The sequence below is a fragment of the Phyllostomus hastatus genome, unplaced genomic scaffold (assembly GCF_019186645.2).
Source record: "Phyllostomus hastatus isolate PE091 unplaced genomic scaffold, TTU_PhHast_1.1 phas_contig_40, whole genome shotgun sequence".
NCBI classification, from domain to species: Eukaryota; Metazoa; Chordata; class Mammalia; order Chiroptera; family Phyllostomidae; genus Phyllostomus; species Phyllostomus hastatus.
The window spans coordinates 34,122,112-34,194,200 of record NW_025333872.1 but is presented as its reverse complement, the minus strand read 5'-3'; the positions used below and the strand labels follow the sequence as shown (position 1 = coordinate 34,194,200).

Below are 72,089 nucleotides of genomic sequence, written 5' to 3'. Positions count from 1 at the left end.
TTAACGAAAAACTGGAAACAACTTAAACATCTATCAACATAAAAATAGAGACATAAATTTTAGTATAATCATTCAGTAGGAAAAAAGTGAATACTAAGTGCAATGCAATAATCTAGATTAGATTCTGGAGTAGAAAAAAAGATTGTAATGGGAAAACTGGTGATATACAAATAAAATATGTAATTTAGTTCTTTGTAGTGTACCAATGTTGATTTCCTCATCTGGACAAAATATTGTTGTTGTGTGGGATGTTAACATTGGGGAAGTGGGCAAATGGTGTATGGGAGCTCTCTGTGCTCTGCACTTTTCTGTAAGTCTAAAATTCTTTCAAAATAAAAAGTTTATTTTAGAAAAAGAGTGATTAGAGCTACTCATATAATGGATAATTCTCATAAACAATGTTGAGGAAGTAGTAAATTTCAGAAGACACACACATTATGTTACCAACTTTAGAAGCATTAGATATATGAGGGGGAACTCCCCCAAGAAATGGAATTATCTTCTAGAGGGTGGGTCCCTTATACTATAGGCTCATCCCGATAGGTGAGTGTTCTAGGAACCCATCTATATCAGTGTACCAGCTGGCATTGTTGTGAGAGGCTGTGTTCTGCTTAAGTAAATTTTTTTTAAGACTTTCACCTCATTTGCCCATTTTGTGATAAATGATTTACTAGTGCACCTGCACTGAGTGTTCAGCAGGTTTTGACTAAAAATGGTATGACCCCCATACCCCACCTCCCTATTCACCTGATCTCACCCTGAGTAACTTTTTTTTTGTTTCCTGGGATGAAAAAGTCCTCAAAGGGAAACATTTTTGCTGATATGGAAGAGTTGAAAGACAAAACAGCAGAAGCCCTAAAAGGCATCAAAACTGACAAGCTCAAAAACTGTTTTGAGCATGGAAAAAATATCTCCATAGGTGTATTGCATCAAATGGAGGGTACATTGATGGTGACTGAAGTTTAAACATGTAACAATAAATATATAGTTTTTTATAAATAAGCTCTAGGTTTTTTGGGCCCCCCTTCTAATATTATGTTTTATTTAATGATGTGTACATATGTAGTGTAAATTTAAACATATGTGTGTGAATGATAAACACCAAATTCTGAATGTAAATTCCTTCTTCAAGGTGCTGGCGTATGATTGGGAAGGTTGATGACAGAACTTGGATTTTATTTGCAATGTTTAACTCCTTAAGTTGGGTGGTATGTACAAGTACAAGAGTTGTTATAAATTTCTCTCTTTAAATGACTGAAACATTTGATAATTTAAAAAGTCAGTTTCTCTGGAAGGAAGGAAGGAAGGAAGGAAGGAAGGAAGGAAGGAAGGGAGAGAGGGACAGTGGGAGGAAGGAGGGAGAAAGAAGAGGTAGAAAGAAAGTAAAGAATGAGGAGGGAAGACAGAGAAAGTCAGTACTTTTTTTTAATGACTTGGAAGTCTCACTGAGAACTACTTTAACAACTTCTTGTAGTAATCTTTCAGAAAGGAACATTTAGGATAACAGCCATCTGAATCAGAATCTCAGGGGAGCCTGAATCAAAGTTTGATTCCTAGGCCAAGACACCAGAGATTTGAGTTCAAGTAGCACCCAAGAGCAGGAATATTTATCGAATTCTCCAAGTGTTCTTGTATCGGGGTATGGCTATATAGGTAAACTGACTTGATTTACTTTAGCCATAAATTGATTTTCAAAAATTTCTGATTTGTTTACATACTACATACTTTAGTTGCATGTGAATGTATGTATACATGAGTTGTAGGTTGTCTGAATTAATGAGTGGTCCAAGATCAACAATCATGTGACCAAGAGATTAGCTAGCTGGGTAGCTATCCCATATGGGGTTCTTTAATGGATCCCTTTTCAGAACAATGCATTTAAATGAATAAAATAAATTACATAAAATTATAAGATAAACTATATTGAAGTACAGTTACAAATTATTAAACAAATTTGTGATATATTGCATTTTTTTATTAAGGCATCAAATAACAAGATATGCTAGTACTGCAGATATAGTAACTATCATTTGAAAGTAGTGGTGAATGTAAATGATATTTGGTGATATTTGCAACAACCATAACATCACATGAAACATCTGTAATTTCTACTGGCCTCCAAGTAGGTAATGCTTACACTATTGTGGTTTTTGTCTACATTCATAGCTAAAGAAAATGCTAAGTTTCAGTTAGAGGCTTGTGAAAATAATATAGTCCATAGATCAGACCGGGGTTAGCATGAAGTGAGTGAAGCAATCACTCAGTCAGAAGATGAGTGTAAGGAGCACTAAAAAGCTCAGTCATCAAAATATTTTTAGTGCAATACTTTAAAAATCAAAATTAAGGCAAAAAAATCATGATGAACAAAATGTCAAGATTTTTAAATAAAGTAGGGGTCATTATAGATGTCCTGATTTTTAACCATAGACCCAAAGGACTATACCCATGAATCCCTTTCCCAACTTAAGCATTCTTGCATTATAGGCAGATGGTCTCACTTTTTCCACTTTTCCACCACTTATTTTGTATTGTTTGGGCAGAACCACCAAAATCTTCCAAATCTCAATAATCTTTCTTTATGACTAGGAATATAAATAGTTTATTTGCTACATAAATTCCTTATAATTTTAAAGTTTCAAATCCAATAATTCTCAATTCTTTGGCATTGTTGACAAAGATTAAAAAAACAAATGAACGCAGCAATATTTTCACTGATATGTCCCCTAGAGCAAGGGACATAAGGAAAGAATAAACAACTGGGATCTCATCAAAATAAAAAGCTTCTGCATGGCTAAAGAAAACAGTATTAAAATAAAAAGAGAACCAACCATATGGGAAAACATATTTGCCAATGATACCTCACACAAGGGTTTAAGCTCCAAAATATATAAAGAACTCACATGACTCCACTCTAAGAAGACAAACAACCCAATTAAAAAGTGGGCAAAGGATTTGAACAGATACTTCTCCAAGGAGGACATACAGAGGATCCAGAGACACATGAAAAGATGCTCAGTATCACTAGCTATCAGAGAGATACAAATTAAAACCACAATGAGATACCACTTCACACCAGACAGAATGGCCATCATAAACAAAGCAACAAACAACAAGTGTTGGAGAGGTTGTGGAGAAAAGGGAACCCTAGTGCACTGTTGGTGGGATTGCAGACTGGTACCACAACTATGGAAAACAGTATGGAATTTTCTCAGAAAACTAAAAATGGATCTGCCTTTTCACCCAGCAATTCCACTGCTAAGATTATATCCTAAGAACCCTGAAACACCAATCCAAAAGAACCTATGCACCCCAATATTCATAGCAGCACAATTTACAACAGCCAAGTGTTGGAAGCAACCTGGGTGCCCATCAGTAAATGGATGTATCAAAAAACTATGGTACATTTACACAGTGGAATACTACACAGCAGAAAGAAAGAAGGAGCTCCTACTCTTTGCAACAGCATGGATGGAACTGGAAAGCGTTATGCTAAGCGAAATAAGCCAGGCGGTGAAAGACAAATACCATATGATGTCACCTTTAACAGGAACCTAAAGAACAAAACAAAGAAACAAGCAAAATATAACCAAAGACACTGAAATAGAGAACAGGCTGACAGTTACCAGAGGGGAGAGGGGAAGGAATTTCAGGGGAGAAGGGGAAGGGTTTGCAGAAACAAGTATAAAGGACACAAGGACAAAAACAAGGAGGGGCTGGAAATGGGAGGGCTGGGGGGGTGGGCTGGGATGGGCGTAAAAGACAGAAAACTGTATTGAACAACAATTAAAATAAAAATAAAAAACAAATGAAAAAGTAATTTTGACATATTACAGTTTCTTTGTTTGTAATCTCCTAAAAGTAATTCACTTTAAAAACAATTCTGATTATTTCTCTTATGAGAATTTTTCCTATAAAAATAAATTGTAGTGGTGATGTCCCTATAAGGATCGAGGACAAACATTCAGGAGAGCATGCTAATGCATTAGCAATGCTTCTTGCACATAAGCTGCCTTGTAGAAATGCCATCAGGGACAGAATACAAGCTTTTATATGCCTTCACTGTTTATTACAGAACCATGCTCTTTTGAGAGATATTGTTCAACAAAAGACATATTTCTACATTCAGCTGTTTCCTATGCAGGAAGAATAACAATAGCAAAACAAGTTTTTCAACAAAATGTTATATATAATGCATTATGAATTTTTGTAGGACTGGATTTTATTTTCAATTTGTTCTTCCATTTATCGCCACCAGTACTGAAGCTCCACCTAGGGCCCTTTCCTGTAATTACATTCATTTTCATTAAAGCTAATCACGATGGCAATATGGAAGAGTTATGCAAATAAGAGAGTGATTGAGTCTTTGTTTTGCTCCAAGCCTGTTTCTAACACAGACAGGTTAGATTTGGTCACTCCCAGGAACAGAACGCTAAGGTGGTGAACCACCACAGGCTGCTGGCCAGGCAGGGATGTGGTTAACATCTTATCTCTGGCCTGGGAACATTGCCCTCCTGGAATGCAGCTGGCTAACTTTAGTAACAGGTGGTCCCAGCCCAGGCAGGGAGGTAAGTGGAGAAACAATAACCTCCTTGTGCATCACAGGGAAGGCCAGGTAGAATAGGTGGGAGAGGCTTAGATGAAGGCAGAGAAAGATCAGAGGGCAGGCCTGAGGAATTCGGTTTAGAAGGGCAAAGCAATTCTTAAAACCTTGGTTGCCTCCTTTACCTTGTATATTTCTATTGGATTTCAGCATTTTACTCATGGTCCACTGGGCGATTTGTTTTTTGATTCCCTCTCTCTCCAGCAGTGAATAATACAGAATGATTTGAGTTCACACCCCAGAGTGTTTTGACTCACACCTGCCATCTGTCTGCTTAGTCACTGTGCAACCATCTTTCCCCTAACCGATGATTTTTATTTGATATCAGAACTGGCAGGCAACAGCGGTTGTGTTAGGAGATTGTTGGATTCCCAGTTTTCTCTATTCTTGTGATGATAGCAGCACAGTGCATTGATGTTTTAGATCTTTACTTGGCTTTTTCTGGGAGTTGTCATATGTTCCCAAAGACACTTAGTGTGGGGAGAGTTGTAAAAGAGAAGCGGGAAGGGAATTATTTTTGATAATGTTATTTTAAAATTGTAGACATGTAGACCGTTATCACTCAGCACAGAGCAAAGTGAAAATCTCCCAGATTATTTATATACAGAGTTAATATAAATAATTCCAGCCCTTGATTTTAGTGAACTAATCTGACCTTCTGCATGTTCCTATTGATAGTCTAAGTCTAGGGTCCAACAGTAAATTTTCTGTGAAGGAATATAGAGTTGTAAGGAACTAAGTGTTTGTACATATAGTCATTGAAAACCATGTGCACAAAGCAGAAATTGTGCTTAAAGTGATGGCTGTAGGTACATGTCCAGACACTTTAGGCAAACCCACTTTAGAATCAGGTTACAAACCAGGACAGTTATTTAGCTAAACGTTTACTACACATGCTGACAAAAATTTTATTTTTAATTACTTCGTATATGTAAAGAATATAATATATTTGTACAGTATAAATAAGAAAAATAAAATATTCTTCTCCCCACTCAGCTTAAGAATGACAACTAACCTTCTGAAGTCCCTTCTGTGTACCTCACCTAGCACTGCTACCCTCTCAACTTACTCCATTTCTTGCTTCCTGGGTAACCATTATCTTGAATTATGGCTTATCATTTTGGGGGGTTTTCTTCAACACTTATATATCCCTAAATAATATTTGTATATCTTTGAATTTTATATAATTGGAACTGTAAACTGTGTATACTCTGTCACTTTCTTTTTCATCAGAATTATGTTTCATTCATAGGGATGCATAAAACTGCAGTCCATTTGTTTTCACTGCTACACATTAAGTACCCCATTATATGTATCTACCACAACCTACTTATCTGGTCTCCTGCAGTGGTCTTTTGGGTTGGTTCCAGTTTCTACTATTAAAAACAGCACTGCAATGAATATTTTAGTACCTGTATTCTGCTCAGATCTGTGAGGTTTTCCCTAGTCTAGAGTGTTTATTTAGAATTGGAATTGCTTACTGTTAGGTGGGTACATCTTCCACTTGACTAGGTAATGGCACATTATCCCACAGGGGGTGGACACACTCATCCTCCCACTAGCGGGATACAGGAGTTCCTGTTGTCAAGCACAGTGGATCTGTCAGGCTTTACAATTTTTGCCAATATTTTGATATAAAATGATATTTCACCCTTTTCCTGATTATGAGTGAAGTTGGACACATTTGTACATATTTTATACATTTAATAATCATTCATTTTTCCTCTTTTGGGAAATGGGGCATCAATGCATTTTTCCCCTTTTGTTACTGGTTTGCATGTATCTGTTTTTAACTGGATATGCACACACACACATACACACACACTGGAGCATTATATATAATACTGGTGTATTTCTATATATACATATAATACTAATACTTTATTCTAATATACATCAGAAATTAGAATATGTGAACCTCCCACCCTACCCTACCCCGGCTTGTGTTTTGTTTTTTCACACTTTTAAAATAGTGCCTTTTAATAAACAAGTTCTTATGTTAATAGACTTTCATTTATCTCTTTTATTTTATGGATTCCACTCCTTTTTTGTCTTAAGAAGTCCTTTTTGTAGCACAAAATTACAAAGATAATCTCCTATATTTTCTTCAAAAAGCTTAGACACTTACATGTATTTAATCCATCAGGAATTTAGCTTTTGGTTATGTTGTGAGTCCACATAGGAAACAGTTGTCCAGGCATTACTTATTAAGGTCCCATTTCTTCTACACTATTCTAAAATTGCAGCTCTGACTTTTCATACATGTGAGGGCTTATATCTGAAGTTTCTATTTTTGTCTGATTGGTATATTTGTCTGTCTATCTCTGCACCTATAATATATTAGTGAAACTTGAAATAGTCCGGGAAATAGGGCAAATTCTTTTTATCCCCATATGTACATTTTTTTCCAGCAGTGTGTTGGCTATGTTTTTCCTCTCTGACTATTCTTGTTCTTTGCTATTTTGTATATATTCTACAATTAGCATATCAGATTCCCCCAAAACAATTTAATAAACATGTAATGCTAGTTTACCCTCTATAACAGAACTAAGTCTGCACAAATAAGGGGCGAGTCATTTTAAAGGAGTGCTGAGTGATTAAGGAATGAGTTAACTCAGTAACATCAATTCTAAAAATTTAATTAGTGAGATTTTATTTTGTTTACCAAATGAACCATTGCAGCCTATGAGAAACCAGCCAAGATCAATGAGTGGAGATCTTATGTATTCTATCCCAGTTAGCTCAGTTTTTAATCAGGCCTATCTCAAGAGAATCTAAGCTTTCAATAAAATCAGTGAACAAGTATTTGTTCCTAACAATATAATGTGCTCAGCCCTGTTCTAGACAATACAGAAGATAAAGAAATGGCATAAACTATGATTTACATCTTCCAAGTATTTATAATTTATTGTGGAAACAGTTGGCTATCAATAAAATTCCATCTTTTGTAGTTCTGACCATGAGTTACTATGAAATGAGTTCAGAGAAAAGAGAACAATGTGGATTGGAAAAATCAGGATACATTTCATATTAAAGAAGTAGGACTTTCCTAAAAATAAGGAAAGGAAGAACCAGGTCTGCTACATTATAAACATCAAATATGTGTTTATACAATTAGTGACACTAAGGAATATTTGCTCAAATATGTGCAGAAGGTATATATGATGGTTTAATGTAAAATTGATTGATAGGTTAGAGGGCAGAATGAATCAAGGAAAAGCTAAACCACAGGTAGTTGATTATTTCAGTTTTAAGGCAATAAAGTTCTGAAAAATGTCATGGCAATGTGAAAAGAATGTAATTTGGTGAATTAAGATATTTATAAAAGGAAAAATATAATTAGGGACACATTTGGTCACTAATTAGGAATTATTTACATAATAATTAGTACCTAATAAGAAAGGGAAGAATCAAAGATTACCTCAAATTTTCTCACCTGGGATTCATGAAGTATGATTTACTACCGATTCCTCTCTCTCCTCCACTAATCAAGAAGTTAGAAGGACTTTCTAACAGGTTTGATGGGAAAGAAAATATTTCTGTTCTGGACATACTTAGTTTGGGACAATAGAAAAATATAAGCAATTGGACACATGGGATGAAAACATAGTTGAGATGTCTGTTTTTAAAAAGCTAAAATTATAGTGGGGTCTTGCAGCCTGAGAATTTAAATAATGCTGTTTTTGGATGGGACAATGAATGTATCTAGAGGTGTGCCAGAGGCTGCCTCTTACTTCAGGAGGTTTAATGTATGAATTCAATGTAATTCCAACCTCAAGCATTTGACACCAGCAATAAGCCCGGTATTATTCTTCAGAAGACTATTACCATGTAATCTAGAATCTGGTAGGCACTGAGATGCTCTTGGGAAGTAACTGTAAGGGAGGAAAGTGTGGTACAGGTTCTGCAATGGATGAAGAGAACTCTCAGCTCCTTCATTCCTCTACTTCCCATCCTCCTCAATCCAAAACTAGCCATGATGTATTACTCATCCTACTTAATACTAGCCATGGGGGTGTAAAGGAGACATTTAAGTTCTGAGAAATAGGTTGTACCAGTGTATACTCAAAAAGAGATGTAATAGGACAAAGCACTAGCAATGATGATCTGGACGTCATTGCAGAAAGTGGAAGCAGGAAGAAGGAAACTTGTTTCTGTGGTATGGGAGAAGAGAGGACTATTTCATAATTACATGTGAAATGCTCCCTAGAGACTCCCATAATTGTTGGGGCAAATTTAGAGGGGAGAACAAGAGAGTTGTGGACTTCTCAAATGTGCATTATATCATTGAATCTCATTCAGTTACAGACAATACCATACCCCAAAAGGGTAATTGTAAATGTATATAGACATTTTTACTTAACATAATGACTCTTGGGTCCTATAGACATGTAGTGTGTTGGGACCAGGAATGATAAGCTAATTCAGTGCTCTGGACAATCTCACACAAGGAATTGTTTTTCTGCCAAAATGCTAGTAAATAGTGCCTCTACTGAGAAACCGTGGGTTATAAAGATGCCAAATAATATGATAAACTATGAGGTGTGCTCTATTTATCTTTCTTCTATAATATTAAGATATTTGATAAATGACAAAACAACTAGTTATGGAGCATTAATTTTAAAATCAAATATGGCAAAAGTAGTAAAATGCATAATTTTTAAACTCAATGAGTTTAAACTCAAACTCATACAAACTAATGCTGAATTTTAAAAAAACTAAAAATTGAATAAAATACAATGCAGTTTTATATTCTTAAAATTTCTCTTGCCGCACAGAAAGGTCACTGCAGGAAGCCTAATTATGATTGTATTCATGTTTTAAAGAGGTAGAGGATGTTCTCTTTTCCAAATCCCAAAAGAATGGAGATTGAGAAGTTCAGAGAATAAAGGAGTTAAAGAAATTTATTATCTATGTTCTATGATTCCAGAAAAAAAAATCATTTTAAGAATAGAGTTTTCATTCCTTTGTGAAGGGAAAAAAGGAACAATTATCTTAGCTGAATGTATTCCTCTCTTCCTAAGCAGGTTTAAATATTATATCCTCCTGTTGTTGAAAATCCATTTCTTCCTTGTTCTCCTGCCAGGGAAAATTTCATTTCATTAATCTAAATGGGAATTTTCTGAATAAAAAGAGAGAGAAAGCTTACCCAGGAAAAATGGAATATACTAAGTCAGAAGCAGCAGGAGATATACCAGGAGAGCATTACGGGTCAGATATCAAAGAGAGTTCACCTTCAACAGCTCAAACTGCTGGGGCACAATAATTTCCTCTCTATTATAATTACAAAAGTGGGAAAGCATATTCTAGACCTTCATACATAATTTATCATTCTGTCACACATCTTGAATATTAAAAGGATTCAGGTCTGTGAAACTCTTGTGTATTTCTTGAGAATAAGTTATAATGAAAATATAGTATACATTTTAAGTACAGTAATTCATAAATTGGAAGGCTTTCCATGTTGAAAGACTTTTGGAAACAAGGAAGAAGGAATGAGTACTAATTTTGAATTCAGATAGTTCAAGATCAAATCCTGGCTTTACTACTTACTGTGTAACTGGGCAAATAGCTTTGCTTGCCTCATCTGTACCCCCAGAGATTAGCATTTTCTAAGAAAATTTCATGGCAGAATTAGTAAAAGATGCAAAATTTGCAAATTCATGAAAAGTAAAAATTAATGTTGAATTTAAAAAAATAAAAATGTAATGAAATATAGTATTTTATATTCTTAAAGTTTCTCCTGCCAGGTGTAAAGGCCATTATCTTCTAAATTCTATCTACAAACCGAACAGTTCCTTCTTCAGTTCATCTCTGTCTCACAGTACTTTCTAGTGCGCAGCTAGCAGAGACCAGTTGGTGCTGGGGATCTCTTTAGTCAGTTTAGGCATCCTTTCTGTCTTCCAGAGTACCACGGATTCGCTTTCTCTGCCATTGTGGTGCACGCAGTTGATTCTTCTTCGCCATGTCTTCTCATAAGACTTTCAAGATCAAGAGGTTCCTGTCCAAGAAACAAAAGCCGAATCGGCCCATTCTCCAATAGATTCAAGTGAAAACTGGTACCAAAATCAGGTACAACTCCAGGAAGAGTAATTGGAGAAGAATCAAACTGGATCTATAAGGAATCACACATGTGAGATGGCTCACAAACAAGGGTTGGCAGAAGTGGGTTTACAGTTTTTCATATGGGAAAAGACATGCAGGTTATGGTGATTACAATAGCTTTATTAATGCAAAAGAATGTCACAGCTCTAATTCTACTTTAGCCAACCTCACATTGATAGTTGTTTTAACTAGGAGGTAGATAAGTGAAGATTCGTTATACTAGTAGCTCTATTTTTGCATATGTTTGAACATTTTCATAGTGAAAAGTTAAATTAAGAAAACACCCAAAGTGCCAAGAATGCATCTTACAGATTCATGTCAGTTTGTTATCAGAAACTTTTGCTATCTCACTATTGGTGAGAAGATCTTTGTTACAGAGAACTTACTTAGAGTTTTCGTTTTTTTAAATAAATGAATGACTATTTAATAAATGGATTCTGTGCTTTATCTATCCTTAAATAAATTTTTTCAAAAAGGGTTCTAAGAATCACATTCACATTATGTATTTATGCAACCATGGAATGCTAGTTTTGAGGCTAAGATCTAGTGCTGTCCTACTATATGCAACATCCTAGGCCATTGCCTATTTACGTGATAGTGGCTGGACCTCTTGTGTAAGTAGGACCTGTGTCCAAATGGTGCTCATTCTGCAGTCCATCGTCTGCTGAGCTGAACTGTCCAGAGGCGGTACAGCAGCAGACAGCACACATCCTCTCCCCTGTTGCCTGTTCCCCTGGCTGTGTTACCTCCTTCATTGCATGTATTGCTCATGCCAGTGAAACTCATTTGACCTTCTTAACAAAAAAAGGTGCTGACATTTTTAAATCAGTTTTCTCTTTTAGGAGATTCTCATTTAAGATATTAATATGTGCCCTGACCAGTGTGGCTCAAGTTAGCTGGGCGTCATCCTGCAAAGTGAAAGGTCACTGGTTCAATTCGTGGTCAGGGCACATGCCTAGGATGTGGGTTCAGTCCAGATGGGGCGCATACGAGAGGCAAAGGATCATCTCTTTCACATCAGTGTTTCTTTTCTTCTCTTTCTCCCTCCCTTCCCCTCTCTCAAATAAATAAACAAACAAGCAAACAAATTAATAAAGATTTTAAAAAAGATATTAATTTGTATTGTAAACATTTTATTCCTTGATAATTCCAAGGAAAACAAGAGCCCAGATTGGAATAATCATAGTCATAAATCAGTGAGGTTCAAAATAATAAGCTGTCATGTACATAATAGTCTGTGCATTCCAGGCTGATTAATTCCAAATTCCCTGCAATCAGGGTAACTTTTCTCCTGGAAGCACTCTGGAAAAATTTTTGCATGCCCAATGAGACATATAACAATAATTTTCTCATAAAACATTAAAGTTTACTTAGAAACAAGACATTCTCTGGACATCTAATGTTTGCTGGCTGCAGCAAAGTTGCATCTCAGCAAACTTATCCACTACTAATTACAAAGCACTTTCCTCTAGTGTGCATTTAGTCCAAATGTAAATATTCCAATCATAATTACCCTTGGAAGGCTGCAGTCTGGGAACATTCCCAGTGGAATGCTTCAGTTCTCTCATTTCTCTATTAATAGTTCCTCACATTTTTTTTCATGTTGCAGATGTTCTGAAAACATATGCTCGATTCTTTTCATTGCTGAATAAGAATTTAAATCTTTCACATTTGAATAATAATTTGAAAAATTCCATATCTCTTTTCCAGTCATAAATTTTAATTTTTTGTCATGAACCACTACAATGATCATAACTTAAAAAGGTAAAAACACTGTAGATAAGTATTAATTTTAATAAAACCTAAAATTTGACTTAGTTAAAATTCTGTATTTCTTCTTTTTTCTAGTCACCTTATTTAACATTAGTTAGTTTTGAAATGGTCTTTAAAATATTATAAAAAATATAAATTGTAAATACTCCTTATATCTGAAGATTAATACTAAAAAGTTTTCATGTTTCTTATCAAAGTTTGTTGATATGTACATAATGTCATTCTATGTGGACACCTAAGAGTCTATAATTATGCATGTGGTCAGAGAAGAAATATAAATTGACAATTGCTATTTTGTATATTCCCCATATAACCAGAAAAGCACTGTTGTAAAAGTATATATGTTACTGTGGTGTTTTGAAAGCTTTTATGATTTTTTTTGTAATCATAAAAGTTAAATGTGTCCATGATAGAGAAATCAGAACATATATCTAAAAAATACAAAATGTCTTTAGTGCTGCCATCCAGAGTTAATATTTCACACATTTATTATACTTTTATAGTCATTTATTTTCTTAAAAAATTATTATATTTATTTCCTCTTGTCATTATAAATCTTATGAACCTTTTTAATGTTTTTCAAAATTTAACCATAAACCATAATATGTTTAACCACATTATAATTTATGGTCTCTTCAGTTTTCTTTCAAAAATAATTTTGTGATATTATAAATGCATATTTGTACTTTACAATTTTTGTTTTTAGGAATTCCTTCAAAGGAGAATAATTTTAAATCAAATTATTTGGTTAAGAAATATAGTTGCTTTAAGACTTTTGACATATTGCTAAGAAAAAGTTTCCAGGGGTGTCCAGCCATTTGGGTGGCATCTCTAGACCACACTGGAGGAAGAAGAGTTGTCTTGGGCCATATGTAAAATGCATGGCAACACGTAATCACAACAAAATCTCATGTTTTAGATAAATTTATGATTTTGTGCTGGGCCTCATTCACAGCCATCCTGAGCCTCAGGGTGGACACCTCTGGACCTGGTTTATCACTTCCCAAGAGCGGGAGTGCCTGTGGTTGTTCCCTCCTCAGCAGCAGTCTGTGTTTTATTCTTGAAATGGGAAATAAGCGGAGAGCAAAAGCAAAATCTACTTAGATCTAATGACTTAATTTTGGAATTAAAAAAAAAGACCTTTAATGATATCAGACTTTCCCACACTTGTGAACATGTATTAATTTATTTTTGGCCAATTGTCTGGTTATATCCTCTATTCATGTGTTTAGTGGATATTTATTTCATCATTTGTGATTTTAGGAAGCATCCTTCTTGCAGAAATTGGGTAATTACTGTAATTTTATGCTTGCTTATTATATTTTGAATTTTTACACTTAATTCTTAAATTTATTTGGTATGTAGTTAATAAAATGGTATGAGCAAAGGTTATAAAAAAATTCCTACACTCATGATTTGTCTTAGAATTATTTAATGAATTATCTTTTCTTCTTTTGTTAATTTAAGAACTTTATCATATATTTTAATTGTTATAGCATTGTAATATTTTATTTTGGACATATTATAACTCCACTTACAATAATAATTACTTAACTTTGAGTGTTTATCTAAATATATTTTGAGATCATCTTGAAAAATTTAAAGAAAGGGTGAGCATATAAATCAATTTGGAATGATTTGATATCTTTAAATTATTCAGTTTTTCTTTCCAGAGACATGGGATTTTTAAAAAAAGATTTTATTTATTTATTTTTGGGAGAGAGGAGAAGGGAGGGAGAAAGAGAGGGAGAGAAACATCAATGTGTGGTTGCTTCTTGTGAGCCCTGCACTGGAGACCCAGCCCGCAACCCAGGCTTGTGCCCTGACTGGGAATCAAACCTGCAACCTTTTGTTTTGCAGGCCCGTGCTCAATCCACTGAGCCATACCAGGCAGGGCTTAGGGATTTTTTTTTAATGTAGGTCATGGAATATGACTATAGTGAATAAAATATCTTGTCTTTTACATTATCAAGACAGATATTGGTAGATATATTATAATATCTGTAATGACAATATTTATCCATACAATACTGTAATATTTATCTCTTTCATTGTCTAGCTGGCTATTGCCAGTTATGTAGGGTGGGCAAAAGTAGGTTTACAGTTATGAGTATGTGAAACACAGTTTATTTTGTATTATTATTTATTAATTATTATATAATTTTCCATACAACTATAAACCTACTTTTGCTCCACTCTGTGTAATAATAATATAATACCTACATTCATTAGTCATAGGGTTTACTGAACAATTATCTTACTTAATTTTCAAAATAATTCTGAGGAAATGGACATGATGGTTTCTATTTTACAGAAAAAAAACTAAAGCTTGAGTAACATGTTCAATTGGTAATTTTTGAGTGGTAGACCCAAGTCTGTCTGACCTCTGGCTTCAAAGTCTGTGCTCTTAATTGCACTACTCGGCAATATGAAAGCTATTAAATTTTATATTTTTAACTTTCATTCCTATTGACTGGATTTTAGGATTTAGAGAAAAGTACATTTGAATTACAAATTTCGAATCAACATTCTTTATTCCCTCTTGCAAACTCCTCGATAAATCCTCTATTGAATTTCAAAGAATACTCCTAAAACAAGAACTCTCAATTGACTGTCAGGAGAATTTGTCAAAAGAAGATTAGAAAGGCGCTATTAATATTTATGCATACATTTTGTCCTTAGCACAAACTTTGTGATTTAAAAAGTATGTCCCCTTCCACCCCCCTGGAATTTCTTATATAAAAAATTAGATGCTTCAAAAATTCCTACTTAATTTTTTTATATATAGACAGCCACCACAATGACAGTGTAAATACACCTACTGCAATCACAACAGGAAGAATAAGTAAAGCCAGTCTCCAAAGGCTTTTGAGAATGGTACTCATAAACTGCAGTTTCTCAACACAGCTCAACTGACCACAGAATTTAAAATGACCATTAAGAAATTGATGATGACATATCAAATAGCAGCTTATAGCCCTGACTGGTGCAGCTCAGTGGGTTGGGCATCATCCTGCAAATTGAAGGTTGCCAGCTGGATTCCCAGTCAGAGCACATGCCTGGGTTGCCAGCCAGGTCCCTGGTGGGGAGAGTGTGAGAAGCAACAGATCAATGTTTCAAACTTTGATGTATCTCTCACACATCAGTGTTGCTCCCCCTCTCTTTCTCCCTCTCTTCCTCCCTCCTTTCCCCTTTCTCTAAAAATAAATAAATAAAATCTTTAAGAAAATAGGTTATGAATGACAACTGTAACATTTCTTGAGAATGGAGAAAAGTCCTTTAAAATGGGACCAGACCATATAATTTTCACAAAACTGTACATTCTGGAAGATAATAGAAGATGAAGGAAAATGGCTCAGACTTACAAGATTAAGTCACTCAAGATCTTTGGGGTTCTATTCATCATAGCTGCAAGGGTCACTCTTCTTGTTTTGATACATCATGTCTTCATGTTCATTCAAGTGAGGAAACAAACCAAATTCAAAATGCAATGAATTTCTGAATCCCTTCTCTTCACTGGGGTCATAAGCATGGGTTATTTTCATTTAGATGGTGAATATATATATATATATATATAGGAATATAGATTATATATAGATATACATCTATACATATAGACATATATTTAGATTATATATATACATACATATATCTATATATAATCTAAAACTAAAGTTTTGTTGTGATTTTGAAAGGGTTCATCAGAATCCAGTATTTCCATGCATAAAAAAACATACTGATACCATCTTCCTTAATGTTCTGTATTTTTGATCAGTGTAACATTGGGACTGGCAGGTACAAACTCAGAGGCCATGGCAAATAAGATGGTAAAACTAGAACTTTATTCTTTGACTTACATCAGCTGTGACCTCTGTCTTTCTTTATTTGGCTGTGTCAATTATATAAGTACTTCTCAAAGAAAAATTTCAGCAATGACTGGAAAGAAGCTTCCATACCAAAAACTAAATACTCTTTGGGAGATGGAATCCTCTCTGACCTGCAGTCTGAAATAAAAGGGTCTGAATCACCAAGGCAATGAACCATAGCATCCAGGCTTAGAATCACTGCAGTATGAAATACAGCTATCAGTATGAGAAGTATCTAACCTTCCCTGAATATCAAATAACCAGTATAACATGCTCAGAAGTTAGTTATGAAATTCATAAGATATAGTGACTCTGTTTTGACAGCTGAGAACTTTCCCAAAGCAGCCGTGGATTCTTCTCAACTAGTTCTTTTCAGACTATACTGTGCACCTAAATCACCTGCGATGAAGATTCTTATTCTGTAGGTCTCAGGTGGGGCCTAAGATTCTGAGTAATTCACAGCAATGCTGGGATCCACTGCTTGTTTGGATCCCAGTTTGAGAAGCAAGATATTGACCAAAAAAAGATCCTAGCTGACTTTTATTTAGCCCACAGTGAAGGCAGCCACAGCTCTTTTAATATTTCAAGACCTTCTGCTGCTCTGTTATATGTTAAAGAATTGGGGGATGAAACTTTGTAATTCCAAAGAACATGTGCATAGTTTAAGATGTCTAGTCTGCAGTGGAAAAAAACCACCAGAGGGACTGGTCATAAAAGTTCTTCAAAAAAGTAAATAGTTCTTTAAATTTTGGAAACATTGCATGAAAATTCTCAAATGGCCTTCATCAGGTCACTTGAAATGGTGGATATTTCTAAAGGATCTCTTTGTTTGTAGTAGGCTGGCACGCTATCCTTTTGATAGTCAATTAATACTGCATCCATGACCACTGGCTTTTGTAGAAAATCTTTGCTGAATATTGCATAACAGAACATGTTCTTCTAAGACACTGGCCAAAAAAGTATTAAAAGAAGTACCCAGAGATAGATGCCATAGTCATGACATTGAAGTACAAGTAAGATGGTTTTGCTGGAAGCACTAACGGTCTAGGCTGTTGTGCAGAGGCACCTCTTATAGTAATCAGTTACTTTCTGGTAATATTCTACACTAATCACATCATATGTAGTGACCATCCTCTAGAAGAACTCAAAAAGCCTGCATGGGCCTGACTCCTTGACCAAGTAGGAACATCAGTCCAGAGATCACCAAGCTAACTGTGAGGTCGTGCCTGACCTGTGGTAGACGTGACCAGTAAGTACAAAGATCAGGAAGCAAGCAGCTCCAGGTACAATTTGTCCTAATGGGGAAGGTCTCATTTGTAATCTATGCAGTGGTCAGATTTTTATCTGATTGTGATAAATATGGGGGTGAGGTGGGGAATGAATATGCATGTCTCATCATACAGAAGAATATAGATAAGCAGAGAATCAAAGTGGGGGAAAATCCAGCAGTGGCTCAGTAAACTCTGTGGCTGGTCAAACTTTCCATTTCAGTGTATATTCAAAATTTATCCCTTTTTGAAATTCATGCCAGTTTCCTCTATTCAGTTCCAGCTTCTCCCTGCCCTGTTACTAGTAGCTACAAAGCCCAGCCTTCCCTCTTGGCCTCTTTGATTCTCCTCTTTTCCACTAAGTATTATATGTGAAATACTTTACAGAAAAACCATGATCATGACATTTTCCTCATAATGATTTTTTCTACTGCAGAAATTTTAATGAAGATAGGAAACTTGGAAAATGTAGAATTATAGAGAACTGAAACAAAAATTGTCTGTAGTTCTTATTCAGAAACAACCACTATTAACACTGCAGTGTATTTCTTTACATTTTCTTCTTCCTAAGCACTTAAAATTATTTGTTTTTATTAAAGTAATATCAAAATTCAGAAAACCTTTAAATTAAGCAAATATGTCTAAGACACCTTGGTCCTTCCCTGACCTCCTATGCTAAGTCTCACTCCCCAGAGATACAAATTTTCATCAGTAGCCACTGAATGTTTTTAAGGGATTTTTGTTTGTTTGTGGTGGTTACTCTCCAGCCTTCAATAATATGTTTTACTACTATTTCTTGACATATTAATTTTAGACAGTATTCATAACTTGTTTTGAAAGATGAAGAAATTAGGACACATATTCTTTGAACTTCCTCCTTTCTGACTTTTGTTATATTTTTTAATTGTTGAAGTTTATAGTATCGATATTGTCTCATGGCTTTAAGTAGCTGTGTGTGCTGTGTTTATAGACTAAGTTTGGAAATGTAAACCCAGGGGAAAGAGAGGGGAAGGGAAGTGAGTAGGACCCAATTGCCTCAGCACTTCTTTAGTTAATTGTACTGATGATATTCCTATCCAGAACTGACTTTTGCTAATATTGTCTCAGAACCTGAAATATCTCTGGGCATCCCTTAGAAAGGAGTATTCTTACCAGTGAAATTTTAGGCTATAGTTTTTTATTTCTCTATTTGCTCCTTCAATCTTATCCTATTTAGTTTCTATCTTCCAGAATTGCCTCAAAGATTTCCTCAACTGCTATCTCCATTCCATACCCCTATCCCTTAATGCTATGTTTCTAATCTTTAAACATTTTTTTCATTTATTTTATGGCTTTTCTGTTATTTCACTGGGACTTTGGGAGGCAGGGGTTAAACATGTATATTCAGTTCACCATTTGGCAACACTAGGAATAATCCCCCATATAGCCTTATTGTGAGCATGATATTTTACTAATTGGATTAATTAATTTAGATCTTAATAAAAACAAAGCTATAAGATCACATCAATATTTATTCAGATTCCAGGGACCTGAAGCTCCTTCTTCTGGTCTCTGACCTGCTATAGGCCCTGTCCCCTTTGTTTCTTCTGTTAGATCCATTCTTGCCCTAACCACCTCCTTATGTAGTTCTCATAAATCTACTATGCAAAAAACAAAGTAAAATTGAGGAGTAATTATGTCTCACTCCTACTTAAAATCCCATTCATTTATTTTTTAAGTAATTTTTTTTTTTTTGGTGCTTACCCTGTGCTGGGTCTGTTTTAGGTGCTACACATACAGCAGAAAATGAAACAGAAACACACTCCCGTCCTTGTGATGCTTATATTCTAGAAGGCAGGGATACATTATATCCTGTAAGACTATAGTTTTCAGTTCCACACAACTGGCAAGCACGAGAGGGATAAAATGGGTAAAGTTGCCAGCTCAGTAAACACATCATTAGAACTCTTGACTGGCCTATCAACACCATAGATGGTCTCCTGATGAATCACTGGAAGTCAGAATCTCCTTGCCCATAGATCAGTGGCTACTAAAATACTACTAATACTAATAATCGTATTAAAGGGACAAATAAGTATTATAATTCAATTCTTAAAATTTGAGAACACCAGTGTCCTACAATAAAGTAATGGTTAAATAAATTATGACATATCTGTAAAGTGGAAATATGAGACTATTATAAGTGATATTTATATTTTTAAGATAAAAATTTTTATTATTAAGTGAAAAATCACACTTTAAAATTATGTATGTAGTTTGGCTCTGTGATAATTGAACTGTTTCAGTTTAATGTAACATTAATAAAAATAGTATTATTTTTTATTTTAATTTTCATCTGTGTTCTATTAAAGTCCAGATTAACATCTTAAACAGATTCCATAACATTCTGGTTGCTTTCAGGTTTTGAAGTATAGTCTACTTTTAGAACTTTAGTCTCATTTCTGATTCCATTGCTTTTCCTCCTCCACACTGTTAAAGGGAGGCAGTGCAGCTGGCTTGGTAGCGGGGTCAGAGGTGAGGAGGCATCACTGGCCTCACTCTGGTTTTCCATGTTCATGTCTGATGCCAGTGCCCCAGAGGAAGAGATGGTCTCCAAGCATGTGGAGTGTGGTTCTCTTGGGACAGTGCTCAGATTCACTCAGAGGCCCCTCTGTTGCTATGAGGAAGACAGCAGATTTCCCTCAGGTCAACCAAGAGTTCACCCTTTCAGCTTCTTCTTTGGGTTGTGCATCTACCACCAGCTACCTCCTGGACAGCCCCATGCTCTTCTTCTTCTCATCTAACTCCCCACACCTTCCCATGGAATCATTAAACCTCAGATGTCCTTGACATATCCTTTGAAGGTCATGGCAAACCAGATTGAAAGACAGGAGCCCTCATCTTATTCTAGGTATACTATATCTTTAAACCATGTAGGTGGTGGTTTTTCTATTCCTGCCTTCAGAAATGTTTAGACTCGAAGTGGACATTATTCTCTATGTATGCCCATGTACAGTGAAAATTCTCCCAAGAACTGCCTCTAATGGTTTATTTCAATGGCAGCACAAAGTTCCAAAAGGGGCTGCAACTTAGCAGGCATCCATCAGGGAATGAAATGTCAGTCTCCCCTTCTTCAAGGCGCTTTAAGAATCTCTATGAATTATTTTCCTGGATCTCTTCCCCTCACTCCCACACACTAAGCCTTTCCTTTGGTGAAGTGACTGACAGCAAAGAGAGGAGTTCCCTAGGGTGTGGTTGATAATGGTAAGTATAGTTTTGGTTGTATACTTTTTGATAAGCCCTGGTAGAAGGTTTTTAGTACTAATTATAGCTCTTGAGAGAATGATCTCACCTGTGGGCAGTGGCCACAGTTCTAAGGCAACAGGAATAATCCCACATCACATTCCACTTAGCAAAAGTAGAAAAGGGAAGGGTTAAAGACATTTTCAAGTTCAATTATTTTTCTACCCCATTATTTGTACTGTTTAATTTGTATTATCTGAAAAAAGTCTTTTTAAGTCATCCAACTTTTATGGTTTTTCTAAATGCCTTGTATAATGTCATGGTGTTAGAGCCTACCTGGTTTTTGTGCCCAATTAGAATTGTGCTGTTATAGACTGGACCAAGGCACATGAAATGACTGCCCTGTTCTCTCCATCTTGCTGCCTGGTCTAGATGCCATGCCCTCAGGCTCACTCTTGTTCCGTCACTAAGAGGAAGCAATTGGCCATTGTGCCTTTGATAACAAGAGGGTTCAGTGAGGCCAAACAAGACAAGCAGGCTCATGCTTCCTGCAGCTGCGGTTCTTACCTAAGCCCCCCAGCCAGATCCCTCCTTCCTGTCTCAGGATCCAGCCGTGATTGCATGGTTCCTGATACTCAGCCAAAGTTCAGACTTGCCATAGGTCCTGCTTTGCCTCTGAATTTTCAGAAAGGACCTCCTCTACATGTCAGATTCACTCAACTCAAATGTCAGATTCTGACCCATCCCTGGCTTCTGCCTATGTCAGTGCACTAAAACTTCTTTCATCAAGGTTAACAACAACCATAAATAGCAATATTTTAAAAATTATGGTAAAATATACATAAGTATACATAAAATTTGCCATTTTAACCATTTTTAAGTATAAAATTCAGTGTCATTAAATACATGCAGAATGTTGTATAACCATCACCACTGTCCTTTTCTAGAATATTTCATCATTCCAAATGAAAATTCTGTATCTATTAAACAATAACTCCCATTCTCCCCTCTTCAGTCCCTTAACTATCTTTATTCTACTTTCTGTCTCTGCAAGTTTGCCTATTCTAGATATTTCATATAATGTTTTCCCCATGGTTTACTAATCACTAATTATTGAGTGTTCAGACCTTTGAAGCAGGAAAATAGAGATAATAGTTAAGAAAAGTGTGTAAATCTATGTCCTTCACACCACCCCCAACCCCAGAAAGAGAAGCAGGGTCTTTCCTAATGACCGTAGCACAATGAAGAGCAATGAGTTTCCCATGACTGCTGCCTTCATGATTTTGGCTCTTGCTTTGTATCACTTACAGTATCAATATAAGGAAACTTGACATCACTGGAAAGTCAGGGCCATTTATAAATGGAAAGAAATTGTGAAAGTTGATAGAATTTAAAGTTACTACAGTTTACCGAGATACTATTGCATTCAGGGTTTTTATATTAAAAAGTCTGCTCTTGTTTTTTCATGATTAGATTAACAAACAGTGGCAACGTGCTCAAGATTACCACCAGGCTGAGAGTTTTCTCTTTCCTGAATTTAGAAAGAGTGGAAGCCTGTCATTTTATATTATGTCTGTAGGCCACTAATGCAGTACCACTAGTGTTAGGTTGCAATGCTACTTGCATGTCTTTGTCCTGTTTCCCCTTGTGTCACGTGTGTTATGTGGGTCCTCCATGCTTTGCTTAGCCAAGGTCACGTATATAGCAGTACTGAGAAGGAAATTTAAATGTCTTGTATAATTCCTTTTCCTTTGGAATCATGTTTCTGAAAATTAGTTTCTTATTAATTTAACTATCAAGAAAAAACTTTCAGATGCTGAAATCAAAGATTATTTGAATTTACCAAGGCATTAAAGGATTTTTTTTTCTTAAAGGGAAAGAAAGGAAAAGCATTTTACTTCCTTTTTAATGAGTCAAGATTTCACTGAACTGAAAGTATTGGGAAAAAGTCACCTGAGTAATAAAGCATGCATCATTTGAATGGATTAAAGTTCAAATCACTGCAAAGCAGCTTATTTTTCATCCATCACCATGGATACAAAAGGACAGCTGAAGTGCAAGCATCTGACATCACAAGCATGCCCAAGCAGGCCTGGGAGAGAGCACAGCAGAACCACAGAGGACAGGAAGAAAAGCATTGAAGGGAGGGGAGGGAGAGGCAGAGCGAAAGAGTCATTGTTAAAATGATGAATCAGAAGTTCAGTTGGGAGGATCAAATAGGAGGAGGCAAGAGGCCAACCGAGAGAAGCTTGGGGACTAGCAGTTGTTTACATTGACCTTTTAATACCTTCTTAGACAGAAATAGAACCAGAGGGAGACTGAGAGAGAAGGTATATCATCAGATCATTCACTACTCTTTCAATAGTTTCTTTTATGTTCTCCTTATTTTATGTTTAGTTTTTTTAAGGTTTTATTTTTTATTTATTTTTAGAGAGAGGGGAAGGGGGGAGGAAGAGGGAGAGAAACATCAATGTGCAAGAGAAACATTAATTGGTTGCTTTTCATGCCCCCCAACTGAGGACCTGGCCTGAAACCCAGGCATGTGCCCTGAGTGGGAATTGAACCGGTGACCTTTACTTTCGCAGGCTGGTGCTCAATCCACTGAACCACACCAGCCAGGGCTGGGTTTTATTTTAACTAATGTCCTAAAGCTTTGACCTAACATTAAAAATCAATCACCAAAGTAGCTAAAACCTCCAAGTAACAGCTTAAAAAAATCAAAGAAACCAGTGCCCGTAGGACAATAGAAAGTGTTAAATATTGAGAAAAACTGCTATTTTACACATTTAGTTCTTCTTCTTGAACACACACAGTTTTTTACCTTAGTCTATTTAAAATTTTGTATTAACTTAAAATCTTGTTTCCTATCACAGGGAGTGCATTTATTCGCAGGCTGCTGTGTAGTGTATAAAGACCCAGACTCAGGAACCCTGGGTTTGGGAGGTGGCCTAGTAAAGGATTAACAACCAGCTCTTGAAGGAAAGCCCTGATTTGTATGTAGCATTTGCTGATTTCTGTGTTGTGAATAGTTTCACCATGCTGATTTCCAGCTACTAATGTGATGTCAACTGCCTTGCAGAAGTTTTCAAAGTATAACAGTTGGCCCCTGTGAGGCAGTACCAGTGAGCCTTTCATATCAGTGACTGGGTTCTGTGCCAGCTCTGACTCCAGCTAGTGGTGGGACCTTGAGGACCTCACTGGGCCTCAGTTTCATCATCAGATTAAAAGGTTGGAGCTGGATTTAAACTTCCGTTGTTCAATGTATGCATTGGTTTGTCTCAGTGGTATGAGAGACGATTCTTTCGGGGGAGCTGCTCCGGAAGTGGGTGTTAGGGAGATTCTCAGCTCTACCTTCTCACATCCATTTCAACTTTACAGTATCCTCCTGACTCTTTCAAGGAGTATTTTAAATTTCTGTGTAAGGTACTATTTGGAGAGAAGCTTCTGTGATGAAGGGGAAAAATCAGAAAACCACTTGAATAATTGATCTTAAAGTTCCCCTTTCATTTATAAAAATTGATGATCTATGAAACTAAAAATGTGAGTTGAACATCAATATACTGATCCCTGTGGACAGTACTGGGCTTACAATAGTACCTTTTCTTTCTTGTTTAAAGTTTAAACTAAATACTGGCTGAAAGACTCAACCATACTTGAGTGGAATTGTAGCCAAAGAATCAGAGACATTTTAATCTTTTTAAAAAATATATTTTATTGATTATGCTATTAGAGTTGTCCCATTTACCCCCTTCACTACCCCGCGCCCTGCACACCCTCTCCTACACACATTCCTCCCCTTTAGTTCATGTCCATGGGTCATACATATAAGGTCTCTGGCTTCTACATTTCCCATACTATTCTTGCCCTCCCCCTGTCTATTTTCTACCTACCATCTATGCTACTTATTCTCTGTACCTTTTCCCCCATTCTTCCCCCTTCCCACTTCCCTGTTGATAACCCTCCATGTGATCTCCATTTCTGTGTTAGAATCAGAGACATTTTTAAAGTGAGAAGGATCTTAGAGACATTTTCCTTCAAGCGTTTTCAGATGTGCCCAAAGGATTCATCAGAGCCCCCTCAGGATATGCCTGTGAGTGTGTGTGTGTGCATAAATACCTGTGTACACTCGACAGACTTGATCCACTTGGGCCCCCTCCCTTCCCACTACCATGCCCCCTTCAACAGAGGAGCAGCTCTTCCTGTGTTTTAAACATTGAGCTTCCCTATAAGACTTCTTTTATTGTATTTTTTCCATTACCATTTATCACCCTTATACCCTCCCCCAGCAATCACCACACTGTTGTCCATGTCCATGAGTTCTTTTTCCTTTTTAGCTCCATCCTCCTACCTCTTAACATGCCCCCCATAGCTCTCTATAAGTCAGTTTCTGTTTTGCTCAGTTAGTTTAATTTGTTCATAAGATTCCACATATGAGTGAAATCATATGGTATTTGTCTTCCAACAACTGGCTTATTTCACTTAGCATATGTTTTCCAGGTCCATCCATGCTGTTGCAAAGGGTAAAATTTCCTTTTTTTTTCTTTTTTTATAGCTGAGTAGTATTCCATTGTATAAATGTCCCATAGTTGTTTTATCCACTCATATACTGATGGACACTTGGGTGGCTCCCATATGTTGGCAATTGTAAATAATGCTGCATTGAACATAGGGGTGCTTATGTTCTTTCAAATTAGTGTATTAGGTTTCTTCAGATATATTCCCAGAAATGGGATTGCTGGGTTAAAAGGCAGTTCCATTTTTAATTTTTTGAGGTATCTCCATATTGCTTTCCACAGTGGCTACACCAATCTGCATTCCCACCAACAGTGCAAAAAAAATTTAGCAAAGTAGCAGGATATAAAATTAATATCCCAAACTCAATTATATTTTTATATGCCAGTGACAAACTATCAGAAAGGGAAATTAAGAAAACAACCTCATTCACAATTGCTTCAGAAATAATAAAATACCTAGGAATAAATCTAACCAAAGATGTAAAAGAAACTGAAGAAGATACAAGTAAGTGGAAGCACATACTCTATTCATGGATTGAAAGAATTAACACCTATAAGATTTCATTTGTGGGTGAAGGCTTCACTGGGGTGGGGTGGGGTGGGGAAGTAAGCAAGGGCACCTGATTAGTACCATTTGCTTTATTTAACAAACCAGAAACCAAGCTTTAACCAAGTAGAATGCCTTGTCCTAAACCAGTAAGAGGCAGAGCCATACCTGGAATCCAGGTCTCTAGGTTTCCAGGCCACTACTTCCCTTTTCTGAAGCTTGGCTACCTGGGACCACTGCTTCCTATTATATGCCTCTGGGTAAATAATCTAATCCTATGTTATAGAATAGGGTAGCCACAACCCACTTATGACTATGGAGTGTTTGAAATGTGGCTGGTCTGAACTGAGATGTGTTCGAACTATAAAATATACACCAAGTTCAAAGTCTTAGTACAAAAAAAATGAAATATCTCATTGATTTTTAAATATTGATTACATGTTGAAATGATAATACTTCTGATATATTATGTTAAAAAAATACATTGTAAAAATTAGCCTTGGCTGGTGTGGCTTAGTGGATTGAGTGCTGGCCAGCAAACCAAAGGATCACCAATTCAATTCCCAGTCAGGGCACATGCCTGGGTAGCAGGCCAGGTCCCCAGTAGGGGGGGTGCTCAAGAGGCAATCACATATTGATGTTTCTTTCCCTCTCTCTCTCCCTCCATTCCCCTCTCTAAAAATAAATTTAAAATATATACAGTAAAAATTAATTTTACTTTTTAAACCTTTTTAAATGTAACTCCTGGACAGTTTAAAATTAAATATGTGGTTGCTATTATGTTCCCATTAGACAAATCTGATTTAAACTCAGGGTCAGTTTCCTCTCCTATTAAAAGTGGCAAATATCTGCCCTTTCTCTTTTCTCAGGGTTTTAAAATTAAATGAGGTATTCTTTGTGAAAGTGCTCTGGAAAGTGCTACACAAATATAAGATCATACTCCAGCGAATTTTAATACTTGTTTGGTCACCTATTGTGTTACTTGCTCTCTGCAAGGTGCTAAAGCTGTTACTTTTTTTGTTTTGCTGACATTTATATGGTTGGTGTGTATGTGTGTGTGGGCAGGAAGTGTATAAAGTAATAATATAGGCTACACACCTAATAATGAGCACATTTATTTCATCTTCTCATTTATATTCTCTGCATGCCCTGAGTCCATCAACTCATTAGCCTCAGTACTGAGCCGTATAGATTGTAGATGCTACTTACATACAGTGAGAATCTCAGCTTGAGTCACAGACCTTAGGATTCTCCTGGGAAAGAATGTTTCCAAGGGGAAAGGAGTCAAGCACAGTTATCTCAGTCGAAAGCTGTCAGAGAAGAGAGTGCCTGGTTATAGCATGGTGATCATTATTCAAGTCTATCCCAGGCGAGCTCCTTCCTGTGTTCGTATCATAAGGCAAGAGAACTGGGGGCACTTTTTCACTGAATTCTTTAAAACGGTGCCTTTGTCATAACAAGTCTTCATCAGTTCAGGCTGCTATAACGAAAATGCTGTAGACTGGGTGGCTTAAACTATAGAAATTTATTTCTCAGAGCCCTGGAGGCTGGCAAGTCCAACATCAAGATGCTGGCAGATCTGGTGTCTTGTAAGAGGACCCACTTTAAGTTTGTAAATGACTCTCTTATTGTAGCCTCCCACAGCAGAGAGCAGAGAGCTAGCTTCTGGCCTCTTTTTGTTCTTATCCTCACCCCAGGATATGTTCATTGATTTGACAGAGGTGGGAGGTTGGTGGGTGGGGGGAGGAGAGCAACATCGACCATCTGCTTCCTGTACGCACTCTAATAAGAGATGGAACCCACAGCCTAGGTATGTGCCCTGACCAGGGATGGAGCCCCCAGCCTTTTTTGTTGTGTGTACAGGACGACGCTCCAACCAATTAAGCCACCTGGCCAGGGCTCTGGCCTCTTCTTATAAGGACACTAACCCCATGACCTGATTATCTCCCAAAGGCCCAACCTCCTAATACCATCACATTAGGAATTAGATTTCAAAATATGAATTTTGGGGGACACAAACATTTAGTCTATAACAGCAAGTAACCATTCACTGGCATTCACCTGAGAGTAACATATAGGACAGCACAAAAGTGGGCTTATAGTTGTAAGTACATGAAACACTGAGTTTGTTCTTGTAGTATTATTTATTAATTATTGTATTTCATTCCATATGAATAACTGTAAACCTACTTTGCCCCACCCTGTATAGGGAAGGGGGTATTTCACCTTCACCTCCAAAATTTGGCTTTCAGATATTAGTTCAGTCAGGATACTGTTGGGGAAGCAAAAACAACACTATGTTTAAGCAGAGGGTATTAAACACAGAGAATTGGTACACAAGTGTTGAAAGGCTGACAGATCACAAAGGGAACACTGAGATAACCCAGATATTTGTAACTGCAGCAAGCAGTTAACCTGCATGGTTAAGGGAACAAAAGAATAGAGGTGGGGTCACAGGAACCTAGGAACTCAGAGGAAAGTTTCCACAGGGCTGGTGTCTACACCCTTAGGGGACAGTGTTAGGAATCTAGTCCTAGAAGCAGCAAAAGACAGGTTAGAATAGAGCCAACTGCTGCTGCTGGAATAATACTGGTGGAACAGGCACACAGAAGGAACGTTTTTCTTCCCAACTCCCACCTTCCAACCTTCCCCTAATGATGCCCCCTTCTGGCAGAGGCAAAAGGTGAGCCAACCATCAAGAGAGTTTGCCAAGTACTAGCCCCAATATCAGATAATGGAACATAGAAAAGCAGGCTAGGATCTGAGAAGCAATAGGCGTATAATTGGCACTATTCCAGTTCAACTGTGGCATGGATGTAAGCACTGGTACTAAGTGAATTGGTGACAGCCACCAATGGGAACTGCTGAGGGAAATGGGATAGAGTGTTGCCTGAAGAAACAGAGCAGTCTTTTCCAGCAGGGATAAGTGTGATACACTCTCTTGGAAATCCCAGAAATTATTTGTGGAGAAGTCTTTTTTTTTTCAATTGACCTTGTTTATTTACTTATTTATTTTAAAGATTTTATTTATTTTTAGAGAGGGGAATGGAGAGAGAAAGGAGAGAAATATCAGTGTGTGGTTGCCTTTCATGTGCCCCCTACTGGGTACCTGGCCCACAACCCAGGCATGTGCCCTGACTGGGAATCAAATTGGTGACCCTTTGGTTTGCGGGCTGTCACTCAATCCACTGAGCCACACCAGCCAGAGCATGGTTGGGAAGTCTTTTGATGGTAGAGGTACTATAAAGCAGAGGGAGTCAGATAACAACAAAATTTTCAGATAACAACAAAATTTGGCCAACCTTATCTGTATTTACAGACTGGGAAACTTAGAATTACATGTGTTTTTCTTAAATGAATTTTAAAAATAAGTATACCAGACCAGTCTGTGAACCTATTTGAATAAAATTACCATTATCATCTATTGCTTTTGTCTAGTATTTCTTCTAGTAACATCATTCCAGTTTTCTTTTGGAGAACTACCTCTCAGCTCTTCTGGAAGAACATGAAAATTCAGGTGACTTGTTCGTGTCCTTTTCCCCTCCCCACCCCAGGCAACCACTTGGCCACAGCAATTAGTTCATGTTCAGGTATGAGCAATCAGAGTTAATACCAGGAACTCTGCTGGACTAATCAGGAAGGAGGTGTTCTCTTCCTAATGGAGTTGTTAGGTGAATAGAATATAAGTGGGGCTGTGGTGGTCACACCTGGCAGGCAAAGTTTGCTGGATATGAAACCAATGCACAGGAAAATACATGTAAGAGAAAAGGGAAAACCAAAATTTCAATACATTGAGTACTTGGATCCAACCATATTTGGAGCCATGTCTATTGCTAGATTTTTTTTTATTATATAAGACAATGTGTGTTTTTATTTTAAATAAACTAAGCCATTTTAAAAAATTGAGGTAAAGTTCACATACAGAGAAAAATGTCTATCAAGTATAAGTTTTGATTAGTTTTGATAAAGGAAACACTCTTTTAACTGCCAGCTCAGTCAAGATATAGTATATTCACATCACTCTAAAATCTCTGATTCCCTCTCAGTCAATCCCTCCTACTGTCTCCATAATAGACAGTTATGATTCTCACCAGTACAGATTAAGTTTGCCTGTTCTAAAACTGATTATTAATGTAAATATACAGAATATATTCTTTCATGTCTGGCTTTTTTTGCTCAACATAATGTCCTTGAAATTTATCCATGTCGATCAGTAATTAATTTTATTGTTGACCAGCATTACAATTTAAAGATATACAGTAGTCCCCTCTTATTCCTGGAGGATGCATTCAAGACTCGAAGCCCAGTAATGGATAGCATAACTCCCTATTACCATATTTTTCAGAGTATAAGATGCATTTTTTATCACATTTCTTGCTTCAAAATTTTTTCCCCTGTTTTCCCCCTCTAAAACCTAGGTGCATCTTATGGTGAGGACCCCAGACGCACCTAGGTTTTAGAGGAGAAAAATAGGGGGGAAAATTTTGAAGCAAAAAAGTGGTAAAAAAAGTGTTTCTTATAGTCTGAAAGATATGGTATATATAGGGTGTTATATATATTTTATATATATTGTATGTTTTCCCTATATATACAATGATATAGTTTAGTTTATAAATTTGGCACAGTGAGATTAACTATTAATTAACTTTTAATGGTAACTAATAATAAAATAGAACAATTATAACATTATGCTATAATAAAAATGTGAATGAGGTCTGCCTCTCTCTCAAAATATCTTGCTGTACTGTACTCATCCTTCTTTTTGTGATTATGTGAGATGATACAATGCCTCCCTGATGAGATGAAGGGAGGTGAATCATGCAGGCATGGTGACATAGCGTTAAGCTACATGAGGATTACTTCAACATAAGCACTGTGATATGGCAACAGTTGATCTATTAACCTAGATGGCTACTGAGTGACTTAATGGGTGGGTAGAGTATACAGTGTCGATATACTGGACAAAGGGATGATTTGCATCTGGGGTAGGGTATCTTGAAATTTCATCATGCTACTCAGAACAGAACATAATTTAAAGCTTATGAATTGTTTATTTCTGGAATTTTTCACTTAGTATTTTCAGACTATGGTCAGTAAACTGCAGGTAAGGGGAAACTGCTATAGTTCTAAAAATTTATTTTCATGGTTATGGATATTTGGGGTATTTCCTGCTGTGCCAAATATAAATAAAACTGCTGTAAATACTCTCGATAAAGTATTTTTAAAATATATGCTTTAATTTTGCCTGTGTAAACACCTTTGTATGAAAATACTAGGTCACACCCTGACTGGTGTGGCTCATTGCATTGGGCATCCTCATGCAGGACAAAGGGTCACTGGTTTGATTCCCAGTCAGGGCACATGCCTGGGTTGCAGGCCAGGGCCCCAGTTGGGGGGCATGCGAGAGGCAACCAATCAATGCTTCTCTTGCACATTGATCTTCCTCCCTTCTCCACTCTCTAAATGTAAATAAATATTTTAAAAAAGAAATTACTAGGTCATATTTGAAATGTGTATTTTACTTCCTTAGGAATGCCATCTGCATTTTCACCTGGATGTCCCAAAGGTATCTCAAATATATTCACCAATCTACTTATTTGTCCTTTACTGTCCTTTACTTCACATTTGGCACTTCTGTACTTACTGTCTTAGTGAACAGTAGCAGGTGTCTTAGGCAGGAATTTGAGTCAACCTAGGCTCCTTCTTCTCCCTGTTACTCTCTAACATACAATCCACATACAATCTGCCGCCCAGTCTTGTAGCACAGGTAGTGCATATCCATGATTTTTCTCTCCTCACTATGATTGCAGTATAACATAGTACAGTGTTTTTTACTTTGAGTCAGAGTAAAAAAAATAAATGTATTACCTGTATATAAAGATAACGAACAAAAAAGTTTCATAAAATGATACTTATCCATTCTGTGTACAATGTACTATGATGTTTTCTGTTCTACTCCATATTCACTTAAAAATGTAGTCATAAACCACAAATTGATTGGATGATTAATGAGTTACAATCATAGTTTGAAAAACAAGTGGTTGAAAGCTCATGTCCTGAAGTTGGACAAGGGTTGAAATCCCTGCTCTTCTATTTTCTAACTGTAACCTTGGGCAAGGCACCTAGCCTCTTTCAGCTGCAGGCTTCACGTGTGACAAAGGAAATAATAAAAATAATACTATATCAGAGAGTTGTAGTAAGGATGAAAATGAGTTATAGCAAGGATTAAAATGAGCATTGTAAATCTGTAACCTCAGGCCAGGAATAGAAGGTGCCCAACTGATGTCAGTTGGTTCAGACCTTCATTTCTTGCTTACGTTACTGGTCCCCTTCCTGAAAAGGTCTTAGCTGACCCTTCTGCTTCTAGTCTCACCCTGCATGATGCCATAGGGATAATCTTTCTGAAATGCAGATCCAAGTTTATTAGTCCTCTGTTCAATTTATTAGCACCTACCTATGGTTTTGAGGATTACATATAAGCTTCTTAAAAACACATTTAAACATCTATCCCTCAGCCATATCTCTGGCCACTCCCTCTCCTAGTGCACACCCCACCTTACCCCATCATTCCTTCTCTTAAGTTTTACTAAACCATTTGCCCTGCCTCACTAATGCCTGCGTATATACTGATTTGTTTCAATTGTATATATCTTCCTACTTCTGGTTACCTTTTATGTAATATGAACTATAATTCAAGAGTTACTTCCTCTTAGAAACATTTCTGGGCCACAGCACTGACTGAGTAGAGTCCCTCCTCCAAGTCCCCTTTAGCACTTTCCACATACCTTTATAATCACCCTTTTTACACAGTCCCTGCAATCAGAGAAAAATCATCTATCTTGTTCATGAGACAGTGAGTAGCTAGAAGACAAAAAATTCATTTTCTATCTCTATATTCCCTGAGGGCACCTAATAAGTACTCAATATGTATTTAATGAATGAATGGAGGTTTCTAATGTGGAAATATTCCATTCCAATTCTGCTATGCTATTTTCCTGTTTTTACTGGAGAAATAGATGGCTATTTTATTATGCTAGAACTCCAAAGTAGTAAAAACATTTTTTCTTTACCTAGCATATTTATTGTCAATTAAAAATATAGTCACTAATCTTAACAGAATTTCCTGTGCACTATTTTCAGTTAAGAACAGGCAATTGTCTACTAAGAATATTGTATTGACATTTGCCCTTTCAAATCCAACAATGTCAAAACAAATAGAATTATGATTTCTTTCAATGCTTGCCTACTGAGATAGTGTTAACAAAATCTGAAAACAATTATTAAAAACTTACTCAAACCAACTTCTGGATTAGTTCTTTTTTATGCAAAATGAATGCAAAAGCCCTGAAAATTCAAATAAACTCCATGAAATTGAGATACTATTGATGATTTACTAATTATGAAAGAAGAAAAATACTAGTACACATCTCAATAGTTTTCTTTCCCCACTAACAAAATAACTTGTAAATTTTATCAAATGACCAAAAATGATTTATCCTATAAACAGAACAATAATCAAAAGATATAGCTTTCTGCCCTAGCTGGCATAGCTCAGTGGATTGAGCGTGGACTGTGAACCAGGCATCACAGGTTCGATTCCCAGTCAGGGCACATGCCTAGGTTGCAGGCCATGGTCCCCAGCAACCACACATTGATCTCTCTCCCCTCCCCTTTCCTCTCTAAAAATAAATAAATAAATAATTTTTTTAAAAAAAGAAGAAAAGTCAAACTTAAAAAAAAAAAGATATAGCTTTCTAAGCCCTGGTTGGCATAGCTCAGTGGATTGAGTGCGGGCTGCGAACCAAAGTGTGGCAGGTTCGATTCCCAGTCAGGGTACATGCCTGGGTTGCAGGCCATGACCCCCAGCAACCGCACATTGATGTTTCTCTCTCTCTCTTTCTCTTGCCCTTCCCTCTCTAAAAATAAATAAATAAAATCTTTAAAAATATATTAAAAAAAGATATAGCTTTCTGTACTGCAAAGGCAAATAATAACAATTTGACTGAATTTCTTTTTATAAGACCAGAGCACTTTCTGTCTCCAATTTTATTGTACTTTATACCCAACTCAAGTTTTCCTGAGCTGTTCAATTTATTTTAAATACCTCACATATTAGATATTATTTAAAAGTTATTGTATGCTAACAACCTACTATTTACCTGGAATTTATTATAAAAATTTTCTAGCAATATGGATCCCGAGAAGTTAGATTTTAAATTTTTCGAGTTTTGTATTACTTTTCATACATCTAGGTAAAATATATAAAATTGTGAAAATACAGCCCTGGCTGGTATAGCTCAGTGGATTGAGTGTGGGCCTGAAAACCAAAGGGGTCACTGGTTTGATTCCCAGTCAGGACGCAGGCCTGGGTTGGACACCAGGTCCCCAGTAGTGGGTATATGAGAGGTAACCACACATTGATGTTTCTCTTGATCTCTTTCTCCTTCCCTTCCCCTTTCTAAAAATAAATGAATAAAATCTTTTTTAAAAATTGTGACAGTACTGTTCTTTTTTGTTTGATTTTTATTTTTAGGAGTGGTATTAAATGAACATCTGAAAGTTAACAAACGATAATTATACTGGTGTGCTTTTGAAGATATATATGCTTATTTGTAGATGTTTCTTTTAAATTTGTAACTTCTGGATTATCTACAATTGGAAAGTCTGCTTACTACTTTGCCTATTAATTTTATGAACAAATTGTTCAAACTAATTGCTTTAGTTTCTCCATATGGAAAACAGGAATCATTCTATTGGTAAGCATTTCTAGGAAAATTTTAATATTATCTGTCTCATTGCCACATAGCATAAAACAAGGCAATCAAAGTTCTGTACAAAATAAACATTTAGGTAGCAATGTAACAAATCTGGTGATATTACAATATCAGTGTAAGCCCAGGAATATTAAAAATAAAACTCTGAAATGCTTAATGATTATTAATATAATTTCTTTCATAAATATAGTCTTTAAAAACAATTAGAAGCCTGATTCCTGTTGGATATAATTTTACATAATAGTGATATAAAAATGTAAGTTTATTGGTTTTTATTTTTTTGAAAAGCTGAATCCTATGTAGTATATATATATACATATATATATAGTGAAATGAAATGGTAAATGCAATAATCTTAGAAAATTCTAATTCTGCAAAAATGATTATATTAAAACCCTGTAAAATCATATAAAATCTTGAAACTTATATTTTGCATAACTTTTTATAAATAGTTGAATAAACTGGATTTACATCTGTAGGTTTATAATTCTTTTTGTCTTCATTTAACATCAAGTAAGTTGATAATCACTCTTATTCCAAATATGATGGAGTGAATAAAACTGCACATTGAAAAGATCTTGAAAATGTGTTACATACAATTAGACAGTGTTTTGGAGACTTTCTTACTTTGCAGCAACTCCATTAGCCTGTATGTGAAACACATTAAAGGCATTAAATTTGAAACCTGGAATTGAGCAGAGGTAGGCTTGAATCTTGAGCTTACCACATACTACTTTAGTAGTAGTAAAGAATCTTGTAGTAGATTCTTTAACCTCTCTGAATCTGTTTACTCAGATATAATGATGAGTAACAATAACTGTCTACTATCATGATTGGTGATGGAATGAGATTATATGGCCTAGCACATTGTGAGTGACTAAATTAGTTTCATTCTTAGCTGTCCTCATGTGGTAACAACCCCCATTTGACTCTGGGAAGAGATGTTTGTTTTTTCACCTAAATACAGCATGTTTCTTGACTCTCTATAGCAACTTCTTTAAAAATAATCCACTGATGTGTTTATTCAACTACTAATTCTGAAGTCAGTACCCAGTGAGTTATTTTGACGAAGAGCATTAGCCGATTTAAACAAACTGATGAAAAGTTATTTCAGTGCAGTTTTAGGGGTGACTGGTTTATTTTTCTCTGACAGATAATTGCTATCTTCTACCAAAAATTACATTTAATTATCATATTCTTTAGGTGGGTTAGTCTGAAACTTGACATAAAATATACTGACAGGATGAAATAAAAGCTCTGAAATAGTGCAAAGTTCGGAAAACGAGGTCAAGCAAGAAACAATTACCATAATCATGGTCAGAAGACTGATCAGAATACATTTACCTTGATGAATTAGAGTATCTGCAGATGTAGGTAACACAATTACCTATATCTCGAAAAATTAACAACGGCCAGAAAGGGAAATACCGGCTAATCAGAAGGTTCAGAAAGGCATAACATAACCTTTACCGGAGATGATTTTTTTTCACCTTCCCTACCTCCTGTAATGAAGTAATGCTGTCTAACGCAGTCATTTTTCAAAGAGGAAAATATGCCATCCAACAGCTCTCAAATAGGTTACTGACAAGCACCGCAGGCGTTTCTTTAAAAAATTTGTGTACAAATGATTCGAATGTCATTCCACCTCATACCCATTCCAAAACCTAAAAATCACTTTCAAGCCTAATTCACGGCGCGTTAGTGATTTACAAAGGCCATGATTTCGAGGCTGGAGCATTGGTGCATTAACTACACATCTTCCTGCAAATCAGCGATTTTAGGGCTAAGACCGAGAAGTAACTAGCTAGCTATGGATTTATTTCTTCCTAATTTAAAACCAGTCGTTTTCCAAAAGGGATTCGAGACAATTGTTAATGTTTTCAATTGCGCAGTCTCCAATTTCTACGCGAATCCCCTGTCCTCTTCGCGCCGTCATCCCGCTCCTACCACGCGAAGCCCGGGTCGTTTCGCCACAGCACCTCCCTCCCCACAGTTTAAAGGGCCACAGGCTCGCTTCGCTGAGCCTGGGCGCTAAAGACGTCGCTGTTCTCGGTAGCCGCTACAGCTAGAGCGGTCAACCACTGGCCACCGTCTTCTCAACTCATCGTCCCGCCTTCCAGGTCCACCCAAGCCAATAGAAGGGGCCATGTGGGGAAAAAGACCAATAAGAGATCGGGGCGGAGGGGGGCATTGTTGGCCTCCCGCCTTGGAATCTGGGCCTCCGCCTCCGTTACCTTGGAGCCGAAGTCGCCACACAGCTACCAAACGAGAGCTGCTGTCCCCGCCCCTACTCCAGCTCTGTATTCAAACTTACCGCACCCCAGCAATCTCTGCTTCCGTACCCCGAAAACGTCTGCTCCCGCACCCCGACAACCTCTGCTCCTACCCCGCAGCCTCCGCAGCGTCCTCAGGAGCCAGGTGCCCACTGTGGCCGCCAGACGCCGAGGGACGGCGGAGAGTTTGGTCCACAGAGTAGAGGCAAGGAGGTGTGACACCTCGTAGGCTCCACGGAGGAGCTGGGCAGGTGGAGGGTGGGCTTCTGGGTGGGCGTGGAGACAGTGGGAAGTTGAGTACAACGAGGTAGGACTGGAGTGTGGAGGAGCTGAAGATACGGCGTTCGGGAATGGGAGCGTGCGAGTGGAGTTGTTGAAGCGGGAAGGTGGAAGGGTTAAGGATGTGGGGGGATTTGGGGATGTGGGGAAAAGAAAGTCCTAGGAAATAATTGAAGTGTCCGCATCTGGGATAGGCCCGGGAGGAGGGGAGGTTGAGGGACAGTTGCGTGATTGGGAAATTAGAAGGAGGAGCTGGGGAAGGACTGTTTTTTGTTTTTTTTGTTTTTGGTTAGGATCTACAGAAGGGAGGGCATGCTGGAGGATGTAGAGACCGGGTTAGGCGTTATTTTAAAACCCTAGAGACCTGGGAGACGACAAGACCAAGAAGGAGGAGGCTGTGAGGCTGTTGGTAGCTATGGGATAGTAAATAAGAGATTAAGACTATGGTTAGAGTAGAAAGGTTCTTAAGAGTGGAAAATAAAATTTTACACATTTTTCAGGTATGGGGTGAGGGAAGGAAAGACAATGGGCATGAAGTGTGCCTTCTTGGCATAGATGAGTTGGCAAGGCTGCTTAGATGGTGTTTCAAGTTGGCAGGACCACTGGTCAATGTTGAAGAATCGCGAAGAGTGCGAGTCCAAGTTACCCGCGTTTAAACCCTTCTCATTCACTTTGCAGCCTTGAGCAAGTTACTAACATCAATTAGTAACAATTTACTGGCTAGTAACGAATTGGTAGCGTCATATATATTTTTTCCACTTGGGAGTGGAAATAGTAGATATTGTTGTGAGGGTTCATTTTATAGAGATGTTCGTTCCTGTACTTGGGTAAAGAAAAAACTGGGTGGTTTTGTTAAAGTGGATTTGTTACTAGAATTTGGTTTATGTGAGTTATTTGATGGGGCTACGTTGACTGGCCATTTTCTTAATCTTTTTAGTCTTGGACGCCCCCCCACAAAAGACTGAAGAAAGTGTTGGTTATTATCCCTGGAAAAATACATTTGGGCGCACGCATGCATAAATAGGTATCCTTTACCTTTGGATTCAGGTTAAAAATGGATTAGATATTTCTTTGGAATCAAAATTTATCATTTAAGTGATTTGTGTGTGGGAGGGAGAGACATGTATTTGGAAAACAGTAAAACTGAAAAAATGTGTAGTTCAAAGGTTTTTTTTAAGATTTATTTATTTTAGAGAGAGAGGAAGGGAGGGAGAAAGAAAGGGAGAGAACATGGATGTTCATGGATAGTTGCCTCTCCCAAGCCCCCATCTGGGTACCTGGCCTACAAACCAGGCTTGTGTGCTGACTGGTGATTCAACCCAGACTTTTTGGTTCACAGGCCAGTGCTCAATCTACTGAGCCACACCAGCCAGGGCCCAAAGGTTCTGTACTGTTTTTTCTTTAGCGTGGTTGTTATTTTTAATTATACTTTTTCAAGTTGTAGTTTCACATTCAATTTTATATTAGTTTTCTAAGTATTTCATTTTAAGATTTTGTTGCACGTTGACTTCACTTGATCTTAACCAAAAGGCCAAGAAGTGATTGACTTGAATGTTTATCCAAATATATAATAAATAATAGTTTGTTTTGATTTGTAAGTTGGCAAAGTATTATTTCAAATATGAAAAAGTAATGTGTTGGCTAAAAAGTTCCTTTTTTTTTTTCTGTAAGATGGCTCTAGTATTAGTTGTCTTTAACTTAATTCGAAACAGTTTTGTTAGATCGTATTGTGACAGCTGTCATATCAGTGTGCATTTAAAAAGAAAACATCAGAATTGGTGAATTTTTGTGTAGCCATGTTAATATTGAAGGTGGATGAAAATAAGCTACATTTTCAGCACATTATGCTTTATTATTTCAAGAAAGGTAAAAAACACAACTAAAATGCAGACAAAGATTTGTGCTGCATATGGAGAAGGTGCTGTGACTGATCAAATGTGTCAAAAGTGGTTTGCAAAGTTTTGTGCTGGAGATTTCTCCATGGTCAGGTAGCCCTTGAGGTTGACAGAGATTAAATCAAGACATTAATTGAGAACAATCAACGTTATATCACATGGAAGATAGTCGACACACTCAAAATATCCAAATCAATAAAGTTATTGGTGAAAATGAAAAATGTGTCTTTTATTTTATCCCAAAAACTAAATGGATTTTTGGCTAACCCAGTAACTGGTGACTTCGGAAGAGAATTTTGTGTGTGTGTGTCAGAGTCACATCTCTTTTAACAGTCATGTAACTGTAATTCTATAAGACACGTTAAAAATCCATTATGAGAAAGATGCTACCCTTTATCCTGGTTCTTCTGCCTGTCATTTTTCATCTCCTTAGTGGGATCCTCCTCCTCTACCCCCATATAATTATTGTGTTTCCTCATAATTCAGTCTTCTGCTTTCTCTTCACTCTGTGTTCTTTTCTTGGCTGGGTTCATCCTTAGGCTTCTGGTAGTGTTGACTTGCACCATCTATATTTTATTAATGTGCTGTCCATTTTTTTCTCTTTCTCCAGGAACTCTTGGATTAGCTTCAGATTTATGTAGCTAACTTCTGCTATTTTCACATAGATTTCCCACAGGCATTCTAAACTTTGTATGCCTGATAGTGAACCGATAACCACCAAGCCCATCCTATTGAATAGTACCATAGTCACCCAATTTTGGAAGCTCTAAACTTTGGAATTCATGTAGGTTCTGCTCTCTTCTTATACTCCCCACATATAATCCATCGCCAAGTCCATTTTATTTTACTTGATAAACATTTCTGAATTAATTCTGCACTATATCTCTAGTTAGCCTACCTCAGTTCAAACTGCTATTACTTGCCACTTAATTTCAAGACCAGCTGTCATCTTCTTTCAGCCTTTTTGCCTTCCAATTCCTGGGTGAGAGAAGGAGCTTTATAAATGTCAGATCTGATCATATATTCCTAGAGAAGATCCTTTGTTTCCAACTGTCTTCTTATTATGACATAAAGATCTTCCCTGTAATGGTTTCTTCCTCTTATTATTACTTTGCCACTACCTTTCAGCCAGTGCAGCCATTCTAAACCAGCATTGTCCAATAGAAATATAATGTGAACCATATCCATAATTTAACATTTTTTTCAGTTGCCATTCAAGAAAATAGTTAATTTCAATATATTTTATTTAACCCAACATATCCAAAATGCTACTTCAACATGTAACAAATATAAAAGATTATTAAAGAGATACTTTGTATTCTTTTTTTATGTACTGAGTTTTCAAAATCCCATGTATATTTTATACTTACAACATATTTCAATTCTAACTAATTACATTTCAAGTGCTCAGTAGCCACTATATTGGACAGCACAGTTGTAAACTATCAGCAGTTGGATTACACGCGATAGTGTATGTCAGGGAGCAAACCAGTGCTTGTTCTCAACAGCACTTGGCAAACAGCAAGCCATCCACCATTTGCAGGTACTACCAGAAGGGCTACCGCACCTACGAGACTCTGCAGATACAATCACAGGAGCCACTCCGCTCCAGGTGGTGGTAGCCTGGGCTCTCCCAGGTTGACCTTCCCAGGTTTCCACAGTCCTCACTCCCCTTCTTATCTCACTAACTTACATGTGCCTGAGTAACTTAGAGACCGAAATCCCTCTGGCATGGCAGAAGGAAAAGCTTCCACAAGTGCAGTGAGTAATCCAGGAGGCAGCGATCCCTAAGAGCAGACAGGAGATGAAGCCTCATTGATACCGCAATGCAGGCAGGAATGGCCTTGATTACTTAGAAACCAGGAGCTTCATGCTTTTTACTTTTTACACGTTCTGCTTCCTCTTACTGAAATAGGGCCTTCCCTCACAAACTACCTTCTTTTACTAACCTTATCTATCATCCCACCCCCCAAAACACAAACATACAACTCAAATCATAGTTGTGCTTAATCTCTACTAGTACCTAAAGACTCATTTTAGGATTTAATGCCTCTGGAAACCTTTCCAAATTATCTTCTGTCCTCTAATCTTAGTTTGGAGTTTACTTAGCCTCTTGTACTTTATCGTTAGTACTTACACTCTTGTGTTACCATTCTCTTCTTGGCTGGGAGTTTCTTAATGGTAGGGGATCACTTGTGTCTTACTTATTTTTGTGTCTCCAGCTCTATCTATAGTTCAGTGCCTGATACTTAGTAGGTATTCAGTAAAGACCTTATGAATGAATGAATATTTTGTAATGTTTTTATTTGACTAACTAAACTTTAGCAATGTGTGCTATAATTAAGATGCCTTAATTTGACCCATTGTTTCAAAATACTGTTTAAGAGAGTCTGATTAGGCCTTAAATTTTAAGTCTAGTAATTACTGTGATCTGACCAAGAGTCTAGGAAAGCATATTTAAAATTAAGCATAGTATTTTTCTAAAGAGTACGTGTCGTGTATACAAATGTAAGACAAGGAAATGCTTTAGAAATATTCCGGAACAAATAAGAGGAATGGAAAATTTTATTTCTACTCATTTTTCTCCTTTGTAGAAGAGAAACAGTTGAAGTTTTCATGCAGCAATATTATTTTTACCTTTATCTCATCTTTGATTATTTTTCTTTTTGAGGAGAGAGATCTCCTTATTTATATTTTTCTCCCTTAGTTTATTTTTATTATACTCATCTAGTTGCCCATTGTGTAAGTTCTCTTGCTGGCAGCAGAGGCAGTGAGGCAGCAATATTTTCTACGAAGAAGCTGAACACAGGGAAATAACAGGAACAGTTATTTGGTTTTATACAGTTTTTTTTTCCTTAAAGCTACAATCTTTCATAAAGTCACATAAATCAGAGGGTCATTATGATATTCCATATACATTGGACTCTGTAGTTTAGATTTACATTCTGAATCATGTGGAACTGTATATAAAGAAGACATTTTGGTACTGAAAGAGCTTAATCTTTTTTTCTGACCGGTTTTGGGGGACCTATACTATTTGGGACTTTTTTAGGAAGAAAGATTTTGGATGAAAATATTGTTAGATTCGGTAAGTTTTCTAGCATTGTCATAATAGCACTCTTGGCCATTTTTAGACAATAAACAGTTCTCAAGAATTAAAATTGGGCAAGATTACAGTTTTTCTTTTTTGTTTTTATCTAGTTATCCCTAGATAAAATATGTATTTTATACTTAGAGACTATCTCAAAATGTTCCCTATACAAGTAAGGGAAACAGATGAACAACTGTTAATTGCTTCATTCTTGGTCACAAAGAATTAGTTTAAATTAGTTGGAGAACTATACATGAAATATAAATCTTCAAAGTTCTATTAATCTAGATAACTTTTTTCTTTTAAGAAAAAATAGATTAATTAATATATTGTGACTAGTTTGTATTAGTCAAATTATTGTTGTAAATACAGATGAAATTTATTTTGTCTGAAGTCTATTAGGGCACCTCAGTTATTTAAAATTAACCCCATAAAAATATTACATTTTTTAAAAAGATTTTATTTATTTATTTTTAGAGAGGGAAGGGAGGGAGAAAGAGAAAGAGAGAGAAACATCAATGTGCGGTTGCTGGGAGTCATGGCCTACAATCCAGGCATGTATCCGGACTGGGAATTGAACCTGCGACACTTTGGTTTGCAGCCTGCGCTCAATCCACTGAGCTATGCCAGCCAGGGCTCAAAATATTACATCTTTACGATGATAATAGTTCTGAGCAAAACTTTTTGTTTTACTAACTTTTCTCTTAGGAATTTTAGATGTTTAAGTAAGCCTTATGCAATTTTTTGAAAGAGGGAAGATATAACATTTCCTTTAAAACAGGAAGGCAAATTTCATACAATGAAACTATTAATGTTCCATTTGGAATAGCATTACAGAACAATCATTTGTTCCTCAAAAATTAATAAGTGGTGATGTGATTACCATGGTGAACTAGACAAAAGATTTCTATTCTCACAGGTCTTATATTTAGTGGGAGAGGTAATAAATGTAAGATTATTTCCAATAGTAACAAGGTCTATGAAGAAAATAAAACAGTAACAAGATAGAGTGACTGGGCTCACTTTAATGGAATTGCCATGGGAGCCATCTCTGAGAAGGTGATGGTTGTGCTATGAACATGATAAAGAGAAGGACCCCTCTTTGTGATGTTCTGAGCAAAAGCCTTTTAGGTAAAGAGTGCAGCAAGTACAAAATCTATGAGTTGGCAACAAGACTGGCATGTTTGAGGCACAAAATAAAGCCACTCTGCCTGAAGAAGCAAATGATGGGAGGAGTTGCATGAGATAAGGATAAAGAAATAGACAAAAAGGGCAATACCTTGTAGAAGTTTTCAGGTTCAGTTAAGGAATACGATGGCTGTATGAAGCCAATGAAGGGTATTAATCAGGAGAGCAGTGCCAATTGACCTTTCTGTCAAGTAGCTTTATCTGACTGGAGAAGCATGGATGAAAGCAAAATATCAATTAGGAGACTTGCAGAAGTTCAAATGAGAAAAAGATGGTGGCTTGGACTAGGTTGGTAGCACTGGGGATGGTAAGAAATAATCAAAATTGGAATGTATTTGTACATAAAACCATCTGGTTTTACAAATGGTTTGGATGTAGGGTGTGAGCTTAAGAAGGAATACAGAATGATCCTTAGAGTTCGACATGAGTAATTTAGCAGATGGAAGTATCATTTAATGAGATCAGAAAAATGGGAAAAAGTTGGGGTAGAAGGGAGACATCGTGATTTTGGTTTTGGACATGTAAGTATGAAATGATTTTTAGATGGAGTTGTCAGATAGGAAGGTGGATCTAAGATTCTGGAAGTCAGGGTAAAAGAAGTCTAGACACCACCTAAGGAGACACTCTAGGTATAGCGTAGCCATATGTGATGCCTTGTGTATTCCAGCATTTAGAGATCAGGAATATGAGGCAGATGTAACAAAGGAGACTGAGAGGAGACAGCCAGTAGGTAGTGAGAAAACCAGGAAAACATATGGGTATGGAAGATAAGTAAGGAAAGAGTGTTTTAGGAAGGAATGATTAGTTGTGTCAAATGCTGCTCTGAGGTCAGGGATGAATAGGACAAAATTTGGCTATTGGATTTAGTCAAGATGAACGTCATTGTCTATTTTGATAAAAGGTATTTCAGTGGGGATGAAAACCTGACTAATGCGGATTCAGAAGAAAATGGTTATAAAAGAAGTAGAGATATTCTAGATTATAGATAATTCTTAAACATTTTTATTTGAAAATTGGAGTAGAGAAAAATTGGGTTGTCAGTGCAGTAGGACATACAGTCACATGATAGCTTTCTCTTTGTTGGTAGGAATGATCCTGTGAGGAGGACATGATTGCAGGAGGACACAATTGCAGGAGCACAATTTTTGAGATGGGGAAAAGTGTGGGGCAGAAGACAGGTGAAAGATTGAGCTCTAAAAAAAAGATAGAAGTGCTTCTTCAGTTTTAGCAAAGAAGAGGGCAACAGTGTGGGATACATGCAGATGATCGTGGCTTCAAAGATGAGGTAATTCTCATCTTATTGTTGATAGTGAAATATTGAATAGGTCACATAATTAAGATTTGGAAAACTTCTAGTCCATTTGAAGTTTTATTGACTTAGCTCTGAGATTTTAGATAAATTGTGATCTTGGGTAAGTCACTTAGTTTTTGTGGGCCTTAGTTTCCTTAATCTATGTAAAGGAAGGTGTGACACTCCCAGGGTTCCTGCTAGTGCTAAAGTGTTATGTAATCTTACTAGGCTATCATAGTTTGTTCTTGTTTATACTTCATGAAGCAAGTTAATGGTAATCATCCTAATAGTGCCTTACCCCATTTTCATCTATTTCTTTCTTCTTTTGTTCTACTATTTCATGTCTTTTTTTTCTTGAGCTTGTTAACTTTTGTTTGACTGTTTGCTTGTTTGAACTGTTTTTCTGATAGCATTGTCAGCCAGACAACAGTGCTTTTTATATATAAAGACTAAAGTGATTTTTCACAAGTGTCTAAGTTTCTGTTTTCTAGGAAAGCTTAAATCTCTATTTTCTAAGGGACACTTGTTTGTTGTCATGAAGAGTTGTAACAAAGTACAAGATGATACATATATGTAGGTTAGAAATATCTGCCTTATTTTAAAATTGATCCTAAATAAACAGAAGCTTGGCAAAGGTAAGAAAGAATTCTCTAGTGTTCCTGGCACTATTCTTGAATTTGTTATCATTATTAAGAAAGTGTTCTCATGTATTGGGTTGGCCCAAAAGTCTGTTTAGTTTTTTCTGTAAAATAAAAGATACATTTTTCATCTTCATCAATAACTTTATTGATCTGGATATTTTGAGTGTGTCAGCTACCTCCTGCTATTGGCGTCTAGTGGGTAGAGGCCAGGGGTGATGAAGAACATCTCCCAGTGCATAAGGCAGCCACACAGCAAAGAATTATCTGGCCAAAATGTCAGTAGTACCAAGAAACACGAAACATTCTTACTGCCTCCTGGATTATTCTGAAGCAAACGCCAGAAATTAGTTAATTTTATCTATAAATATCTCAATATATGTCCCTAAAACATAAGGATTCTTTTTAAAAAATAAGCACAGTATCATCCTCTCACCTAAAGCAATAGTAATTCCTTAATATCATTAAATGTTAAATCAGTGTTTAAATTTTCTCTATTATCTTACACTTTTCCATATTTTATTTGCATCAGGACTGAAGTAAGGTTCATAGGTTATAACTGCTTATTTCCCTTAAGACTTTCTTAATGTATAGATAGCCCTTGCCATCTCTTCTTTTTCTGCTTGAGTTGCAGAAACCAGTTTTCCTAATAGAATTTGCCACAGTCTGGATTTTGCTTCCTTGTACATTTGTCTCTCGTATTTTCTGTAAATTATCATTTACATTTATAGAGTTGATCAGAATCAGATTTAGTTCTCCTTGTAGGGGAGCAGGTTGCTTCAGAGGTATCACCGTGTCCTGTCTGGGGGCACACAGAGTCTGCCTGTTTCTGTTCTGTGATGGCGGCAGTCACTCGTGGTCACTGTCTGGCTTCGTTATTTCATTAGTGGCTACAAAATGGCAATGTTCTAATTCTGTCATTCTAAATGTTGTTTTTCACTTATTAGCTAGAGTAATTTTATAAAGAAATACTTCCCATTAAGCTACTTCTGTTTTGTCATTTTGTGATATAGCTTGTAACAGTATAGGCAAGACACATGCTTGATTTTTTTTCCCTTTATTTCAATTGTCAGGTAAATAAGTTGGTTTCCTAGCATCCTCCAAAGGTGACTAATTAGTTTTTTAAAGTATTATGTGACCTCATGAATTTAAATGTAACTGATGTGTTATAATTGTTTTCTGATATAATTCTTACTGATGGTGAATTGTTCCATCTTAGTACTATATGAGCTCCTTCAAGCTGGCTCCTCAGCCCTTTTGATATTCCATCTGGTGTCGTATACCTTCCTTGCTTTCTAGGATAACCACATTTCTAGATTCATAGATTCATCTTGTATGTGTCCTACCTCCAATGTGGAATAAGATATTTCACTTGGAGCATTAGTTTCTGCTGAAGGGAAATAGTATTTAGATACTACATTTGGGTGTTAGGAATGTTGTTTGTAATTTATTTGTTCCTTGTTTTAGGATTTTTCAATGAACAGAGCTAAGAAATCGTGTTTTATTTTTAAAGATTTTTATTTATTTATTTTTAGAGAGGGAAAGGAGGGGGATAGAGAGAGAGAGAGAAACATCAATGTGTGGTTGCTGGGGGTCATGGCCTACAGCCCAGGTATGTGCCCTGACTGGGAATTGAACCTGCGACACTGGTTTGCAGCCCACGCACAATCCATTGAGCTACACCAGCCAGGGCGAAATAGTGTTTCTTAATATAAAATCCATCATAAATTCATACTTAACATTCCTAATTCAAATTTTGGATTACAGAGTTTTAAAAACCCATGCTAGCTTATATTTGTTTCTTCCTATGTTGAAAAAATTGCACTTTTTTAGTTGGTAGCATGTATCTCACTAAGGATATCAAGTCAAATCATCGTGTTTTAAAGTCATTTGAGCTGGTTAATTTGTGTGGTTTTGTCACAAACTATATCTAGTTAGGTTGCTTTGTTTCATTTTATTATATAGGAATTGCTTTTTAGAAATATAATTTCTAAAAATTATGACTTCCATATTCAGGCCTACAAAGGTTACAGACAATGAAGTCCAGCTCCTGTCCCCTACCCCTAGACTCCACTTCCTCTCTTCCCTACAGTTCTCTGTCCACTCTGCTAACCAGCAGTACATGTGGCTTTTAAATTTTAAATTAATTAAAATTCAGCTAAATTAAAAATTAGCTCCTCAGTCTCACTTGCCACATGTTAAGTGCTCAGTAGCTAAATGTGTCCAGCTGCTTTATTGGACAGCACAGATTATAGAACATTTCCGTTCTCGCCGAAAGTTCTGTTGGACAGCCCTGCTCTAGAGACCTCTCCCTTTTTAAAATGAGGTGTTTAACTTATTCTTTTACTTGTTAAAAGTATAAAAAAATAATTGCATATATTTATAGCCCTTTTTCTTTGATAAATGGTAGTATATTGTCCATGCTTTTCTCCATCTTTTTTTTTGTAATATATCCTGCAGATCGCTCCAGGCTATGGAAAATATACACAGATAGTCCTCATTCCTTTAATAGCTTCATAATACTGTACTTTATTTTAGATATTTAGGTTTATATAGGCCTTACTAATGACCTTACTAATGGTCATTTTGATTGTTTTAGTCCTCAGCTGCTATACTAGTGCTGCGATGAGTAGTAGTAATGCTGCCTTGTGTATGTCTTTTTTCATAGATTACTAGAACCACTATACTTTCAGTACTAATTTCATCAACGGGATTTTCTTTCTTCTAACTATTAAAAATATTCTAATTATAAAAATAATTTAATTTTATTAAAAATAAAAATTATTAAGAGAGATAAAATCATCTAAAATTCATGTTGCCCAGGCAGATAATACTTTGGTGTATGTATACTTTGCTTTGCAAATTATTGTAAGTTCCTGAGTTCAGATCAAATACTCAGCATTTTTTTAATGACTATGTATAGTCAAGGTCATATTGTATATACTCCTTTGAATGTTTTCTTAACAAAACAGTATAAAGATTCTTCTTGTTAATACAGACTTTTTGTAAACATAACAGCTGTGTGATATTAAACTGTATTGATTTTTATAATATTCTTAATTATTACACTATGGTTAGACATTAGAGTTGCTTTTTTTTTAAGGTACTGTATTAAACACTTATATATAACTTTTCCCCTATTTTTAGGGTTATTATCTTGGTATCCAGTAATAGGATTATTGGATCAAAGATTAAAAGCATAATTAAAATTTTATCTTTCCAGTAATTTTTCCAGAAATTCTGTGGCTCTCTTCTTGATAGTCATTCTGGTATATAATTGCTTGGAGTGTGGTTTTGAAAAATCTTTAGTAACTTGACAGGTTTAAAAATGGTATTCGAGGTTGAATATTTTTATGTGCCTATCATTTGTATTGCCTGCTGGGGGTCTTAACGTGTAAATATTTTCCCATTTAACTTTTGACCTCCAATTTTTCTTATGGGGGGGTGTGAGTTACTTATTTATGTGTTAAGGGTGGTAACTATTTTCCTGTCATGTTGCAAGTGTTTTTCATCAAGTGTTTTAATTTGATGAACATTTACATACTTCAGTTTTACATTTTTATGTAATCAATCTTAGACATTTTTCCTTGTTATTATTAGTAGGCTGGTTCTTCAATACCCCACCCGCCTCCCAGAAAAGAAAAACACTGATTATCTGATCATTATTCACCTGTTAAAAATCAGCTTTTGTATTTATTATCAATCTTAATATTTAAGGTGATCAAATACAGTTAACATTTATTTGGAAGCAATTATATGTCAGGTACTTTACATGTTCTCTTTCTTGACTATGATAGACTTTTTCCAAATACTGTTAACAACTATGTGTAAAAATATAGACAAATTAAATTATAGTCTCTTTTTAAAATTGTAAGTAGTATGTTATTTTTCTTTTAGTATCTTTCATTGTAATTAACTGTAGAAATCTATTTCATGAAATGTGATGAATTTCCCTCTCCCATCCTTAATTGTAGAGGAAAAAAGTGTTTCTTCTCATTGCTAACGTGAATTGTGGACTACAGATACATAGAAAAAACAAACTGCACAGACATAAATATTTTCACCATGATCTAAAAACTCAAAAATATTCTTCAGGCTTCTTGTGGATTTTTCTGGAAGGAAGAATCTGTGAACTTATGTTAACAGAGACTTATTTTCAAAACCATGGGAGAAAGAGAAAGAAGCCCTGACACTGACCAAGAAAGTAAGGCTGGCAAACACCGTGACTGGTATTCTTCGTCTGACATCGGAACTACACCACCGTCTTCTGGCCGGTCAACACCGGTCGATCCCTGCTCAACTACGAGTATCAAGGGAAAACATTCTAAAAGGCAAATTTCAGATAGTCAAGTGCATTACCAAGGTAAACATTCTTTAAGAAAGTCCACTAGACCTAGAAGACTTATTCTGAGTACTTAGGAAAGCTTGCATGAAGGAAACTCTTCTGTTAGTGTGTACTTTAATGTATGCATGGAAATGGGCTGATTTACATTTTGAATAGAATATATTTTTATAAATTTATATAAATGTTGTTGGTGGCAGTGTGCATTAGCCTGTTATAGTCAGTCATTCTATCTACAAAAGAAAGAACCATAATTAAGGCTCCTTATTTTGTTTTCTACCTAAATGCTTGTTTAGAAGTTTGGGGGGTACTGTAAAGGCAAAAACAATCAAAATGTTTGTACCTTAATTGTCTTCATTTTAAGAAAGTGGTCATTGTAGGAAAGCATTGATAAAAAGTGGTTAAGAGGCATTTTTTTTAATTGGGTAAAATTACTTCCCCTAGGTAATGCAGCATTTACTGCAAAAGTTCAAATTAAACCTAGAAATAGAATTTAAGACTTGAGATCACCAGTCTGTTTTCTGTTAAACTGTATTATAATGGATATAAGATTAATAATTAGAAATAATTTTTCTTGTTAAAGTGTTACTAGTATGAACTGGTACTAGTACAAATTTGACTAGGTAATATTCTAGAAATCTTTTCATCTTAAATCCCAGGTCAAGAAAACCCCACTGTGTTTAGTAATGTGTACTTAGTAATGAAATGTGTAAGGGCTACAGGTACCCCATAAAAAATGAGCTAAGTTAAATGAGCTGGTTATTATATGCATTAAAAAATGCAGCACAACTGTAACAGCAGTAGCTAAGAATGGTGAGAGTTTGTACTGCAAGGCAAGGAGTGCTAAAAATGGAATCCGAAAAGGAAACCGGGCCAGATCATGAAACACCTTGAATCCTATGCTAATATATTGATTGTTGATGTGAGGGAATACTTAGCCATTGAAAAGATTTAAGCAGGAATATAATTAAATTGCCTATATAAATTCTTACTTTGAGACATATTTACATTTTGAAAAACCTACAAGAACATATGTTTCTTTTTGAAAACAACCCTTTCATGGACCCCTGTTCTTGCTTCTCAGAGATGTTCATACTTTTTACAGTTGGGTGCTAGTCTGTCCATCCATCCTTCCCTCTCTCCCTCCCTTTTCTTTTCCTTTTTTTAAAAAATGTTTTTCAGTACAGTGCTGCAGGATTTTGGCTTCTTCCTCCAAGTCTGTCTCAGTGTGAGTCTCTTGTTTTGATTTTGTGGGTAAAAGCATAATCTGATATTAAACATTTGCTCTATATAATTAAAAACAGACTTTAGGATTGAACATTGGAAAATGCTCATTTATTCCCAAGAAATAATTTAGATACCTAGGGACTTATTAGTAGGAATACTTTGATTTTTCATTCCTTCTCCAGAGCAGTTTCAGAGGCCACATAATTAAGGAGTTAGAACTTCTTAAGCCTTATCTTATTTGAGAAGATAATTGAGAAAAGGCTGTGAAAAACAGTTCTAGCATCACCTATAAAAATTTCAATTATTGTCTTCAATCTGACTTGTACAGTTTTCTGCTTTGCATTGTCTTCTGAATCAAAATCTGTGGTAATTTGTCTACCCTAGATCAAGCAACAGGACCAAACTGATACCTTTCCTTAAACACTAATTTCATTTCCCTTGGTTTATGTTGCAATCACCAGTGTAGGTTAAACTAAGGAAAGAGCAAATGTGATACAAATAGTATCTTGAATACTTGAATTCGCAGATATATGTGTTTGATAGCAATTCTTTCTCCTTTTTATTTCAGCATATTATTTTTTACAGATTTTATTTATTTATTTATTTTTAGAGAGAGAATAAGGAAGGGAAAAAGAGAGAGAGAGAAACATTGATGTGTAAGAGAGAAATATCTATCTGTTGCTTCTTGCATTCCCCCAACTGGGGACCTGGCCCACATCCCAGGCATGTACCTTAACTAGGAATTGAACCAGTGACCTTTTGGTTCACAGGCTGACATTCAATCCACTGAGCCATATTAGCCAGGGCATTTTTTATATGCTTATATTTTTAGGATGTAGTATTTAGTTTTTTTGTTTTTTTTTTTAATTTATTTATTTTTAGAAAGAGGGGAAGGGAGGGAGAAAGAGAGGAAGAAAAACGTGTGTGGTTGCCTCTCGAGCACTCCCTACTAGGGAACTGGCCTGCAACCCAGGCATGTGTTCTGACTAGGATTTGAACTAGTGACCCTTTGGTTCTCAGACCAACACTCAATCCACTGAACCACACCAGCCAGGGTGTACTTCATGTGCTTATAATTTTAGGATCTAGTGTTTAGTTTTTATCTTATTCTCAAATTATGTCATATGTTTTTAATATGAACATCACACTAAAACCCCTAGGAAAGTATTTAGAATCACATTGGTTCTGCTGGAGTGCTACCATTTTCAATCACTAATAAATGGGTTAAGTTCTTATGACTGACAGAGAATATTTGTGGAGAATTTTGTTTTATAAGCATACTTGATTTAATCTTCAAAATAGCATAATTATGTAGGTGGTGTTATCCTCATTCTGTGGGTAGAGAAAATAGATCTGGAAAGGTTTAGGGGAATTGCCCAAGGAGTTATTTAGCGGTAAATCTGAGCCCCAAACCCAAGTCTTCTGATAATGTAACACATTGTCATCCTATTTCACCAAATAAAAAGTTATAATTAATTTAGAGAAAACTTACATTTCCACATTTCGGATAATGATCTTGGCCAAATATCTTGGCACAAATGACTTGAATATCACAGTGTTTTGTCCATTGTTTATTAGGCACAATGCTAATGCTGACAATGCACATGTTTGAATCCTGACTTGTCATCTTATTGTAAAATTAAATATGGTAAATCCTGATACTACCATCTTCTAAAGCAATGTAAAATAAATCCCTATAAACTTGTTATATCATTTTGATGGATTAGAATATTCTTGAAGTTTCTTAAAAGATTCCAAACCTTTCTTAATAAAAACATTATGAAATCCAAATAAAATCTGATATTTAACTAAATACCATAAAATCATATTTTAAGGAAAAATAACTAAAGAATGTTATGGATCCACTTGCTAGGATGAAAAGTAATGCTACATTTGGTAGAGTTTTCACTTCATGTTATTATTGTTTCTTTTTTTAGCTCCTAGGAAACCAGGTCCTAAGGGTCCAGCAAACAGAAAGGGAGTGGGATTTCACTCTCAGATCCTCAGTAGGAAGCCACCAAGGAAAGATACTGATCTTGTTACAAAACGGGTTCATTCTGCAAGACTGCTAAAAATCAATGCATTGCAGAATGAAATAACTGAACTCCAGGTCAAATTAGCTGAGCAGCTAAAAGAAAATAAGGCTTTGAAAAGGCTTCAGTACAGACAGGAGAAAGCCCTGAATAAGTTTGAAGACACAGAAAATAAAATCTCACAACTTATTGCTCGTCATAACAACGAGATTACAGCACTCAAAGAACGCTTAAGAAAAGCTCAAGAGAAAGAACGGGCAACTGAGAAAAGGGTGAAAGAAACAGAAGATGAACTATACAGGACGAAATTATCCTTGCAGAAACTGAGAAAGATCTCTGAAGCTAGACACCTACCTGAACGAGATGACTTAGCAAAGAAACTAGTTGCAGCAGAGCTAAAGTTAGATGACACTGAAAGAAGAATCAAGGTAAAATTTCTATAGCTTCTGATTGTACTGTTTTGTATTATTTTTCACTGGGCATTTAATGTGCTCTATTAAGATTGCTTATTGTAGTACATCATTTGCTTGGAAATGAAGACTATTTTTTAGTATTTTTCTAAGTAAGAGGTTAGGAAAAATTTAACACTGTATATTTAAGAGAAAGATGCAAAAGAGTGTATACATTAAGGGCCACAAGTTAATGAATGAGTGTTTAATTTTATGGATCATAGTTATTTTGGGAAAATATATTATTTGATTACTGATTGAAAATCAAATTGATTCTAAATTGAAAATACTATATAATAACTGTAGCATTTAAAACTGACATTTTGGGGTTATTATATAAGAAATGCCATGTGAGCAATGTTTTGTTTTTATTTCTTTGAAGATTTTTGAAAGATACCTTTTGGAACAGGTGTGCTCTTAACTCCCCAAAATGAAAACCCATATGAGAGGTGGGTGGAAGAATGTTGAGTTACTGGTCTGAGGATACAGATTTTTAAAAATATTATTTTTCTTGAAATGAAAGAGGAAAAGGGTACCACCCCATAAGTGATACACAAGGGACTTATATTAGATATTACCTGATATAGATATATATAGAGATATATAGAGATATATATATAATGGAACATTCGAGTTAAGGCTTAGAATTGCTAATAATTGACATGTACTTTGGAAAGCAAAGGTAAGGAAAAAGTATGGAAATAAAGTTTGCTGAGAGAGCTCTAAAGGAAAGTCAGAACTATATATAAATTAGCTTTTTAAAATATTTTTAAAATATTTTATTTATTTATTTTTAGAGAGGGAAGGGAGGGAGATAGAGAGAGAAACATCAATGTGCGGTTGCTGGGGGTTATGGCCTGCAACCTATGCATGTACCCTGGCTGGGAATCGAACCTGCTACACTTTGGTTCGCAGCCCATGCTCAATCCACTGAGCTATGCCAGCAAGGGCTATAAATTAGCTTTTTGCAATGTATTAGGTGTTTTTAATACAGTCTTACCTCAGTTCTTGTCAGCTTCAGTTTGTCAAACCCTGTACTTGTCACATTTTGATGAGAAAAAAATGTTTCAGCACTCAGAGCTTGCTTGGGACTTGTTGCATTTACTAGAACTTGTACTAGTCATGACACCGCCCCACAAGAGAAAATGCTTCATCATTTAGTACTCATCAGTTTTGGCATTTGTCACAAGTTCCTGAATGAATTAACAATGAGTACCAAGGTACTACTGTATGGCTGGGAGCTTTTATTATAAATGGAAGTGAGATTTTGTCAAAAATCTTTTCTGTGTCTACTGATATTTTCATATGATTTTTACACTTCATTTTGTTCATGTGATGTATCATATTAATTGATATGAGGATATTCGACCAAACTTGCATCCCAGAAGTAAGTCTCACTTGATCTAGGTGTATGATCTTTTTAATGTATTGCTGAATTTGGTTTGCTAATAAACTTTTGAGTATATTTGCATCAATATTTATCAGGGATATAGGCCTATAATTTTCTTTTTTTGTAGGGTCTTTATCTGATTTTGGAACAGGGTGATGCTGACCTGGTAAAATGAGTTTAGGAGCCTTTCCTCCTCTCCAGTTTTTTGGAAGAGTTTGAGAAGGATAGGTACTAGTTTTTATTTGAATCTCTAGTAGAATTCTCTTGTGAAGCCATCTGGTCAGGGCTTTTGTTTGTTGGGAGTTTTTGATTACTGATTTGATTTTGGTAGTAGTTATTGGTCTATTCATGTTATCTATTTCTTCCTTATTTATCCTTGGAACATTGTATGTTTCTAGGAATTTATCCCTTTCTTCCAGGTTGTAAACTTTGTTGGTAGATAATTGTTTCCTGTTATTTCCTTACAGTCTTTTGTTTTTCTGTGATGTCAGTGTCACTTCTGTCTCATTTCTCATTTTATTTATTTGGACCTTCTCTCATTTTTTTTTTGATGAATCTGGCTAAAGATGTGTCCATTTTGTTTATCTTTTGGAAGAGCCAGTGCTTGGTTTTATTGATTTTTTTTACTCTATTCTGTTATTTCCAATCTGATCTTTATTATTTCCTTTCTTCTACTGAACTATGTTTGAGCTATGTTTGTTCTTTTTCTGATTCCTTTAGATGTAAGGTGTCTATATGAGATTTTTCTTGTTACTTGAGGTAGACATGTATTGCTGTAAATTTCCCTCTAAGAACTATTTTGGTTGTGTCCTCTACATTTTGGGTCATTATGTTTTCATTTTCATTTGCTTCAGGTGTATTTTGATTTCTTCCTTGATCTCATTATTAGCCCTTTCATTGTTTAATAACATGTTATTCAGCCTCCTTGTGTTTGTGTGTTTTTCAATATTCTCCTTATACTTGAACACTAGTTTTATATCATTTTGATCGGACAAGATGTTTGATATGATTTAAATCTTCTTAAATATTGACACTTGTTTGTGGTCTATCATGGAAAATGTTTAATGTATACTTGAAAAGAACATATATTCTGCTCTTTTGGGCTGAAATGTTCCAAAAATATAGTTAAATCTATATGTGTCATTTGAAATATCAATTAAGTGTGTGTGTCATTTAAAATGACTTTTTTATTGTTGATTTTTCTGTCCAAATGATCTATCTACACATTGATATCAATGGGATGTTAAAGTCCCCTACTATGGCTGTGTTACTGTTGATCTCTCCCATTATGTCTGTCAGTATTTGCTTTATATATTTAGGTGCTCCTGTTTTGGGTGTGTAGATGTTTACAAGAGTTATATCCACTTGTTGGGTGAATCCCTTTATCATTATGAAATGCCCTTCTTTTATCTGTTTTAACAGCCCTTGTTTTAAAGTTTATTTTGTCTGATCTAAGTATTGCTACCCCAGCTTTTTAAAAAAGTAATCTATTTGCATGAAATATCTATTTCCATCCCTTTATTTTCAGTCTCTGTGTGTCTTTCAACCTGAAGTTGGTCTCTTGTAGGAAGTATAAGTACAGGTCTTGTTTTTTGATCCATTCAGCCACCCTATGTTTTTGGATTAGACATTTAATCCATTTAAAGTAATATGTGGTAGGTATGTACTTACTGCCATTTTGTTAACTATTATTTTTTTAAGAAATTCTTCTCTGTTGCTTTCTTACTCTCTTGCTCTCTTCTCTTGTATGTTGATGACTCTCTGTAGTGTTGTGTTGGGATGCCTTTGTTGTGGAAAATCACTTTCACACAAGGAGAGATAATGAAGCACAAACTTTATTTCCCGGGGGCCCAGAGGGTTAAATCCCAAATTCTGAGCCTGATCTTTATTCTCCCTGGGTTTAAATAGTCCTGGGCTTCCTGCCTATGTGGTGAAGCAAGGTTACAGAAGCTAGATGTGGAAGTTAGGTCTAGCTACCTTATATGGGAGGCAAAGGAGCAAAACGCAGGAGGAAGCTACAGAGCACAGGAGCTTATCATGGGAGTTAGTGTAGGACCTTGAGATAACCAGCTGTTGCCTTGGTGACGACTGGTCAGCTTCTACAGTCCTGTGTGAAAATTTGCAAGTGTTACAGTTACAGAGCATAGAAACTTTCGGGGTTTTTCTTTTCCTACCACACCTTCTCCTTATTTCTTGTTTATCTCTTACAGATTTTGGTTTGTGGTTACCATGTGCTTCACAGATACCAAGTTATGTTGATATCAGTCTATTTTAAGGTGATCGTTGCTTAAGTTCCAGCACATTCTGAAATCACTACCTTATTTTACTCACCTCCTTCATGTTTATATATTTATTATTTTTTACTTTTCTGTGTTCCTTAATTTATTGTTATAATTACACATGATTTTCCTATTTGCCTCTTAACCTTTATACTGCCTTTATAGTGGGTTAATCTACTGCTTATTAAGTGTTTACCTTTGCCAGTGACAATTGTTTTCCTATATTTTATTTATATGTTTCATCTTTTTTCTACTTAAATAAGTTTTTTTAAATTTTATTTTAATTGTTGCAGTGCAATTTTCTATCTTTTACTCCCATCCCAACCCACCCAGTTTCTTTAACTTTTCTTGTAATACTAGTTTAGTGATGATGAACTCCTTGACCTTTTTCTTGTCTGGGAAACTCTTTATCTCCCTTTCAATTCTAAATCATAGTCTTGCTGGGTAGAGTAATCTTGGTTGCACCAGTACCTTCTGACCTGCAAAGTTTGGGTTGGAAAATCTGTCTGGTAGTATTATGGGATCTTCCTTGTGTATAACTAACTGCTTTTCTCTTGCTACTTTTAATATTCTCACTTTGGCATTTTACTTACATGTTTAATGTAGGCTTCTTTGGGTTCATCTTCGTTGAGAATCTCTGAGCTTCTTGGACTTCTGTGTCTATTTTTTTATCCCAGTTTAGGGAAGTTTTAAGTCATTATTATTCCAATAGATTTTGAATTCCTGCTCTCTCTCTTCTTCTTCTGGTCCCCCTATAATACACATGTTGGTATGTTTGATGTTATCCTAGAGGTGCCTTAAACTGTCCTAATTTTTTCAATTTTTTTTCTTTTTGCTGTTCCAGTTGGGTTTTTTTTCCTATCTTGTTACAGATTGCAAGTCCAGTCCTCCACTTCATCTAATCTGCTGTCGATTCCCTCTAATGTATCCTCATTCCAGTTGTTGTATTTTTCATTTCTTTTTTAAGATTTCATTTATTCATTTTTAGAGAGGGAAAAGGAGGGAGAAAGAGAGGAAAAAACACATTGATGTGAGAGAGAAACATCCATCAGTTCCCTCTCATACACATCCCAACTGGGGATTGAACCCACACCCCAGGCATTCCCTGACCGGGAATCAAACCAGTGACATTTTGCTTTGTGGACCATGCACAACCAACTGAGTCACTCTGGTCGGGGTGTATTCTTCATTTCTGATTATTTCTTTTTCTATGGTTTCTACTGCTTTGTTGAAGTTCTCACTGAGTTCATCTATTTTTCCCTATGTTAATTGAGCATCCTTATAACCAGTGTAGATTGCTTTTCTTCATTCCATTTAGTTCTTTTTCTAGAACTTTGTCCTGTTCTTTCATTTTTTCATTTCCCCATTTTGGCTGCTTCCCTTTGTTTGTTTCTGCTACATTTTGCAGATCTTTATTTTTTCCTTCCTTCCTTCTAACTTTGGGATTAATTTGTTCTTTGTGTAGTCTATTGACGTGTAAAGTTACATTGTTTATTTGAAGTCTTTCTAGTTTCTTACTCTGTGAGTTTATTGCTATCAAGTTTCCTTTTCAGAACTGCTTTAGTTGCATGCTACGAGATTTTGTGTGTTGTGTTTCCATTTTTATTCTTTTAGAGATAATTTTCCCTCTTTTTGGGTTTGACTCAATAGTTGTTTAGAAGTGTGTTGTTTAGTTTCCACTTATTTATAGATCCTCTCACTTTGATTTCAGTTTCATGCCATTTTGGTCAGAAAAGATAGATAGTATGATTTCAATCCTAAATTTGCCAAGATTTGTTTTGTGTCCAATTATATGATATATTGTGGGGAATGTTTCATGTGCACTTGAGAATGTGTATTGTGCTGCTGTTGAATGGAACCTTCTGCTATGTCTTTTAAGTCCAGGTGTTCTAAAGTGTGGTTTAATTCCAACGTTTACTTAAGTAACTTTTTGTCTGGAAAATTTACCCACTGCTGATAGTTTGGTATTAAACTTCTCTACTATTATTGTATTATTTGTTTCTCTGTTAAAATTCACTAGTATTTTCATAATGTATTTCAGTGCTTGGGTGTTTGGAGTATGTATATTTATGATTGATTGTTATATCTTCTTGATAGTAGACCTCTTTATTATTACACAGTGATCTTCTTTGCCTCTTATTATACTTTTTGGCTTGAAGTCTGTTTTGTCTGTTTTGTCTGATATAAGTGTGGCTCTGCCCACCATCTTTTGATTTTTGTTTGCCTGGAATATCATATTCCATCATTTCACTTTGAGTCTATATGTGTCTTTAGAACTATAAGTCTCCTGGTAGTTGGGTCTTGTATTTTCATCCATCCATCCACTCTGCCTTTCAATTGGTAAACTGAATACATTTACATTCAAGTTGACTGTTGATATGTAAGGATTTACTACCAATTTATCTTTTGTCTTCTGGTTTGTCTTTTCCTTGTTTCTTTTTCCATCTGTTTCTGTCTACATTTGTAAGTTGGTGGTTTTCCATGGTGATTTGCTCAGTCTCCCCCTTTTTTATGCTTCATATCTCTGGTCTAGATTTTGCTCTGTGGTACCATGATGTTTACATAAAATATCCCATAGATAAAATAGTTCTTTTTCTGCTGATAGCAATTTATTTTTATTCACTTGTAAGTGTTCCATCCTTTTGTCCTCTCCCCTTTTATATTTTTGATGTCACAAAGTATCTTTTTATGCTGTGATTTGTTACCAAATTGTAGTTAGAGTTATTTTTAATGTTCTTTTTCTTACCATTCTACTCTAAAAAAGAGTGCTAGTTTTCTAATTTTGACTATCACCCTAAGCAGAGTTTGTGTACTTTTTTTTTTCACCTCAACTTGAAGAGTTGCAATATTTCTTGTAAGTCAGGTCTAGTGGTGGTGAACCCCCTCAGCTTTTGTTTGGGAAAGCCTAATTTCTCCTTCATATCTGAAGAGTAACTTTTCTGGATAGAATATTCTTGGTTGGCACTTTTAATCTTTCATACTTTGAATATGTTCTTTTATACTCTCCTACCCGTAGAGTTTCTGCTGAGCAATCTGCTGATAGCCTAATGTGTGTTCCTTTGTAGATTACTAAAGTGTTTTTTCCCATTTGGTTGCCTTTAAAACTCTTTGTCAATGACTTTTGACAGTTTTAACATAATGTGACTTGGATAAGGCTTTTTTTTGTGTTGAGATAATATAGTGTTTTATTAGTTTCATAGACTTGGATGTACAGTTTCTTTCTCAGGTTTGGGAATTTCTCAGCTATTTTGTCTTTAAGTTTCTGCTCTTTTTCTCCTCTCTTCTCCCTTTGGTTTACCCATTAATCTAATGTTGGCTCTGTGAATGTAGTCTGACCATTCTTGTAGGGTTTCTTCACTTTTAAAAAATCTTTGTTCACTCTCCTGTTCCACCTGAATCACTTCGAAATTCCTATCCTCAAGCTTGCTTATTCTCTCTTTCATCTGATCTCTCTTTCCAGGGCTTTGTAAAAGCATTCTTCATATCTTTTTAGAATTGCACTCTTTGTAAAGTACTCTTCTTATCCATTAATTTTTGTTCTGAAGTCATTATATTGCCTTTCTGAGTTTTCTTGTAGTTCATTAGATTTCTTCATAACAACTATTTTGAATTCTTTATCAGTGAGATCACAATATTCCCTATTTTGGGATGTGATTGTTAGGAAATTGTCATTTTCTTTTTGTGATATTATGTTACCATATTTTTTCATCGTATCTGATGAAAAGTCTCTTTACTACTGCATCTGAAGTAGTGGACACCTTTGTTCATTTTGATTCTAACAGTTCAACAGGTTCATAATTAGGAGCCTTCTTTTGTTTTCTAGAAGGTGGTTCTATAACATACATTTTGGTTTCTCTTACCAAAGCTGACTTACCACTAAGGTTGGGAGCTCGTGCATTAAAAAAAAATCTGGAGGAGAAAAAAACCATGGTGGCTGTAGGGGGCGGGGGTGCAGCTTTGGGCATTGCTCATGCAGGGGGATCCTCCAGTGGAGGGAGTCCCAGAGGTCTGTGGGTGGATTTTTTGCTAATATCCTGGGGTACACAGAAGGATACATATTTCTTCATCTCTCTGTACCTGCCTTCTTCTTTTCCCTTTTCCTCTACCTGGTGACTGTGGTCTCTTCTCAGAGAGAGCAATGGGTTCTTCTAGCTGCAGCATGCACCGCAGGGCAGACCTTCCACTCACCACATCTACCTTCCACGTCCTCTGCCAGAAAGGTTGTGTTGGCCTAACTCTGCTGCCACTGCCACTCTCCTGGCTCTGCAGCCTTCTCTGAGAGCCAGTCCACCCTCTTTTGGGTGTACAGATGGATGGATCTCTCAAGTATCCTGGTGTGCTGGGCAGAGGGGCATTTTTGTTCAATTATGGGTGTCTGATTAGTTGTAAGTCAAAGGGGAGAGGAAAAAAAGTAATGACTCATGCCACCATAATGTTGACATTATCTAAAAGAAAACATTTTAACATAAATTCTCATAAACTTCATAGAACATTTTGAAGGCCAGAGAGATGCCTATTATTTTTATTTAGAGATATTTTATAAGGTAATCTCAGCACCTTGAATAGTGCTGTGTAATTTTACACAGCTGTCTTCATATCTGTTTGCCCAAACAATGATTCTCAAAAGCCGTGATTTTCATCACAGCCCTTAGTTGTCTTTTGCTCCCAACTTAAATGACTATCCATGTATGTCTCAGACTAATGCTTAAGATTATTTATAAATCATTGAGAAAAACAAAGAAAAAAATGTATTTAAGCATTAAATTGTTTGGTCAGTCTATTTCACGGATTATTTTGTTTAGAAATACTAATCCCAACCTCGTTTGTATGCCTTATACAGTACTACTAAAAAATCACTTTGATGCTAAGTGAAATGTTTTGCTGTTTAATTATTTTAAGTACTATTTTAATGTGTTTGCACACATATCATAGGAACTAACGAAAAACCTTGAACTGAGTAGTAACAGTTTCCAACGACAGTTGCTTGCTGAAAGGAAAAGGGCATGTGACACTCATAATGAAAATCAAGTTCTTCAAAACAAGTTGCAACAATTACATCACAAATTGAAGGTAAGCACTTTATTTTAAATCAAATATTTCTCCCTGTAATATATTAAATGAAAACTCAATATTTTTACAATACAGTTAGTTTACTTTCATATTTATAAGTAGTACAGTATCATTTACAAAATTCCAACACCATCTTTGGCACTTATAAAGAAAAGGTTTGTTGATATAATCACTATAACACTTGTCAAAATTGAAACACTGAATACATTAAGAGATATTTACAAGAGATATAACTGAAGTTAAAAAATTATGTAAAAAAATTATGGGCACTAGAGTTTTTCTGTTGCATGGTTGAATAATCCAGTGTTCTTCCTCAGAAAACCATGATTAATTAATTTTAAAGTTATTTTAAATAATGCCCTTAATTTTCACAGTGTGTAGACTCAGAGGAAACATTCAAATCAAGTTAATTTTGTTAAAACAACTGTTCTTAATTTTCTCCTGAGATTATTTATGTGTTGAAATTTTGTGAAAAATTTAGTGTTTATACATTATCTCACATTAAAGTTTTACTTTGTTAATCAAATTCTCAGAGATATCTATAGCCCCCAAATGGTCAACAACACTTGTGCTTTTTTTGTTGTTCTGTTTTGTTTCCAGAATTTCTGAACATCTTTATTTAGGCACTTTTCTTTCAAAATAATAAAATGTATTGCATACCCATCTTTTTTTTAACTTTTTTTACTTTTGTTCAAGTACAGTTTTCTGCCTTTTCCCCCCACCACCTACCACCCTACCACCCTAGCCCTACCCACTTCCCCCCACCACCCTAGCCCTACCCAATTCCCTCCCCTGTTTCCACCCACCCTTGTTATTTCCATGTGTCCTTTATAATTGTTCCTTCAAACCCTTCATCCTCTTTCCCTATAATCCCCTCCCCTCTCCCTTCTGGTTACTGTCAGCCTGTTCTCAATTTCAGTGTTTTTGGTTATATTTTGCTTGCTTGTTCATTTTGTTGATTAGGTTTCTTGTTAAAGGTGAGATCATACGGTATTTGTCTTTCACCGCCTGGCTTATTTCACTTAGCATAATGCTCTCCAGTTCCATCCAGGCTGTCATGAAGGCTAGGAGCTCCTTCTTCCTTTCTGCTGCATAGAATTCAATTGGAACACTTGTGTTTTTTTAAAAAAAGGTTTAATTTTTAACTCATTAATAATTTATAACTCACATTTGAGAAACGCTAACTAAATTATTTGTCTCTTGCTTAAAGTGGAAGACAGTTTAGGACAATACTAGCTCTGTCAGGTAGAAGTGGAAAGATGAACAAAATGAATGTTGCCTTATTTTCTCTCTCTCCTTTTTTTTTTTTTTTGACTGCCAGTATATATTGGACTTTGTAGGGAGAATCATTGCTCTGCCTAAACTTAAATATCGTAGAGATGTTCCTTTCTATAGTTAGGTAGTTACAAAGGGAAGCTGAATTAGGTACATTTCAGTTTGGTAAGTAAAATATCAGTTGACAAGGTGAGAATTTCTGTTTTAAACTGACACTCTGTGTACTTAAATGTACTGGGTTTATTTTCAGGAAAAGGAGAGAGAACTGGATATAAAAAACATATATTCTAACCGTCTACCAAAGTCTTCTCCAAAGAAAGAAAAAGAATATGTATCAAGAAAAAATGGTATAGTAGCTATTATTGTTGTTGAAAAACATGTGGTAGCTATTACTAACAAAATAAATTCTGAAATACAAGGAAGGCAAAGGTGAAAGAACTTCATTGAAATAAATTTAAGTTTCCTTTAAACTATTGACTAGTTTAATATTTAACATTAGTTTTTGGAAATTCTTTCAACTTTCTCGAGCTTTCCCCCGAGCTCATAAAAGTTATATTTTATATAATTTCTAAAGTTTTCTTTATAAGCATAACCCAAACTAGAGATTATAATACAATGAACCTTTATTTATATATCACCTAGCTTTAATAGTTAGTTATACATTTTACTAATCTCATCTCTTTTTCTTACTCCCCCACCCAAAGTATTGTAAAGCAAAATCCAACTATTTCATTTCACTAATAAATACTTTTAGTATTATCATGCATATATTTATATTTTTTTAAACAGAAGTATAATTTCTCTCTTCTGTAAATTATAAAAATTTAAAAACACTAACTATATAAAAACTTAATAGGATTTACTGGTCAGAATTGTCATCAAATTACATAACTGCCAGTAAATCCTAGAAACAAAAACTATAGTGAGTAGTCATTGAGCTGAGCAAAACATGCATTATTTCATTTAGATGGTGAATATATATACCAGCTGAATTCCATATATCTTAGCAATGTTTACTACAATTAGAAAAATTATTTTATAATTTTCATGGTAGCTGCATGCCAATGTGATTTAACAAAGCAGTGTACAAAAGGAGTACAAACCAGTGAAGACTTCAAGCTGGAAGAATTTCCTATTACACCAAAAAGAGTTATGTGTTATGAAAACAAATGGGAACCCAAACGTCTTACTTTGGTGAGTTTAGCAGTATGATTAGATACCAAACCTTAGCTTTGAAGTTTTTCTCAAAACACAATATCAAACATTTTAAAAATTTCAGCAGTGACACTAATGCTCTCTCTGTAAATATGCAACTAGCCTTTCAAAGAGACAGGTACCATCTGTGTATTTTTATTAAATTCTTTAGATTGACTCTTAGTTCACATTGTATCTTTCAAATGCTTCAGAAGAAAAATGTACTAAGTTTCTTACATTGTATATACCAAGATAGTCTTAAAAACCCTCCTTGCTTTTATGTTTAAAAGCAAATTATAGTAGTTTTCAAATGATTTGTTAGAATTTTACTACATTTAATTTGGGGGAGAATTTTACAAGTTAGCTAAATGCTGAGCAAAGAACTTGCAGTGGAGTCTGACTTCATGCCATTCGAACTAGAGTGGCATGCAGTGGGTCTGTGTTGGACCTTCACATAATAGGACATGTATTCTGACTACTGGAGGGTCCTTTTCTCTAAGAGACTTTTCTCTTTAGTGTTTAGTTTAAAATCCAAAAGAGACATGTACCAGAGAGCCATCACATTTATATAATCCTATGTTTCTGTGCCTTGTAAGTATCCCCATGATCCTGAGATCTCTTTTTGTATAAAACAGAAAGGATGAACTTTCTGTTTTGGTTCCTGTGTCTACTCTAATTTTTTGTTTCTTAATTTTAATTTAGACAAGTTAGCTGTATCTGCTGTATTTCTTCCTGTATTTTCACTGTCATGGAGACTAGTGATCATGTTAAGTGGTCTTTTTGAAGGTTAAATTGTGGAATAGTAATTTTTAACTTTAATATGATAAAAGTTTCAGCAGGAGGAACAGCAGCTTGATGTAGTAAAAAGAGTATAGCCTTAGAATTAGCATTGCTTTTTTGTTAAATTCTTGTTCTGACATATTAGTTGTGTGACTGGAGCTTCAATTTCCCAATTTATAAAATGCAGGAGCATTACCCTTCAGGGTGTGGTAATAACTAATCACAAAGTTTATTAAGTTAAGACTGATCTTCCACTTTAAAGAGCCTCAGCAAATGGGAGCTGTGTTGATTAAAGTACAGACTAAGTTGCTATGGGAAAGAGACTTCAAATACAATGGCTCAAGCAAAATACAAGTTTCTTTCTCTTGTAATAGTCTAAAGGCCAAAGGGTAGTCCAGAATAGGCAGAAAGATTCGTTTCATGGTAGCTGTCTTTTGTCTTATTGCTCTTCCACCTTATAGGGTGTAGTCTTCTTCTTTATGCTTGGCTCACCACCCCTGTGAAAAGGAGGAATGAGGAAGTGAAGCAAGCAGTTTTTTCTTTTACAAATGTGATCAGAAGTTGTATACATACTTCCACTCATACCTTATTGGTCCTGTCTAGCTGTAAGAGAGGCTAGTCAGTGCAGTCTCCAGTTGAACAGCCCAAAGTATTTTGGAACGAAAAGGAAGAAGGGGAACATGGATACTAAAGGGGCAATGCTCTACTACCCAAGTCTACTAATAACAGATATTTTACTTTTATTAAGAAAAATATACATGTGAAAGAGACCATATAAAAGAATTTAAGTTTATATTTTTACTTGATTTAAATATTACAAAATTTATTAATTGAAGACTTTCAGCCTAAAAGTATAGGTGAGACTCATATCCTAGTATAAACTGAAAGATTCCATGTAATTGTCTCTGCCTGTGTTACAGTTCAATGCCATCTCAGCTGGCCCTTATACTCAGTTAATAGCCTTTTTGGTTAACTGAATTAATCAGATTTTTTGTGAAATGTACAAAGCAATAATACTTCTGAAACTTTTTTATAATTTTAGGTAGGGTATTGACTTTATTTCCATTATATTGGTTTTAATATAGCTTAAAATGCTTCCTTAAATTTTTAAATAAAATATGAAAGATGCTTCAAAAGCACACAAATTTCTAAGGGTGGTAACTTCTGATTTTAGTGATTTATTAATTAAAAATTTTATTTCTAACTTAGTTGGTATCATGCTTAATGGGAGATAAATCTAAAATATGTAAATAGCTTCTTCTCCTTTTTCTTCATGTGAACTTGAATTTTTTTTAATATGTAACAGGACCTGAAATCTGAAGAGAGAAATGAGCATGAAGAAGCAGGGTTTCTAAGCCCAGTTGTACAAAGAGAAGAAAAATTTGTTAAAGATCAAGGAATCCATGTTGTAAAACAAGAGGCTGAGAAACTACAGGATGGTAAGGGTTTGTTTAAGCATGTGATGAGTCAGCGTCCCTTGGGAAAGAAAGGGTTAACATCCCCTAATATCATCCAGCTGAAGAATGAATTGGACATACAGAACAAGAAAAGGTTGATACAGTAGTAGCAGGTATTCTATCAGCATTCATTCAAATGCTGTGATTACTAAAGAAAGAAAACAATGAAAAGTGTCTTTTAGTTGCAATTTGGGTTAGAGAATAAGGATAAAATTACCTTCAGAAAATTCAGACAAAGGGGAAAAATTCTTTGTGTATTAACTAAAGCTTAATGAAGATATAACTGAAGTACAACTGTCTTTATTGGCTTGACCTTGAAACTCTTGTGTGTAGATTAGCCCAAGCATTAAAATCAATAAATTATGAGGTTCTGAATATATTCCTATAATTTTTCTTTGGTTTTAACTTGTAAAGTAAATCTTTAATATGTTCAACCATTCATGTAGAAGTTTAGTGAACCAACTCACATGGTTTCAGATATTGGAAATAAAGTTCAGTAATAAATTTATTTCTATCTGGATAAAATGTCTTAAAGGTAAAGGTGAGACCAAGCCTTTGAATGTACTCTGTTAGTTTTGTTGTAGGTGCTTACAGAGAAATCCTTTTTTTCCCTTAAAGCTAATGGAACATAAAATCATAATTAATTGTTACTTGAATTAGTGTACATACATTTGTGTGTATATTTAAAACAATATAACAGTTGAGTGGAAGCTATATTGATATCACTTTTGGCTAAGGTGCAAAGAGAGATGCTTTCACATGTTAAACTATAGAATAGAAAATTAGGTGTTATGTTCAATTCTGTCTAGGTACCAGGAAAAGGAATAAAGTAATAGACTGTCACTTTTCTTTGTCCTTTTCAACTGATTTTCCCCACCCCTGGAGTCTATATGAAATAATCTCTGACATCATTAAGAATGTATGTCATTTACTAAAATTACCAAATGTGTAGAGTGTTCTTACATACTTTAATACTTAAAATTTTTTATTTGGAAATAATTTCAAAATTATAGCAAAGCAGCAATAATGACCAAAGAACTGTTCAAGATTAAGTTGTATATCTCAGGCCCATACCATAAAATATTTCCATGTGTATTTCTCCAAAATAAGGACATTCTCTTATATCATGTCATTCTGGTATGGTTTTCAACCTCAGGAAATTTAACTTTGATACAACCTATTTCTCTTATTGGCTGTCTATAGTACATCTGTCAGCTGACACAATATTGTCCATTACAGTATTTTCTTATCTGGAATAGCTTCTTTACCTTTAAAATAATATTTTGTGAGATTTATATTCCTGATGAATACAGGCCCTTTTTGTTTTTTAATAGAATGTTCCTCATTGAGGTTTATCTGAAGTTTTCTTTTAATTAGATTCAGGATAATGCATCTGTCAGAATACTGAATAAGTGATGTGTCTTTCTAAGGGTATGACATCCAGTAGTTAAACTTATTTTTAAGTTTAAAATAGAAGTATTTTCTCCATCCATGCCACCACCCTCCATTCAGTGTGCAGCACTACATCAGGTATAAAAACTAGGCAGAGGACCTTTTTCCCCACTCTTTAATTGAAGAACAAAATTTTTCTTTAAATGGAAATACAAACCTTAAATACAGTACACATTAAGTATATTCTTTTTGAATCCCAGAATATCAAGTATAGATATGAGATTTATGGTGTCCATTTTCACTGTAGTGTTAACACCCAAACTAAATAAAAACTTGCTTTGTAAAAGATGAGGGTTGAGGTTTCCTGTTTAAAAATATTGATTGCTATAAAATTTCATTTTATACAGAATGGGAAAGAGAAGCACTTGCTAAAAAGCAAAAAGAAAAGACATCTGTGCTAGAGAAAGAAGCCAAGCCAGCATTGGAAACTGGAAGATACCAAATGAAAATGTACCAAATTCAAAATCCAGATAAATTAGAAGAGGAAAAAGAAAGACTGAAGAAAGACCTTCCACTTGCCAAACTGAATGACATCAACAGAGACTTCCAAGATTCTCAGAATCTAAAAGGTCATCCTCTGCCATTGCTACCTGATTTGGAATCTGAACTGTACTCCCCAGAGAAAAGCCCCAAAACACACAAGTTCTCTGAATACTTAGAGAGATTATTCAATGGCCATCACTTGCAAGGCATCAGTCTTTTAACTTCAAAAGGAGATGGTTGGAATCCAGGAAACATCAGAAGCCCAGTCTCTCCAAATGAGCTTGCATTTGGCAGCTACGTGCCTTCATTTGCAAAAACATCAGGGAAGTCAGATCCATTTAACCAAAAAAATGGCCTTTTGGATTTCCAAAGAAACAGTGTAGAGAAACTTAGTAAAGACAGTGTAGATTTAACTACAAGAAAAGAGAGAAGAGCTAATCTGATGGAACAGCTCTTTGGTGCCAGTGGCAGCAGCACCATTTCCTCTAAAAGCAGTGGCCGGAATTCTCCGGCTGCTAGCAGAGGAGACTTTGACCCTTTAAATTTTCTCCCTGGAGACAGAAGCAGCAGAGAGCATGATGAAGATAACTTTTTCCTCACCGAAGGAAGAAGTTTTAATCCAAGCAGGCACAGATTAAGAAATGCAAACAATAAACCAGCAGTAAAAGCAGTTGGTTCTGTAGAAGATGAGATTGAAGACATAGCACTGAGATGACTGACTATAGAATACATTTTTCCAATTGTAAATATTTAAATATTTTAATACAGTATATATTATAAAATTTAAGAAATTATTTTAATAGATAAATACAGTGCAAATAAGTAAGTTGATCATATGACTTCACATAGCTAGTTCACCAAGAATGAAGGAGGCTCTTTTGAATGAAACCTAAAATAGACAAATATCTTACTTAGTTTTTACTTTATTTACAAATAGGTGTTAGCTCTTAAATCAGCTCTATGGGAAGTTTTACTCCATTGGAGTTCACATTCATTTTCTATTTTTAATCCCTATTTATTTATTTGTATTTAACTCAGTGAGCATATGGCCAAACCTAGTCTTCTTGTTGATCAACTGAGTGGAAATTAAGGGTGAGAGACTCTGTTGGGAAGCTTAACTCCCGGGCAGCGGAGAATGGGTGCTATTTCAGAGCCATACCCTTAGTTGAGAGGGGTGGAGGTCCCTTTCTTACATGGCCAGGCTGAGCTACTTTTAAATGAAGGCAGCCATGACATTGGGACTTCTCATTTCTTTGGAAGGAAGCCCAGATAAGGGCTACTCATTTCTCAATTAGAAGTCTCATTCAGTCACAACTGGGCTAACATATTAGGCTGAATTTGGAAGATGTTTGCACAAACAGTTCTGACATGGCCCCCAGTACCTAATCAGTAATTCCTCTCTTTCTTCTCCTGCACTATTTGTATCTGAGTTTTCATACCAAATACATGAAATAGAAGAAATTTTATTCCAATATAGAAATATTTTCAACTCAATTATGTTTCCAAAGTAACATAACTTGGAAATTTTAATATATACTATTAAGATTTGAGCTTATTGTCAAACCAAAGAGAAAATGATAGTGTAATACTACTCTATTTATAGAACTATTTTGAAAGCAACCTTGCTTTCAAGTGTTTTAGAAATGGGAATTCTGCCTTGCAGTCTAGGGTGGATGTTTTTCTGTTGAAATGCATTTGCATTAGTCATTTGCTCACTTCATCTGCAAAGACTTTATGATCTTGTATTATGCTAAGTATGATTGGTCTTTAAGAAGTGGTAACACATTACCAACCACGTAAAGTTTTCTGCTAATGTTGTTTAAATGAAGAGTGATGGAAATAGTGCATCAGGGGAAGAATTTAAAAATGTATATTGGCACTTACTCTAAAGTGAGATGTTATGTTTTTTTCTTTTAAGAATTTACTATGTAGTCACTCATGGTATGATTTCCAATGCCAAGCATACATACTGATGAGGGTACAAGTGTTACTGTTTATCTTGAATTCTTATAAATGCTTATTATTGAATATAATTTCATAACTATTTGACAAGACTTTACCTGGTTAGGTCTCTAATTAAAAGATGTACCAGCCATCTTTTCAATTGTGTCCCTGTCATTTATTGGGAATTGAATCTCCCAAAAGTGCTAAACTATATTTTTTAAATGTTTTAATAAGTAGATTTTATGTCTAACATAAATAAGTATTTAGTATGTTGCAAATAATTCTAATATATGTAAAACACAATATTGTAATGCAGTTACCAATAAAATATTATGTAATGTTAATTTTGTTCATAGCTGCTAATTTTTCTGCCAAAAGTATTCAAATACTTAGGTTGTTTTGTCTTACAGGCTTTTCAAAAAGCCTTTTAGTAAAGTTGTATATTTAGGTCATTTTGATTACTCTTTTGTTTTTCGTTACCCGATATTTTCTAGGCTCTTTAACTGGATACAGAATTTCTAACATAATTACTAAATTTAAACCTAAAATTAAGTTATATACTTAGAAGCATTATGGTATGAAGCATTAAAATTAGAGATTAAAATGTACAGAACAGGGTTTTTTTATGAACAAACCTTAGAGAGTACATTTTTTTTCTAAATAAGTTAAATTTGTTATTTGTACCCAGAACTCTTAATAAAAGTTAAGAGCATACTATGACTCTTTGTTTGAATGATACCTTAGGTCACCTCAGAAAAACATAGTGGGAAAATTACCTGCATGGTTAATTTTTATTTCATTATTCACCTATTTTTATTCTGTCCAGTATTTTTAGCTGAAGTAGATGAATTTGCCCTAAATCTCATTAGACAGTGTGCTAGTCTTATCAGATAATTATAGTTTTAATTAATCCTTTCACCCTTAATAGCTACCATAATGGCATATGTTGCTCATAATATTAAAAAAAGGTAGGGATGAAGATAATTAAATTGATTCATAAAATAAATATTAAAAAAGGTGGGGGTGAGAAGTATTAAATTGATTCATAAAATAAACCTATTTTATGGCTGACTTGCTGTGTTTTTGTCCCTCCTTTGGATCAAAAACACAACACAGGAGATGGACCTCATATTCAGACACACTGAACTTCTGGTGTCCCTTGCCGGGTATTAGCTGACTATCTGCCTGATGAAAAGGGGATGGGAAATCTGTATTAGGGAAACAATATGGACTTTTTAACATTAAAAAGGTACCATATATTAAAAGGATCTGCCTTTAAACCTTTTTCCTTTCATACAATAAATGCCTCTTTCACAGGAAAGTCCCCTATTATGTCGTTTGAAAGTGCTCTCCTTTGAGTAAAGAGCATATGTTCATTAGTTTTGAGGGC

The 72,089-nt window shown here is 35.5% G+C and overlaps 1 protein-coding gene and 1 pseudogene across 2 annotated transcripts; both read left to right on the top strand.

Annotated features, from left to right (window-relative positions):
• Positions 1–10,565: 10,565 nt before the first annotated feature.
• On the top strand, positions 10,566–10,721 carry LOC123822127 (annotated as a pseudogene).
• Positions 10,722–36,915: 26,194 nt separating this feature from the next.
• On the top strand, positions 36,916–71,309 carry LCA5 (lebercilin LCA5). 2 transcript variants are annotated; one of them, XM_045844229.1, is made up of 8 exons: positions 36,916–37,155; positions 49,299–49,687; positions 52,831–53,354; positions 61,977–62,114; positions 63,640–63,736; positions 64,444–64,583; positions 66,670–66,802; positions 68,620–71,309. In XM_045844229.1, the coding sequence occupies exons 2-8, from the start codon at positions 49,489–49,491 to the stop codon at positions 69,468–69,470; spliced, it is 2,082 nt and encodes a 693-aa protein (XP_045700185.1). In that variant the 5' UTR covers positions 36,916–37,155; positions 49,299–49,488; the 3' UTR covers positions 69,471–71,309. The 2 variants fall into 2 exon arrangements, with proteins under 2 accessions (XP_045700185.1, XP_045700186.1); XM_045844230.1 differs by lacking the exons at positions 63,640–63,736; positions 64,444–64,583.
• The last annotated feature ends 780 nt before the right edge of the window (positions 71,310–72,089 follow it).

Excerpts from the sequence above, each read along its gene's own strand:
- LCA5 (XM_045844229.1), top strand. The coding sequence starts at position 49,489 with ATGGGAGAAAGAGAAAGAAGCCCTGACACTGACCAAGAAAGTAAGGCT. Across the intron at positions 49,688-52,830 it reads TAGTCAAGTGCATTACCAAG|CTCCTAGGAAACCAGGTCCT; the intron begins GTAAACATTCTT and ends TTCTTTTTTTAG. Across the intron at positions 63,737-64,443 it reads ATATGTATCAAGAAAAAATG|CTGCATGCCAATGTGATTTA; the intron begins GTATAGTAGCTA and ends TTTTCATGGTAG.